General features: G+C 36.4%; 1 protein-coding gene across 1 annotated transcript; it reads left to right on the top strand.

Moving 5' to 3' along the window:
- Positions 1 to 44,507: 44,507 nt before the first annotated feature.
- On the top strand, positions 44,508 to 45,821 carry LOC115442558 (carbonyl reductase [NADPH] 1). Its single transcript, XM_030167616.2, has one exon. It carries the CDS (start codon positions 44,530 to 44,532, stop codon positions 45,322 to 45,324), a length of 795 nt encoding a protein of 264 aa, XP_030023476.1. The 5' UTR covers positions 44,508 to 44,529; the 3' UTR covers positions 45,325 to 45,821.
- Positions 45,822 to 72,089: the final 26,268 nt, after the last annotated feature.

Below are 72,089 nucleotides of genomic sequence, written 5' to 3'. Positions count from 1 at the left end.
TTTGCGAATTAATGTTTATATAATAAATATCAGCCTAATGATTTCTTATGTTTACGCGAATGTTAGACATTGAAATTAAACTAATTTTCCGGATTCTATCGCGGTTTTTTGTATTTTATTTTTCTCCCGACGTTTCGAAGACTTTGCAGCCTTCATGGTCACGGGGGGGACTCATCAAAAAAACCGCGATAGAATCCGGAAAATTAGTTTAATTTAAATATCAGCCTTATATTATATACTGTCCTACAGCTTGGCATAGGCCTCCTCTACTACTCAAAGGGTTTATGTCTTAGTCCACCACGCTGGACTAGTGCGGATTGGTAGACTTCATATACATTCGAAATTATATATTAATATTCAGATACATTTAAACCACCAAAACCCTGAGTTTAATGTTCTTCCTTAGTGAACAAAATATTTGAATCTATTCAAATTGTTATACTGAAGTGTTTCAACATAGTGCTTTTGTTTAAGTACTTGACTTTATTTATTGTTATGGTTTCACAGTATGCGCGAAAACTTCGTGCCAGCACTTGTTTGGATAAAAATATGTTTTATACTCATAATTTTCAAAATATAATAAATTAAAATATGTAATTTAGACCGATTGGTATAAAATGTATAATATTCATTTTAATATATGTCAATTGGATTTTTATATCATATTTATATTAGAAAGAGAAAAAATATAAAGATGGGCAAATGTGTTGCAACGCGACATGGTAGCATACAATGTTTCCGATGATGACGTCATGAATAGGGCGAAGTGGAAGTAAATATGAAGAATGCTGCTCTACCATAATGTGGGAAGATTAGTCAGGAAGAGAGAGAGAGTTATTCAGTTACCTACGGTTAAACTAATATGATATAATTTTCTATGAGTAATGCGTGCATCTTTTCATCACTGTATTTAAGTTTAAGGAAAGTGTATTTCAGACTTGAATATTCGTACCGTTCATATACTTATATAAATAAAACAAACATCAGATATATATAAAGGATAAAGTTATATCATTCATATACCTATTTAAATAAATAAATACATCAACTGTATAAAGGATATACATCACTAAAATAATTTAACAAAAAAAACTTTTACCATTCATGACCGGAAAACGCACGTAAATTCCGGTCGAGTGACAACCCTATACGAGCTAGTCGGGACAGCAGATTCAAAATCTGTAATTGAAAGGTTATGACGAATCGGGAAATTGTAAATATTGTATCTTCGACGGCTTTTATGCGTGGAATCGATGGGCCGACTGTACCGAACGCTTTTACGTGGCGTTAGTTTTGTAGTTAATACTAATAATAATGTGTCAACTTAAAGTTCTTATTGGACGCACTGTTCTACGAAAATACTATGATTTTTTTTAATAATGAGTATATATCAAGCCTTTACCCTCGAATGGGTAGGCCAAGATGCAACCAGAGAACACACTTCGCTGTTGTCCATGATGTGATAGGGGGTGTACTTATAGCTATATCGGACAGATATTCTAGACTCCGGGCTGATACTGAATAGAAAAACCCAAAATAATTTTATTAGTTCCGTAGGTGAATATAATAATTATAATTAGAAGTTACTTTTATAATACGGACATTTACAAACATTTAGTAGAGCTAAAATTAAAAAGCACAACGTAATGTAAGTAGAAAAGAGACGTAAGAGGATAAAGATATACCATTATTTAAATAATATAATTATTTCCCTAACATGGGAGTCTAAATATATGGCGAAGGCTTCACAAAACCTGATTCCTGCCGGCTTCCCTTTCGTAATTTATATAAAATCTAATTATCATTACAACGATCTGTATCATCATTCATTATGCATCTTTTATTTATATTACTTACATGTTGTGTCGGGTTCCCTTAGAGAAAATTATATCTTTCGCCACTGATTTATTATTCAGAATATTAATATTCCTGAATATTATAATTAGTAAAGTAGTAAAAAAAGCGGCGATAGTCTAGTTGGTTGTGGAACGGACTGCCAAGACGAATGTCCGCAGGTTCAAATCCCAAGGGCACACACCTCTGACTTTTCTAAAATAACGTGTTTATTCTTTGTGAATTATCGTTCGCATTAACGGTAAAGGATAACATCGTGGGGAAACCTGCACATCTGAGAAGTTCTCTATAGGAATTTCGAAGGTGTGTGAAGTCTACCAATCCGCAATAGGCCAGCGTGGTGGACTAAGGCCTAATCCCTCTCAGTAGTAGAGTAGGCCCGTGCCCAGCAGTGGGGCAGTATATAATACAGGGCTGATATTATTATGATATTATAATTAGTATAGGCTATTGCGTTTTAGTTGCTCTTAATTTTGACGCCAGATATTTAGGAAAAAGGAGCTGCAAGTCAATACTACATACAAACTACACGTTCCCACGAATTAAAATCTACAGAGTCATCGAGCCGTTGCCTACAGGAAACATTAGGATGATGCGACACTTAGTTACAAAATATCTCAATCCGTAGATATCTGTAACTACAATTAGGGACTTGTGCCACCCGATATTCCGAACAAAGCAAATATTTGCAAATTATACAAATATTTGTCTGTCGAAACCGTGGCTCCGATTTATTAACCAACTTGTCGCTCGGTACGCCAAAGGCTCTTAAATACAATGCATATAACATATATTACTTAATTAAAAACATTATCAAGAGAGGTGTAACAACTTCCTACAGTTTCCTTAATTAATATGCCGCCTAGCTTATTAATAGAGCTTAAAAGCTCCAATAATGTTAAAAGAAAACAGGTGACCCGATAAGCTGTTCAACAGCTTAATAATCCAGAGTTGAATACAGCATACAAATATAATAATATTTAAGAGCTTCGAGACCTAGATTCCAGCTTTATTTCAAGCATTATCTCAACTTTAAAAGCTCAAGTTTTATTGGTAATCCGATTTCTTTATAAAGTTTTAAACAAATAGTGCCTTTTTATAACCCTAGACCCCACTTATAAATATGATTTTGCGGTATGTTTTTAAGTGAAAAGAGTTGAAATGTACCGCTTGTCTTTAAATAAAATTAGTCACAAATATATCGCATCCTTAGAACTAAAGTGACCTAACTCAAAATTTATATATTTTCTGATTTTGTTAAAAAACTACCTTCCAAAGCATTTTCTATTACCCTATAACGAGAAAAATATAATTATAGAATAGAAACAGAGATTTTCACTTTCGATGACCGCCCAATACGTCGTCCTTTATACTGTTTTCAAAACTTTTTCATACGTTTCCCACAAATAGTTTTTTTTTTATTTTGTTCACCTTAGTTCTAAAGGTGCGATATAGATTAAGTCCTCCTTGTGACCTCTGTCACATGTGATAAATATTATAATTTCTTTAACATGCTTAAAATTGTTTTGCGTAGATCCCACATTGACTAAAACATGAGCAGGTATAAAATAGTCTAGCACCATATTAAGCACAAATTCCCAACTTATACCATTAAGTTATAACATGTAATTAATTCTTCAAGCGACGTCTCATAACTTTGTCCCGATCAGCAAATATGATTCAGTAAGAAACTTTTCCAAAAGTCATTGGATCAGTCAGAGCCTAGACTCGAGACGAAATTGCCGGCCGGTAAACTTACGATATCATTAGTATCTGTGGCTTCGATTTTCTGATGTTTTATTTGAATATAGCAACCTGCCCCGGATTTGCACGGGTTATAGAGATTTTCTATTGTAAAAAACATTAATAAATATTATAACTAAACCTTGTTATTGAATCACTCCGTCTATTCGTAAAAACCAAATAAAAATCCGTTTGATAATTTTTGAGTATATCGCGTTCAGACAGTCAGACGTAGCTGCAGAACTTTGTTTTATAATATGTAAGGATAAAGCTGACGAGTATAGTTTCTTCTTTGTTTATTTATACGCTGAAGAAGAATGTTTGTTTATTATATATCCTTGCATGTAAGATCCAAAGTAAACCCTTAAAGAAGTAAACCAAGTTTAAGTTTTTATTGTTAGATATTTGGTTCCGCCTTATGAAGTATACAAAGAATTAGGATGTGTATTTCAAAAGTAAATCCCTAAGGAAGCAGATGCAATTTTTTTTTGGACTTTAACGCGGAATGCGTCATGAACAAAAATAGTTTGATATAATCCCAACCTTTAATATGATTATGTAGTATAATTCCGCAACAACCATAATATTTACACTATACCATTATCTAAATTTTTCCAAAGACTGGCAGAAATCGCCGATAGTTATAAGACCGCCATTTATATTTCTTGTTTGTTCATAATCTCTTTTGTATATTTACTTTTCCATAAGATTAGAAAAAGAGTTTAAATAAAATAAATAATTACCATGAATTAAGAGGTTAAAATTATCCATAAAAATTGTGAAGTGGACAGATTGTTTACGTATCTGGTGAACACTAGCTTTAAGCTGAGCAGGACCCAGAGTCACTTCCAATCGACTTCACAGCAAATCGATCGACAAACGGGTCCACTGACATGCAACGTCATTACACAATGTCTGCTCAGCCATTTTTATGTGTAACACATTAACCCTTACTCGTTATAACTTTGTTCTGGTTTTTGAGATAAAAAAAACTATATGTTGTAAATAAATTTATTGCAGTTAACGACTATAGAAACAGCTACTGAAAATATGTAAATTTATTCTTGTTTCTGAGATTTAAAACATCAATCTTGATGTGTCTAAATAAGTTCATTGCAATTTGATCAACTTTAAAATGGTTAATAATTTGTTGCACTCTTTATGTATTTACAACGATTAATTTCCACTGTTTGTCCGATTTCAATGATTCTTTTCGTCTCAGGTTAAGTATAGCACCAAGGTAGTCCCATTTTAATTTCATTGAGATTGTACTTTAGACTTCGTAGCTATATACTGTTTTGATTTTTTTTTTTTGTTAAATAAAATATGTCTTTTATTCAATCTTTACTAATATTAAATGGTGTTTTTTATGTGGGTTGCAACAAATCTTGCAAGCTTCAAAATTTGCCAAAATCCGCTCGCCGTGTCGGTTTACCCGAAATAAGTTATTGCTGAAATATTCTTCTATAAGTCTTTTTTGCTACTCTTAACTAGTTTCTAGTTCCGATATCTAAAAACTATTAGTCGTATTTTCCAATTTATTATTAGAAAGCTAAACTAACATATACAGTAGGTATATATAATTGATTATATATATAATAATATGAATTAGAAAGGTATATTGTGACGCACACGCAGTTGCATTAATTAGTACTAATACAATATTATTACAAATACCTACTCGTTATTATTCCATGTGGAGCTACCTAATTGTTTCTCTCGGCCATTATTATTATAATTCCATTGTTTGTAGGTTAATACGCACTACTAACTATGTAATGATAAAACACATAACTAATACATACTCCATAATATTCTATATAAGTCTATATGTCCTACTGGAAGTACCATAGTTTTACATATAATAATATAATATCAGCCCTGTATTATATACTGTCCCACAGCTGGACACAGGCGTCCTCTACTACTCAGCGGGATTAGGCCTTAGTCCAACACGCTGGCCTGGTGCGGATAGGCAAGCTTCACACACCTTCAAAATTCCTATAGACAACTTCTTAGGTATGCAAGTTTCCTCACGATGTCATCCTTCACCGTTGAAGCAAGCGATAATTAGCAAAGAATACACATATATTTTTTAGAAAATCCAGAGTGCCCTTGGGTTTTAAAACTGCGGCCATTCGTCTCAGCAGTCCGTTCCACAACCAACTAAGATATCGCCGCTTTGGTTTTGTCTATTTCTAATTACAGTTTGATGAGCATTGTAGCCAATGACATGACTATGTACTGCAGAAACTCTCAATAGGGGACCGGACAGGTATTACCAAAAAATCTGAAATTCAGTTTAAAGTAAAGTTTGTAATATTAAAAATATTATCTCATATTTGTTTTTGTAAAAGAGTTGTGATTTGTATTTTTAAATCAATAAATAAAATACAATAATTATAATATTTTTAATCTATTCTTTACGGCAAATGAAACACCAATCACGGCGCATGACGTCACACGTGGGTAAAATGTAAACAAACAGACGTCATCTGGATGTCATACCGCGTTGTGTTATTTTAATGCTTTAAAGGTGTTTTTTGACACAGAACTGCTCTAATAATTAATATTAATTTATACGGGACGTTGTTACTATCTTCCAACTTAACGTTTACAGATTGTTTAATCGTTAATCATAATGGACCGCAAAAAATATCGTTGGTGCGTCGTACCTGAATGTAATAATACTTCTATATCTTTACCAAACAAATTATTTATTGATGTACCACGAAAAGCAGATATACGAATAAAGTGGTTGCAGTTAGCAAGACGAACCTACGACGGAATGTCTGCAGACTCACCGATTTAGTTTTGTGAGGATCACTTTGATGTAAGTAAATAAAAATAGTGTTTCAGTTTAAAATAAATCGATGAATATTTCAATTAATTAAATCATTTGTACACCCAGGAGGTTATGGTTATGAGAAGTATTTATTTATGTTTTAGCTGACACATGATATGGAATAGAATATTTATTTATATAGAATTCTGGTTGTTACACAGTAACCTGAGATTGCCCGAGATTAACACGGTCTATGCAGTGTTGCCAGATCATAATTTCTCTTTACCCCAGGATTATTTGGAATTTAAAATTTTACGCTTAAACCAATCATAAATGTTTCGGTACTTTTTTTTCTATATCCTTATCTATGCAGACGCCACTTCTTTCTTCACTTCCACTTCAATAATTATTAATTTAATTATCTCATTTTATTAGGAACAACTAGCTGTACACGAAAATTGTATTGAATAAAAATTATAATTGTTTCATGGCCGACAATTTTTGTAGGGAACATCTTTCTCTAAGCTCAATATTTATTACAATACCGTGAAACAATAGCTTTAATACCTTAACTCGTAGAATTACCCCAAAAATTACCATAAAAAATACCCTGCTGATTCAGTTTTACCCTAAATCTAGGGTAAATAACCCTAATCTGGCATTATTGAGTCACTGTTCAAATGACAAGACTTGTCAAGTTGCTTTATCCACGTATGACGTCACACGAGACGAAATGACATAATGTAGCGTTTGCGCGGGAATTATAGCTATTTAACATTTAGGCATGGTTTTATGTACTTTTTAAGCTTTATTTGTGCAAAATACTATTTTTCTTGGCTATTTATATCCACAATGATCATTTTAAAACACCTTCTGAAAATTTGTCCGGTCCCCTATTAGCCGTTAGGTTACAAGCCAGAATCAGAAGGCAGTATTGCTGGACACGACACGCATTGTGACAAGAATCTTCGCTTTGAATCCCTAACTACTGGTGGGTTGGGTGTTGATCCTTGTTATCGGAGGGTGATAATTTTTTTATAATTTTTGTAAATTATATATTGTATATAATACTTTTAAAATACAGGACTGATATTATTGTTATTTTATGTTGTGGATAACAAACCAAGAACTAAGTTAAGTTAGTTTAACTTGCTCGCATAGTTAATATTTTTTCAAACTACGTAAACTATAACAATTTTTTTTGGGTAATTTTCTCACCTATGCGAGCTAAGCCAAACTAAATTAGCTTAGCTTCGATCTGCAGCTGGCATTACGTTTACCATGTAACTAGCTCGTTATCCTCTCGTATCGAAAACATTGTTTCCAAAATAACACTACCACAAAATACCACGTTCACTGGTGGTAAATCTATCTCATTTGCGAGAGTCCGCCTGGGTAGATACCACCGCAATGTCTATTTCTGCCGCCAAGCAGTGTGTAGTCACTGTTGTGTTCCGGTTTGAAGGATATTGTAGACGCGTAACTACTGGACATAATAAGACTTAATATCTCATGTCTCAGGATGACGACCGCACTGGAATACCAAACAATACTTTGTAATTCAAGGTGTAGTGTTGTATCTACTGTTTATGGGCGGCGTTTCGCTTATCATCAGGCGAACGGTAAGCTCGTCTTATCATTCAAAGAAATAAAAAAAAAATACACTAATAAGTCAGAAAATTATAAGTGTTAGACTTAACAATTTAATTTTTAACCCGTGCAAGTCACGCGTGACTGCTTTCACTAGCCGACCTCGACCCTCGGCTCCGCGACGTGACCTTTCTCACCAGATGACTTCACGTTCCACGTCGATATCTTACCTTCTCCCGTGCCCCGCCAATACTTCGATGTACTTTTAGGATTATATTTTTTATGCGAGCGCGAGAGATATCCTTGCTGTTACTTGCTGTTAGCTTAGATCGAAGTCCATTAGAATTTACATCTATGCATCTGGAACTAAAGTTTGAATCCTTAGCAGTGTTATTGGGTTTTTCTGCTAAATACTAGCTCGGAGTCTGTAATATGTGCCGGTTTGGTATTAGGCTTGCTCCTATCACGTTATGGAACGGAAGATACATGGCGAGAATTGAGTGCACTTGTTCTGACTCTGCCTACGCCTTCGGGAATAAAAGCGTGAATGTGTGACTCATCTAATGCATGTTTCTATTCCAACTCGTCAAAAATACTGAATCTTGTGATAAAGCAAGCGTTCTACTACATAACTGAACTAAGTGGTAGTAAGCAATGGGTGACGTTCTTCAAATTTATGACCAGTTTAGTGGTAATCATTCGTCATTAAATTCAGAAAGTCACTCCGGATTTATCTAAACAAGAGGAAACAAACTAATCTAAAGAAGTTCAACCGCGAACACGCTATCCCATCATTAGGTTCAGGTTAATTACACGTTTTCACTACCCTGTTACCTATCTACCACCGGTCCTCGGAGGGCTTCCGTGCCTGTAAAATGTTTTACGATATCTTCTGACTCTTATAGTTTTTCTAGTTGGCACTAGGCATGTTAGTTATGTTAAGCGGCGATAGCCTAGTTGGGTGTGGAACGGTCTGCCAAGACGAATGTCCGCAGGTTCGAATCCCAAGGGCACACACCTCTGACTTTTCTAAAAAAATCATGTGTGTATTCTTTGTGAATTTATCGTTCGCTTTAACGGTGAAGGAAAACATCGTGAGGAAACCTGCACATCCGAGAAGTTCTCTATAGGAATTTCGAAGGTGTGTGAAGTCTACCAATCCGCACTAGGCCAGCGTGGTGGACTAAGGCCTAATCCCTCTCAATAGTAGAGGAGGCCCGTGCTCAGCAGTGGGCAAGTATATAATACAGGGCTGATATTATTATTATTATTATACTAGGCATGTTTAATTTTACGTATTTAAAAAAAAAGATTTTTTTAAACCGATAATGAAAGACACAAAGGAAGTGATCCAATAGATAATAAATCAAACACTAAAAATGTTTTAAAATTGGAATACATTCGATATTTCAGTCAGGAAGCGCACTTCGATAATAAAATTGCGCGTCAGTTTGAATATTTACTAGACTGGCTTTTTCCCGCAGACTCGCTCGCGTCATCATTTCCGTAATAAAAGCCCATAGGAACGCCGCGTTTTCTGTGATAGAAAAAGCCTACATATTACGCCACATAGGGCCTGTCATAATAAATCATTTTATTTATTTATAATTTTCATAACATAAGCTTCGTAACATACGCTTTCCGGAAAAAATCACGGTCTTATCAAACTTTTATTCCGGTTAAAGATTTTCACGTTTAAAAAAAAAACGTAACTCCTTCGCATGTCATATCAATGAAAACACAGGCATCCCGCCATATTCCATTATCATCAATGACATAAACCGCAACCATAAATGATGGGGTGTTAAAATTTTAAATTAAATCACTTTTATTATGATCGTAAAACAGGCTGTAAAATGTACGTCAACATCCCGCTGGGATGAATCCGAGCCCGCCCCTCAAGATGATTGAGCTAAAGACAAGGATTTTGGGTAATTATTCCGGTTAGGGGCGAATGCATGCAAATATTTTCTTTGTTTATATGTGATATGAGATTAAATGGATTTTTATAGGGTTTTATGGTTGTTTGTGTTATTTTTTGTTACGATTCTTTGTTTTGGATTCAAGATAGAAGATAAAAGTCTAAGGAAAACAGATTAAGTTTTCGTGTCAAAATTATTCCGGAGGGATTTACTAACCCTCTTATTAGAGATTAATCTCTATTTCTGTCCTCTAATATCGATAGCGTATCATCATAATTCTTCTTGCGTGAGTGCTGAATATTTAACAGCAAGTGACCCCACTTACTGATGACTTAATAAAGATTGCAGGAACGCGTTGGATGCAGGCCGCTTTCGGCAGGTCCGTCTGAAAATCTTTGGGAGAGGCCTATGTACAGTGGACTTTATGTGGCTGATGATGATGAAGATGATTATGATCTACTTGTTAACTGGCCTACACAATACGAAAAATTATGGCGAATATTTATTAGACATTTTTAATTCATAATTCTGTTTTTGCGCTGTTCCACCAAGAATTTAGACGTATTTAATTATAAAATAAAAGAGGGATATACAAATATATGTATATACCATGAAACATTTTCAGAGACTGCTCTGCAAATACGATATCTCATAAATTCTCAAAATATTCTACATACCATTCCACTTCAAATGTTTTACTTGCATTTTATTTCTCTCATTCTTCAAATTCCATCGCGTGATATCTTTTGAGTCGCTTTAATAAGTTACTTACATGGATTTTAAATATCTCTACTGGTAATGACTAGCAAAATTAGATAGAGATACGATAACGGCTATTATTATGTCGAGTTTTTAAAATGTGATGATTTTTAATCCATCAAATTATTTTAATTAATATGGACCATGATTTTACCAAAATCAGAACCGTACTTAGCCCTAATATTACCACGCTTATTTTCGCTGGTGGTAGGATATATTTTATATCCGCCCGGATAGCGACCACCGTACACAAGGTGTTAAAACCCGCCATAGTGGCCGACGTAAGTGTGTTGCGTTCCGGGATCAGCCTGTGTATCCAGTTCCAACAGGCCGGCATAATTGTGTCGACTGTCGAGGGGTAATCATCACTCGTCAGTAGAGTGAAATGAAATGATTTATTTGAATCTGTAAAATATTATACATTATTTAGATTCCGTCAATATTAACTCTACCACCAGTTCGGAAAGCAGTTTTCACCAGAGAAGAACGGGCAAGAAACTCTGGTGTTCCTCTTTTCAATCAGTTTAGGGTAAAGACTACAGCACATGATAAAGTGAGAAGAGACAAAAAAAAATTTAGAAGTGGTCTATTGGACCCCAAACTACTTACTATCAGGTGTAGTAGGGTCACTATACCATGCTGGAATAAAAAAAATAACCGCTCCGATGCAAGTCTAATATGACTATCATTCACTAAACGGAAATTATCTGTACCAGAAACCAGAAAATAATTCGAAATTTAAAAAAATCAACACACTCTTGACTACTTCCGATTTCACTATTGACTCATCGCGAAAACTATTGATTACAAATTAATATGATACATACAGCTTCCTTACAAAGTCATATCTCTCAAACTTCCATAAAACTATCAAGCGTCCGTCCATCTGTGGCAAAAACTCCTCTGTGGCTCATTCAAAAATGACCTAAGTAAAGTTAATTTTATAATGCACGTAACACAGTAATAATACAGAACCGGGATAATCCCGGGAGATGACTGCTTTAGGGCTGTCACGAGGAGTTATGAATTTAAACTTTGTTTGAAATAACTCAATGCTCTAACATATTGCAGTATGGAAATTAATTAAACTTTATTCGGTCATGAATATGAGTGACGTGTGTATAGAAAAGTAAATATTCAAATAGCTTAATGGTTATAAAAATAGAATAAAGGCTTTTTATAAATCCTACTTATGCGTCGTTGGTGACCGATTTACTAATTTAATCTAGGTATTTCATACAAATCCGTATAACACAGCTTAGAAAAATATTTATATCAAATACAAAATGATATTACGTTCGTTTGCTTTCATTGTACAGAGTAAATACAACATTCTATTTCGCAAACACGAGCACGAACGACTAATAAAAACATAAAAAAAATGTTTCACTTACACAAAATTAAACCGTGATATCCATATTTTATTCAACACGCGACGTGACATTAAAATACGCATTTAAATAACACGATGGGATTTTAAAACTCAATCCGTGAAATTGCCGACCGGAAAACGTAAACCGTGAATTACCGGTGCGCGTGTCAACCCTGTACGCGCGCACTATACCGGCCGTGTGTGCCGACGTGGAATAATTTAATAAACAATTTCATATGGTTGTAATTTTAAACAAACGTACAATACAAATTGGTGTATTATTAGATTATAGCTATGCAATACTTTATTGTTCTGTGAATGTTGATTGTATTTTGGTAATCAATTGTATTTTTAATATAGCTACAGTTTACATTTATATTCAAATACAATTAATATTTATGTCCGGAGAAAGAATAACATTTATCGGTCTACACTTGTTATGATTTATAAACAAAATTTATTTAGAAATGGAAAATATCAGTTCTTTATTGGACGTCCATTACGCCTTTGATCCACCACACCAACCTCATTCAGTATGTTCCTTTTTTTCCTTTAAATAGTGAAAATATGTACATTTTTAAATGTCTACGTGACCGTTCGTCGAAACTTAGACCTTTGTCTTAGCAGTCAGTTCTTCTTCTTCTAAACCAAAATAATGGACTAGATTCTAATGTTAGGACTTTTAGAGCTCCCGTGGGCATTTTGGGACGTGTTAATGATAGTGGCTGTTGCCAAAATGTATGTTTAAATTGTATCTGATGCATACAACAACCACATGAACCATCTATTATTTCTCACGGCAAAGAGATAAATAATCATTCTCCACTTTTTGTATTGTATGTACTATGTTCTTATAATATTTTTTTTATTGAAGTTTTCCGTTGCAGTTACGCCTTTACACTAACTCCCGCCCAAGACCATAGGGAGATAGGGGAAAACCAGTGCAGATCTAAACTCTGGTTTAGGTGAGCACATGCTGAGTCATTTCCTTTTGTCTTTCCCTAATGTGAAATTTGCTTGTAAGGCAATAAATCACTTTTATTTTTATTTATAACTTTTTATTAAGAACAAGCAGTTATCTGAAACGTAAGATTTTCCATCCTAAACTTCGTTGACACTACTGAATGAGTTCGAAATCTAAATATATGCCATAACTGCCATAAAACGTTTATAAATCTTCAAAATCCATTTTCACCGTCACCAAACTGCCTTTGACCAGTAACGTCGCCGCAAATTACAGCGGCAAACATTCGCAAGAATTCGAAAATCGCGCCCGTAATCAGGCGAAAATACGAAATTTCGCGAAGAAGCGGCAGACGCTCGCTCGCTCGCCTGAGCGCGCAAACACTCCCGGCATCATTAGGTGTTTGCTGAGTACAAAAATTTCCTTATGTACGTTTCCAATGGCGAATCTTTTAATCCGGGAATGGGAAAATCCCGTACGAAATCCCGGGATTATGCGTCGGAAAAATTACCGGGAAAATCTAATGTCGGTTGTAATTTTTCCGATCCGGTTTCCATTACAATATTAGAGGGTTTAAAGGTAACAAATGTTTATTTTTATACGAACACAGCAGTGACTCCACTGCTCCTGATAGTAAGCGAAGTGACTGACGAGAAGTAATCATCTCTCGTTAGTCGACACAATTATGCCGGCCTGTTTGAACCAGATATACAAGCTGATCCCGGAACCCGGCACACTCACGTGGGTCACTATGAAAGGTTTTACACTTCGTATCCACCAACATAGAAATGACTACCCCAGTTCCCAACTACCTAATTGATTGTATATTTCTGGTACAGAGACTTTCCCGCCCTCACACCCACCACTATAACTCCTGTAAGCCAGGATCAGCAGTGGCACGCATTTTATGACACCGAGCGGTGAAGCTCGGCGAGTCTCAGGGAAAACTAATTTGATAGTTCTGGTATGCGAAATGCAACATACTCTCATATTTAAAGGATAAGTAGCACAAAGCATTACGTTCCGATTTAAAGAACATTAAAGTCAGTGCAACTAGGATCCAGACATATTTTGAGCTAACTAGACAATGATCAACTTACATGGCGTAAAAATCGCTATAGTGACCTATTTCCGACGGCAATCCGTGATTCAATGTAGTGTATTCATGTTCAGTAACATGCCGACACAATTCTAGTAGCAGACGCAACACCACGACGACACCAACTCCAATTACCATCAAAACAGCAAACCAGAAAACTTACCCAGAGGCTCAGACCAGACTTAACAATTTAAAATAATACCCAGGTATCAAATTTGGCGCGTGAGCCAAACCCGCCCCATTACTCGGCATGCACCCAATTTGTACTCACTTTGGGGTGCTTTTAGATTTTTTGGCACCAGAAGTAAAAACGTTACGTCGCTTTTAATGTGCGGAATATCCGTATATAAAGTAGTTTTTATATCGGCGAGGTTATTCTGAAACCCAACTTTGAATGTTAAATAAAACTACTAGTTGACCTTAATTCGGTGCAAAATAAGACGCTAGATTTAATTACAGTTAACTAAGTAAATCTAAAAAAGCTGCGATAGCCTAGTTGGTTGTGGAACGGACTGCCGAAACGAATGTCTGCAGGTTCAAATCCCAAGGGCACACACCTCTGACTTTTCAAAAAAAAATATGGGTGTATTTTTTGTGAATTATCGCTTGCTTCAACGGTGAAGGAAAACATCATGAGGAAACCTGCATACCTGAGAAATTCTCTATAGGAATTTTCGAGAGTGTGTGAAGTCTACGAATCCGCACAAGGCCAGCGTGGTGGACTAAGGCCTAATCCCCCTCAGTAGTGGAGGAGGCCCGTGCCCAACAGTGGGACAGTATATAATACAGGGCTGATAATATTAAGTAAGTCTAGTACTATCGTCTTATAGGTTTAATGTTTTTTTTGTGGTATGGACCCAGCAATCACACAACAGGGGAGTCCTGCGAATGGAATATTGGAATACCTCGGCTTAGCAACTGCAGGATCCTGGACGAAAGTTGGGCGGGGATAGCTGCGAAGGAGGTGTGGGAATAGGATAGGGAAACATCTCAGGGCGAAAGGGAGAAGGTTAGGAAACGTTCGCGAGGTCTTATAGGCGTCAATGTGAATTAGCAACCATGAGGTATACACACTTAACGGTGTGTCTAGGGCCGCAACAAATGTCCCACATGCATGAGCGTTCATTCGGTGCGGAGACCGAGCACACAAGAATTGCCTCGGAGAGGATGGGTTTAGTAGTGGTGGTATAGCTGGGAAGTCTTGAGTTCAATTTCCAAGTCACAAAAATCGTGTAGGTTTTTAAAACATAATTCATCTAAGTAAGGACTTGTCAATTAAATTTACAATACCGAAACATAACTAGTACTGCAAGATACATGGAATACTGTATTGGTCTTGTTATATATTAGAGGAGGAGGAAATGTATAAGAAAGCTAATATTTGTAGGTTGTACGTAACAACGTATGAGACCTACAAATATAACTGTCGTTCGTCTATTTCTACTAAACTACAGTATGCAATTTATTTTATCAAGACATTGACCGGCCATAACTTGAGATGGTCAGTGTGATACCCTGTGGTTTATATAATCTGTAAATTTCCCATCAGATTACACCCAAAATTATAAAAAAATATGTCATTAATTTAAATATTGGTATACATTATAACGGCATCAACATTTTAAAATCGCATCAAAAACCCAAACGTATTGTAACACGCTTAGGAAGCAGGTAAGCAGCGTTTGACATTTTTAACACAACAACTTCGCCCAAAACATTCCACATGACATTTCCATTATACACGATGATGTCCCAAGTTCCGAGCACTATGCATTTTGTACAAGACAATCCAAGTAATGCCATTAGACGTTGTAATCGAGTGAGCACGCGGCAAGTTTGAGGTCCGCACAAGTTTCGCTTGAGTTTAAATCTTCCTTAGATGGACCTTATGTATTTCCGGATATTAGGTCAAATATCGCTTGCTTCGACCCTTAAAAGAAATGAACGATGTGAAGAACAGGTGGTCTGCAAACTGAGCGTATGTGTGTGCGCTTGGACGGGCGTTTGTATGCGTGTAAGCAAAATTGAGTTTTTTATTTACATTTTTTATAACGAGACGAGCTTGCAGTTCGCCAATAGTAAGCAAACGACCGCCCATAAACAGTAGAAACACAATCCAACACCTTGAATTACCAAGTATGGTTTGGTATTCCACTGCGCTCGCCATCCTGAGACATGAGATGTTAAGTCTTATTATACCAGTAGTTACACTGAAACATTTATTTATAAATAATATCCAATCACGCTCGACTAGTACAACAATGCTACCAAGGTAAGAAATTAACCGAAAACCGTTAAACCGTCACAAAGAGATGTTCCTGCGCCATTGTCTCTGTTATATGTTCGCGTTTCAATTGACAGTGATTCACTTAAGCCTCATTAGGTAACTAGATTCAGTGCGGAAGCTTGGCTCTCTTCCAAGGATGTTTCGAAACCACTTACATAGCCGCCGAGACCATCGTATTAAGTCTGATCATGATTTAAACATTCGATCCTGGTTCTGCGTTAGGGTTTGAACTTCATGTTTAGTACAGTCAGATGAAAAAATTCTGAACGAATTCGAAACTACAAATCATTTAAGTTTAATCGTATATCTGGTTTCAACAGGCCAGTATGAATGTGTGGACTGCTGAGAGGTAATCATCTCTCGTCAGTCCACGTTGGACCTCAGTGCACTTACCTACCTTAATTTGTTTTTGTCTGATATAAAATAAACACTTAAAACTCAAACTTTTTTCAATGGAAAAAAGGACCTAAAAGTATATAGGAGATTAAAGCTTTGAATTCATAATTATTTTTGCTGACTATACCTACTAAATTCGTGTCTTATAGATTGTCCTGGTACAGTCATAGACCTGATCCTGTTTTCAATTCAGAGTTCAGTCAAAAATTGTATGGGTTTTCTTGAACTTTTGCCCGACTTACATGTCCCTTGGTTATTGGTAAGAAAAAACAGCTGGTAGTAAAGTAATCCCCAAACCTCATCAGTAAAATCTGGCCAAGTTAACATCTCTTTAACGTCAGATATGAACAAAGCGGTAGGGTACACCTTCTTCGGTGTACCGAGTATAAATTACCTTTTTTTTTTTTTTTTTTTTTGTTTTCGCGGAGAAAGTGTCTTATGACTACCGCTCAGCCTTCGTGGGGGGCGACTGAGCGGTTATGTTGGGGTCACCGTGCCTTACGACCCGGCATTGCGCCGCCTGGATTTGATGTCGACCTTCAGGCGACCGCCGGGCCGAGTCCCTAACCTATGTACAACGCACGGCATACCAACTAAAACTCCGCGGTGGCCCTCTTCGGCGCATTAGGGACGACTGCGAGCTTCCTCTGACGGAAATGTCTAAGTCTGCTTCCACAGCCGCCCCTGCGCGGTGCCACCTAGTGCGGCCCGTCTCCTGTGGGGGGACTGCACACTGCCGTCCATCCCGGGGTCAACCGAAAGATGTGCAAAAATGCACAAAAATGTACTAGGGCGGACAGCCCCCTGCTGCCCGCCGACGACCCCCATCGTGGCCCCTATTAGTCGCCTTTTACGACAGGCAGGGGATACCGTGGTGAAATTCTCCAAACGCCCCCAATCCACAGGGCGAGGAGTATAAATTACCTACCAGCCTATCCCTAGAAACAAGCACTTTATCACTCGAATGTTTTTAATTATGGTAAAAGTATAACCCCTAAAATCCATCGTAAAAAACGGGTCAACGACCGTCGAAAAAGGATTTACCGCCGGCCTACGATGTAACTGGATATCCTTGTTGAAGCCAGTAAACAATACAGAATGCTCGCCAAAAAATACATTTTATCCAAACACGAACTAAAATGTGTTTGTGGACGAAATGTCCCGATTGTTACTTCGGTGTTACATTTTATAAATACAGCTTCGAGTTTTACACAATTTATTTTAATATATACTTTAAAAGCCGTAAAGGCACTTTAAACAAATATTTTTTTTATACGAGCAAGACAAATTTACTTCACTGCACCTGATGGTAAGTGGAGTGGGTCTAATAGAATGTCGACTGTCGAGAGATTATTATCCCTTGGCAGTGGACATAATTACGCCGGCCTGTTGGTACCAGATATGCACAGATTGATCCCGGAACGCGGCACATACGTGGGCCACTATGACTGGTTTTAACACCTTGTGTACGGTGGTCGCTATCTTGGCGGATATAAAATATTTCTTATCACCAGCAAATATCAAATATCTATTTATAAGATATATGTTGATAGTAGTATATTTGTATCCGCCTATAGTAGCGTCTTAAAAGACGCGGGGCCTCGAGCGAAACCAAAAAAAACCGACAAGGGAAAAGCTTCCTTAGTTTCGTTGGTAAGATGTTTAAAAAGGTCCTCCAACGCACCGTACGAGGCTCCTGTAATTGCGAAGCTTCACCTCGCCCCCTAAGGTCACCACTTTCCTCATCTGTCTGTCCTGACTAGACCTAGACTATATGACCTCCCAACCCTTGACATGAAAGTTGTATCTACGACTGGCGTGCTGAGGTCTCGGGTTTGAACCCAAAAGACATAAGACAATGTAGAATCTGGGTGTAATATCACCTCTGCCTGAACATAAAAAACGCGTGATGTTAGGCTATTTGAACCCTTATTCCTTAGCGTAAATGTTGGCAGCTTAAATTTTGGGAGTTTAGGCACAGAAATTACTTATCATTATACGACCTACTTCCTTTTATTTTATGCTGCTGTAAAAACAGTTCTTTTTATGATTTTTTTACATACCAGTATAAGCAAGAAGATTATATAAAAATGCCCGCGACTCCGCTTGTGTGAAAAAGATTTCCCGGGATAGAAGTCCCGCTTTATATTTTCCCGGGATAAAATGGCACCTATAGCACTCAGGAGTAGCTTCCTATTAAGGAAAAGTCCAAAATCGATTTATTAGTTACTGAAATTAGCGTGTTCAAACAAAAAAGAAACAAACTGTTCATCTCTATATATTAATAGATTTATACAATTCTGTGTTGCAAATTTATCAAAAATAGGCTACTTTAATAAAAGTCCGGATATTTCGATCTTTCGTACATCTGCTGCCATCTAGTGCAGAGTAAATTAAATAACAAATCTACAATAATATTTTGAACCAATTTTAAAATACAATTCTAGAATTTAAATTTCAAAATGGCCCGTATTTTTTATAAATAAAAACATTGTAATCCAGCCATTGCTAGTAACAACTAGGGCGTTTATTGTATAATAGAATTTTAAGTAGGTATAACCGACTCTTAAACATAAATTGTATGTATTTATATAGAATGTATGTTTGGTATAATATATGTATTGTCTTATTAATGTTTTATATTAACACCCTCATTGTCTTATCCGTGAATCACCCAAAGATCGACTGTTAGAAAATGCCTCAAGCATTACCTCCACCTCTATATTACTGTATATATAATATATATAAGTAAATAAAATAAAATTTACATTGGAATAGAAGCTCTTTTTTGGTAATCTCTGATACCCTACAAAAATTAAAACTGCCACGCCACCCAGCTCTTATACAAGACCGGTACCACTTCAAACAAGCTCATTCTAAACTAAAGTGTCTCCATCCCGGCTTTGTCAAACAACACCACAAATGTCTATAAAAAGTATTCGTTAACTAGCCTAATGGAGTGTTACAAGCGTCCATTTTGTTAAGATGCCTCTTAACAATACATTAGAATTACCATTTGGAACCGATTTTCCTCCATTACCCAATCTTGTAACTAAATTACAGAACCCAGCTAAATTAGCACAGAGTTTGTTGGTGAGAAGATTGTCGCGTCTACTTTCTCTTATTCCGTAATGTGTGGTGATTGATATGTTCTTCATGCATGGTGCAAGAGTTGGTAATATTGAATCAAGCCTGCTTGACGTCAACCCCCTCAAGAAGCTGACATGGCAAATCAAAAGCTCCGGATAAAGTTTATACAGACATGACAAACTGATATACACAGAATGATCCCAAAAAGTGACACACTTACGTGAGCCGCTATGGCGGCTTAACACCTTGTGTATGGTAGTACCTATCCGAGCGGATATAAAATATATCCTAACAGCAAAAGTGTTACCCAAGTTAAAAACCAAACCTAAGAAAGCGATACTTTTACACTTAGCTTTAATAATTTAAATCAGTGCCAAGATTTTTATTAAAAAGACATATATCCTTTTAATACCCCCGATCATGAAACATAAAAAGTTTCCAAATTACAAAGTTGAATTACATTAGTTAGGGAAGTTTAAGATTGAAACCCTCACGATAGACCTGCCCCCAAATTAAATTTGCATAGAGAGGTCTGACACACTGGTCAATTTAATCTGGCTGGTAAGCGGCCCATTTAATCGCTTTGCAAAGTATATCCAGCCAGGGGACAAATAACTGGGCCACACAGATGATGGATAAGTCTGAATAAATTATGCGCCGGTTAACGTTGCGGGCAACTTTACTTATTGCGTATTTGGCAATGTTGCCGCTACATTGCGTTGTAATCGGGAGCTCTGAGTTTATCCTATTTTTAGGGCAGCGCAATGTAATATGTCGATTTTAGGATGTAGTGGGGTTAGTTGGTATAGATCGAAGCTGATATTTTTCTGGCAAACGTCAATGCCTTGGTTCTCGATGATCGTCATTTTTTTATTATTGCTGCATGTATCATGTGCCCAAAACTATTTGAACCAAAAATATCGCCCGCGTGGATATTCTTTCATTACTTCTTGATTTTACGAAGGTATATTTACATATTTTTTTAACATAATGTTGAAACACACATTAAAATCTGTTAAGCCAGTTTCAAATGACCCTACAGTAAATAAAAATATTTTATACATTACAAAAATAATACATTGATATAATATAAAGTGTGTACTCACGTATGTCTGATAGCATAGCTTTTGAAATCAGCGCATGACATGAATCTGAAAAGAAAGAAAAACTATTAGCGCTTTGAAACCAAATGAGACAAACTCACCACCTGGTGGAAAGCGTTACCATTACTCATGGACATTGAACACAGCTATTTCATACAAACACTCAGTAATACAAGCCTTTGTGTAACACCGCACTGCATTCAAATTTCGCGCGTATCATTCTGTGATATTAAGGTTCTTATTACGTAATGCAACTGAGTTCTGCTCTCAAGTGCGATATCAGATACATTGTTAAACGAAGATCGGCATCTTAAGATAGTCGGTATTACATAAACCGATATTAACATCAAACAAAGACTTCTATGTTTATATAGACCGGACATTGAGAAGATTGTGATACAAAAATTTTGCGCTTTTATGATGGTTACTTAATCTACCGTGCCATAGCAGAACATCAATGTAAAATATTTCACATTTTTTTTCATATCGTGATTTGCACGTTTTTAATGCGAATATTAGCTTATTTACTGTAAATATATTTTTTGTATCAATATATAAGGACGCTGTGACATTTTGCCAAACGGACATTTCAAATAAGACAGCGGCTTATTACCAATTGATAATAACTTTTGGAGCAAAAATTTTGCGCTGATGTCCAGTCTAACTATATAGTTTAATGTCTTTGACATGAAATTACATTATTAGTCAAAATTTGTGACAGATGTTGATAGCTGACTTTTGATTATGTAGCAGCGCTGATTCAGCTGAGAACAAGCACTTAAATGACAGCTTAAGCTTGGTTTGTTAAATACATTAAATATCTACTTAAAATTTTACTCATAGTTAAGGTGGTAGCTCAAGGTCCATTTTCATACATTTTGTTTCGGCTTTAATCTGGGTAACTAAACAAGTATTGGCAAGTAAAGAATTTAAATTCACGTCTAGTTAGTGATTAGTTCTCGCAGTTGAAGAAAAACGTAAAATAATTAATAATCATGGATATTTCGGCCTTTAAAATTTAATATGACGAAATTTTAAAGGCAGAAATATCCATGATTATTAATTATTTTTACTTGCCAATACTTGTTTAGTTACCCAGATTAAAGCCGAAACAAAATGTATGAAAATGGACCTTGAGCTACCACCTTAAGATTGATTTATTAATATGACCCTTAATATTAAGCCTCAAAAAGTCCATTATTTATGACAATAAAATGTAAATCTGAAACACAACAGTATTTGATGGACCTACAGAGTCGTTTACTGCTATTTTTTGCATAAAATAGCCAATTTTATAATATGAAACCATATTTGCTGTGAGTTTTACGTAAACAAACCAATAAGCATAGTAAAATCACATGTACAGCGGAATAATCCATCATGGTGAGGAGTCCCTCAACGGCACTCGGTAGAGCGCTGTGGACGCACACACGCGCGAAGGGATGGGGCGCACTGAGACCTCCCGGGGAAAAGAAAACCAAAAAGTAAGCGAACCACAAATAATTTTAATAAAATTTTATTTTTGTTTAATGTGACCACGACATAGTTTTGTATAACTATAAAATGTTTGGACTTAAAACTCTTTAATTTATTGTAGAGTACACTGGCTCAGTGCATCGAACCAAGTCTTCTCGTTTCACTATCGATTTATTTCTCATGGAGTTTGAATTTGTTAACAAAATATTACACAATAGTCGTCATAATACAGTTATAGAAATAATATTGATGTTGTTTATGATATAATATTATGAATTACACATAAACTCAGTATATATGTGCCCTCTACTCTACTCCTTTAAAGAAAAAGCTGCGAGCTTACCCAACAAGGTTAAAAACCTCTTTCGCAGAAATACAACCCATAACCAACCTTTTATTCACGGTCTAAAAATCAGTATTCAAAACTAGTACATGGCACAATCCGCGGCATTCCCGGTGCGTCCCGAGCCGCGGCACACGAACAAACAACGCCAACAACAAGCATCGACACGCGTGTGTGTGTCGCGAGCGCGCTGCACACGGAGCGTGCGCGGTTTTAAAAACGTTCAATTTGAATTTAGTGGAGTTTGCAAACGGTTATTAATTTTTGTGGTTAGAAAGAAAGATTTTATTATTGGGACATCAGTATAACATGTACAATGAAGAAAATAAAAAAATTGTAAAAAAAAAATATAACACAATTATACCACCCGTTCTAATTGAAGAGAATATATAATATTAAGAAATATATATTCATTGTTGAAATAAAACTATTTTATGGATTTTTTCGCGGTTTTTTATATTATAATTATCTTCCGACATTTTGAAGACTTAGAAGCCTTTCTGGGGAGGAGAGGTTTTTTCTATGTCTAAAATTAGTGTAAAGATAAGAAATAGTTAATATTTATTATTTTTAACTTTTATTAACATTATTAAAACGTCTGACATAATTATTTCATGTCAAACAGTTTCATAATTACCAGAGTAAAAATCTGGAGATCATCTACGACTTCAGCTTAGCAGCTCAGCGAAAAATAGCTTTTTATATTTCAATATAATAATAAATATATTCATAGTAAATACCACAAAGAGATGGCAAAAGAATTTCTCGAAAAAAAGTGTCAAATTCTGCCAACCCAGCCATGGCATGCGGGATGAACGTAACTATAAATATACCCTATGTAGTTCATAACAAAAGGGGTATATTATTACATAATAAATTACTTTAATATCTCCACTTAAGATCCTCTCAAGTACACTCTAGAAATAGCTACTTAACCTAAAATATCGCTCTAACCAAGATTTGATTAAAACCTAATACAGCAAGTCTAATCTAAACAGTAAATAATAAACAATTAAATATATTTCAACTAAAAATGGGCTTGGGCACGTCTTAAATTGTTTCTACGGGGCTTTTACAACTCAAATATGAGACCGTAACAAGTTATTTATTATTTCTCATAATATTTTGTTATGAAACAAAAGGATTATTGTTTATTCGTGAAACTAAGCTCGTTTTCACGGCTTACGTACGTGTTAATGTGTTTTGTTATGTGTGAAATATATTATAGGTCAAAATTATATGTTAACTAGCTTTTGCTCACGGCTCCGCCCGCGTTGTAAAGTTTTTCAGGCTAAAGTTTTCCATTATAAAAGTAGTGGTTTCCCGAGAGCCTATGTTCTTCCCGGGGTTTCAAACTGTCTCCATACCAAATTTCATCTTAATACGTTGGGTAGTTTTTGAGTTTAAGACGTTCAGGCAGACGGATGCAGCGGGGGACTTTGTTTTATAATATATTTTTTAGAACTTTTTAAGAGGAACAATCCCGTCATACATCATTGTTGCATAACTTTAAACCGTTTACGCAGCGCACGCAACGGAAGCTCTCAAAATTAATAAATTGTCCCCGTATTTGCAACATGTTTCATTACTGCTCTGATCCTATTGGTCATAGCGTGATGATATACGGCCTATAGCACCCCACAAATAAAGGGCTATCCAACACAAAACGAATTTTTCAGTTCAAACTGGTAGTTCTTGAGATTAGCCATTACTGCTCCGCTCCTATTGGTCATATGATAGTATATAACTTAGAGCACTCCACAAACAAAGGGCTATTCAACACAAAAATAATTTTTCAGTTCGAATCGGTAGTTCCTGAGATTAGCCATTACTGCTCCGCTCCTATTGGGTATAGCGTGATGATATATAGCCTATAGCACTCCACGAACAAAGGGCTATCCAACGCAAAAATAATTTTTCAGTTTGGACTGGTAGTTCCTGAGATTAGCGCTTTCAAACAAACAAACAAACTCTTCAGCTTTATATAATAGTATAGATTAGTATGACCTTGGTATTCGATAGTATATCGCAGTCAGTCTTTTTCTACTACCAAGCTGCAATGCGTAAAAATTATTGTGTTCTCGATTGAAGGATATTTTAACTAGTGTTATACGTTAAAAGGATCAATATCGTGTCTTAAAACTATAGGTACTTTGCGATACTACGCCATGCTTTGTAATTCAAAGTACAGAATATCAAAGCTCTGGATGGCATTACAAAATGTTGGCACAGGAATCGAACTCCATAATTCTGCATCGTCTAACTGGGTCGCGTATCAAACGTGGAATCTAAAGGTTGACGGCCCGTGTGCAGCGCGCCTAACCGCCCACTTCCGAGTTTTCTCTTGACCCACATACAGTTACAGGAGAAAACTTGCAGATTATCGAATGTGGTGAAAGTTGGGCAACGTGCCCGTTTAATACACCACGAAAATTTTAATTTATCATTGTTATGCGTATTATCTTACTAATGTTATGAATGCGAAACTTTGAGGATTGAAGAACATATTGTTATTACCGTATAAGTATTAATTATATTGATTTCTTATATTTAGGCGAATGTTAGATATTATAAAACTATATTGCGGAATTTAAAGCGTTTTTTTTTATAATTTTCTTATGATATTATGAAGATTTTTCACCTTTCATGGTCAAGGGGACCTCGTAAGCTCCGCAAAATAGTTTTATTCGAATTCATTATGAAATTTTAATAATCATACTACCTAATTTGAATTGATTAAAATTCTGGCTAATCGTTACGTTACGAGTAAAATATCTGTACTAGATAGTAACCCAACTTTTTTTTTCATTTATACGAATTATCTTTTGTTTTTTAAGCTGTCTTCTAGTAACCTATTTAAACAAGAGGAACCGCGAGCAAAAACTAGTAGACATAATTCAAGCGTAAACTTATTCGACGGTTCAATATCGAATGGTCAAATCAAGTACCTCACGACATTAAACTTGTCAAACGAAACGGCGGCGACCCGAGCGGAAAATTAAAATGGAGTTTATTCCTGCTGTCCTTGTATCGCAATTTTTGTTTAGATATTACGAGAAGGGGACTAGAATCTGCTTGACCTAGTGGCTAGAGCTGTGAGTTCGAAGGTTCAAGGTTTGCTTCCCAGGCCGGGTAACGTTGCGCGTTTTTATTTTTGACATAGTGAGTTTTTATAGTGAGTTTTTTCTAGTGAGTTTTTATTTTAGACCTAGACCTTGACCTAGTGGCTAGAGCTGTGAGTTCGAAGGTTCAAGGTTTGCTTCCCAGGCCGGGTAACGTTGCGCGTTTTTATTTTTGACCTAGTGAGTTTTTATAGTGAGTTTTTTCTAGTGAGTTTTTAGTGAGTTAAAGTTCGAAGGTTCAAGGTTTGCTTCCCAGGCCGGGTAACGTTGCGCGTTTTTATTTTTAAAGTAATTGAATTCAAGACAGTTAGCTCATTCTGCGTAGATCAGACCACTAACATCATTTCTTTTTATTATTTTAAAATGTTAGTGGATATAACTTTGACTTTTCCCAGTTACCATGAAGGCTGCAAAATCTCGAAGCGTCGATATAACAAACGCGATAAACTTCAAAAACTAGTTTTATTTCGGCGAGATTGATTCCCTTAGAAAACATTGTTGTTAAAAAAATGATATGACGACTAAGTTATTACTCATTTCCCGCTAAAATAATAATATGAATGCGTCTGAAACACATTCATATTACAGGTTTCTGTGCTTATAATTTGTACGGTCATATTATGTAACGAATATGCATTCAACACATTTCCCGGTATATTTGTATTATATTGAAATTAATTTCAACATCCTTATGCAGTAGCCCTATACAATTTTATAATTAATTCTGTGAATTTACAATAAAGTTTACATTTATTTGGAAAAGTTATATCACATTACTTATTATATTTTACAGCGGTATTCATCCATACTCACATTATTATAAATGAAAAAGTGTGTGTGTTTATTACGCTCTCACGGCTGAACCATCGATAAATCGATTTCGATTAAATTTCTAATGGGGATATTTTAAGACCCTAAAAAGGGCATACACTACTTTTTATCCCGGGAAAATATATAGCGGGAGTTTTTCCCGGAAAAACTTATTCACACCGGCGGAGCCAGGTGCTTAAGACATTTCACTGTATAAATAGTTATTCTTAGGAAAACAACCAGGATGTGTGCAAATGTTCATCGCGCTCCATACAACTGTCAAATGGCACGTTAATCGATCCTAAATCGCGGAAGCAAGATTTGCAAGATGATTCTCATATAGGATGTTGTAGGTTAATAGTATCAACAATAACCCTAGTTATAGTCTGACCAGGATAAGAAAAAACCTGCTTTAGAGGCGCCTCTTTAGCTTTTCGGATTTAAAGTCAAGGTCAGTACAACTGTTGACTCCCTCGGCGGCGTAATTGTACTGCATATGCGGCACGGGCAGCGCTCTGAGGTCCTGGATTCGAATCCCGAATCGGGCATGTGGTATTTGGGTTTTTCTGCTTAGTGTCAGCCGATAGTGCGATAGGCTTGCCCCCTATCACCTCAGGAGTCGGAACACACTTGGCGAAAAGTGGGGTACCCTGGTTGCGCCTCTGTATACCCCTTTGGGGATAAATTCGTGATGTGTGTGTGTGTGTGTGTGTGTGTGTGTGTGTGAGTGTGTGTGTGTGTGTTGTTATTACAAGAAATTAGTTCCATGTTTTACCACAGCATGGCGAGGTTTTTAATTTTTCATCACAAATAATAATAGATAAATAGTACTTTATTGGTTACTCTGCGGTTGTTGAATCATGAGTATTTGATACGCAGTCTTAACAATATTCGCTAAACCGAATATACCTTTTATTATCGCGCGTATAACGCGTTGTTGCTCCCACAACTGGGGTAAGTGGTAACTGGTAAGGTTATATTGGTTTTACCGATCATACATTCCAACATCGATACTCAGAAGTATAGCAACATCCGAGTAAGCATATTTCTTACAGCTAGGATGCTTTTGTATTATAGACGTAAAACATGTTATATTTTAAGCGGAAAATCGAATGGCACGTAGATTTACGATCTGGTGAATTTGTTTATCATGTCCGAGCATGTCAAACGTGACGACCCATGATAAGGGCGACCATAGTGCTAGCCGCGGGAAAGGTATAGTGCCTTACAAAGACATTTCGCACATCGGTAAAATAGTTGTAATACAAAAAAATCTAAACCTATGTATATAATTTAACAGGCCGGCATAATTATGTCAACTAGTGCGGAATAATCATGTCTCGTCAGTCAACACACTATCTGGATCCCACTCTATTTACTTTTACATTTTGTCGAAGCCCTATAAAAATCGCGTTTCCAGATATACGCTGTCAATTCAAACGAAAAACTGAATGTAATTAATATATTATTATTATATAATTATTTTATCTTGACGACTGTTTTCAGGCAGTATGCAACTTGTTTTCATGCGTAATTAATAATATTTACTGCAAATCTATTCCTTGTAATCTTCGTTTTAAATCATAACTAAAAATATCTACTTTAATGATCTTTTCTAAACATTATAATACATTATATATATTTTTTTTTATAATATGTCGTCACCATCAAGATATTGGTAAATTTACATATTAAAAAGGAGGAACATCGAAAATAAAACTATTTTTACAAAGCAGACTCCCTTAGACCCTTCCGTGACCATGAAGATTACAAAATCTTCGAAAGGTAAAGAGAAAATCATAATATTAAAAACCGCGATAGAATCCGAGAAATTATTATATAATTAAAAATTTAATAAATTAAAACAGAAGCCATATAAAATATTGCTTATAGCATTACTAACATGTAAACTCTGGGAAGCATTGCTACGATCTGCCTCTACCCACAAATACAGTGATTAAGGCGTCAAGATATTCAAAATCTTAAATTATGATTACACGAAGTCAAATCTTATAAAACTAAGATATATTTGAGCGGGGTCACCCTACAAGGCTGACCCTTCTAAGCAGGATATTTGTTATAAAGTCTGATTTATATTGCAGGCACCCTGCGCCCTGCCCGGTGAACCGCACGCGGGACCGCGCGACCTTTGTACTACATTCAGATGTTAAATTACCTTATTTTCCTAATAAACATGAAAGACATATAAATAACTATATATTATTACATACTATAACGGTTAAATATTTAAGGAAACCGAGCGATTGACGTATTAAAAGGTGTTTAACTGATCACTGGTTTTAATGTTTTCCGTATGTAAAATGTTTATTTATTTGTTTACTAAGTGTAATGTCCGCAGGCTCAAATCACAAGGGCACACACCTCTGACTTTTCTAAAACATCATGTGTGTATTCTTTGTGAATTTATCGTTCGCTTTAACGGTGAAGGAAAACATCGTGAAGAAACCTGCACATCTGAGAAGTTCTCTATAGGAATTTCGAAGGTGTGTGAAGTCTACCAATCCGCACTAGGCCAGCGTGGTGGACTAAGGCCTAATCCCTCTCAGTAGTAGAGGAGGCCCGTGCTCAGCAGTGGGCAAGTATATAATACAGGGCTGATATTATTATATTACTAAGTGTATAATAATTGCTGTTGTTGCGTTTTATGTTCTTATGACTTAGTAGTCCTTTTCAGACATTGCAAATTTAAGGGCGCTATATCAATAACAATTGACTATAGATACAATATTTAAGTAATAAATTAAAATTATTAACTATATAAAAACAATACTTAATATCTATTATATCCAACATACAATTTCGCAACACATAATTTGATAGTAAAACGCTAAAGTTAAAGAATCAAAAACAAAGAACAGTTTTATCCTCAAACGCTTCGGCGGAGGCGCAACTGCTGCAACCACTTTCTGCCATGTGTGATAGGGAACCTATCACCATATCTGGAAAAAATTCCGGGCGAGATATTAAGTAGCAAACGAATATCCCTTTCCCTGAACATCGAATCCAAGACCTCAGCATTGTCGTACCGTAATACAACTACGCCATTGAGACTATCTAGACAAATATTCTCATTTACCTAAAAAACTACATAGAGAATTTCACTCCAATAGTTGCATTTTTTTAATGACCTTCAACAGGTGTAGAAATCGCTCTCGATAGGTCCGTCTGGAAATCTTTCGGGGCCTGTGTTGATGAACAAAACATTCCATTACTATTTGACAGTCTACAGATACTGAGTAGACCTAAGATGTTTTTATTACATACATACGTTGTCCGAGCTCAATACTGGCAAGACGAAAGCAAGGTAATTGCCCGAGTCGGCTCACTAACTTTTTGTATTTTTATAAATAAAATGCCTTCCTGTGTACGATGTAAAAATTATACTCCAACTGTGAGTGAAAAAACCTTTCATTTCATACGTTAGTAATAAGAATACACTATTAAAGTTATTTTTTAAATAATAAATGCATTTTATTCGACTGTCATGGCGACGGGGCGGTCGACGCTCGGGTCCACTCGGGCTTACTCGGGCCGTATCAATGCGAGCTGCTGGGGCTGCGACTATAGTAAATACTGCGCTGTTTTTATGTGCAATTTTGGTAGTCTATGACGCGTCTGTTTGTAAAATGTCATTGGAGTAGACAGTCTGCCTAACGCTGTCACTCTAACACTGATCAAGTTAGCTTCCCTGTCTAGCTCATATACAATTTGGACACAGGGGATCTTAGACAAGACTGCAGACTGTCACGTGCCTAATTGCAGAGAGCTGCTGATTGATTTTAGCCATAATTAGTAAAAGATATAGATATAGTAGGACTGCTTCGGTGGCGTAGTTGTACTGCATGCGCGGTACGGCAGCGCTCTGAGGTCCTAAGTTCGAATCCCGGGCCGGACAAAGTGATATTTTAGTTTTTCTGCTCAGTATCAGCCTGGAGTCTGGAATTTGTGCCCGATATGGCGATAGGCTCGCCCCCTATCACATCATGGGACGGAACACACTTGGCGAAAAGTGGGTGCCCTGGTTGCACCTCTGCATACCCCTTCGGAGGTAAAATGCGTGATGTTGTGTGTGTAGTAAAAGATATACCGGAGATATTCAAGAGAAAGGTACTATATGTGTGATTAATTTTTTGTATGACAGAAATAAAATAAAGGCAAATATACTCTAAGCGCCGATAGCCTAGTAGGGTTAGGTTAGGTTTGTCGAGACTAATGTCCGCAGGTTCAAACCCCAAGGGCACACATTTCTGGCTTTTCTAAAAATTATGTGTGTGTTCTTTGTGAGTTATGGCTTGCTTTAACGGTGAAGGAAAATATCATGAAGAAACCTGCATACCTGAGAAGTTCTCTATAGGAATTTTGAGGGTGTGTAAAGTCTACCAATCCGCACTAGGCCAGCGTGGTGGACTAAGGCCTAATCACTTCAGTTGTAGAGGAGGCTCGTGCCCAGCAGTGGGACAGTATATAATATAGGACTGATATTATATATTATATAAATAATACTATATAAATATAAAAATAATACACCCTCTAAATTCTTGGTAATCCTGATGTTCGGAATTTAAACCTCTAAACCAAAGTGGGTTACTTTTAATGTCGCGGATATGTAGAGTTCATAAAGGATCCGTTTAAACTCGTAAAGGGCTCCAAGGGTCCGTTTGGAATAAAACGGCGGGGAACTAAGCGGGCCACTCGTCGAACTGGAGTTGTAATCAAGTTCTGTAGAGTCAGCAACGAAAAAAGAAATGATATAGAAAATAAGTTCTTTTTTTATTTCTTTTGAAGGACGAGACTAGCTTGCCCTTCGCCTGATGGTAAGCAATAAGACTGCCCATAAACAATAGAAACACCATTCAATACCTTAAATTACAAAGTATTGTTTCGTATTCCACTACGCTCGCCATCCTGAGACATGAGATGTTAAGTCTTATTATGTCCAGTAGTTACACTGGCTACAATCTACATCAAACCAGAACACAACCGTGGCTTCACACCGCTGCTGGGCGGCAGAAATAGACATTGCGGTGGTACCTAGCTAGGCGGTCTCTCAGACCTACCACCAGTAAGTTACTCATAATATTATGATGATGAGTGATCGTTGATGGCCATAAATTATGATTTGCCACTACCACCTGTCCAAGCTTCACACGGATAGCAAAGCATTTATGCCTTAGTTTTTTCTATCATACTAAACATTAATGAATCATATAAATAAACTTTCCTCTTGATTCACTCCGTCCATTGCTAAAAACCGTATGAAAATTCGTTCAGTAGTTTTTTTTCGAGTTCAGACAAAGAGGCGGCAGACTTTGTTTTATAATACGTAAAGATATCCATTCCAACTTTGGAATCATCGATGTGTTGCCAACCTTTAAAACAGTAATAGGCTGTGTTCTTAAAAGTAATGGCCTGAGAAAACTATAACTGCAAACTGGGTCCAATAAGAAAATAGATATGGAGTGGAATTGGCTCAGTCTTCTAGCGGTAGCGTGCTTGGACTATGGTATTATTGTAGCTTTGCTTGTTTGCCGGCCAATGCATATTTATCATATAATATAGGTTTTCTATGACAAATTGAGCAACCACCTTCTTTATTAAAACGTGTCAATAAAATGCATACTTCATAATGCCAGTAAACACAATATCTATAGGTATATTCGTAAGGATAAATTAATCTATCCGATTTCTTTGCGAACGGTACGCGCGGAGTAGCCGACCGCCGTCCGGCAGCGCACCTGAATTTTTATCAAACAAAGGGAAAGTTTGGCGGAATAATCTGAAATTATGTGGCGGATGGCGCGATTATTCCATAGAATGAAAATCAGCTCGGTAAGTGCCAATTTCTGGAATGGGCCCATACTTTATGCAAAGCGCGGGGATGTTTGTACCTTTATATAGTTTTAGGTTATGTTTTAGAGCTCTTTTTTACGATGTACGGATAAGATAAAACTGGAAAGAATAATAATATAAAAATGTACATACATATCATTACGCTTTTCATGGGTAGGCAGAGTTGTAACACAACCACATTTCGTGAGTCATATTAGGTAATAGAGGCGAGCCTGTAGCCAATTACATGGCACAATTCCAAACTCCGGTCTATTGCCGAAAATTAAAACACAAAAAACTGTTGTATTTTATGAGACCTCAAAATACCATCTCATAAAAAGTAGTGAAAGCCTTGTCGACCGAAAGATACGTTCGATTCCAGAATACCTTTTCATCATACATTAACAGGGTAGTTCACTATTTTTAATTTAGTACATTATTTTATATGTAACAGATAATATAACGTAAGAGAAATTTTTCTGTGAAATCAGCATCAAAATTGGTTGAAAAATAAACCAGTTATTCATATTTGAAATATTGTTGTGAGCAAAGGTGGAAAAGGGTTGGGTTGTCGCGCTATCTCTTTCACACGTACGCAGCGTTATGACCGGTGACAGTCGATGACAACACAGTTTGCTATTACTGGTATTCGACATCTACCTATATTTATTATTCCTAACTTATATATTCGAAAAATCTTTTTCGTTACATTTGGATAACATATATTTTTGATAAATATATTTAAAAAAATATCATTGAAGAGAAAGTAATCTAGTTTAATACACAACCTCGCGCCATCCATTCATCCGATCTACAAGTCATATAAAACTTATTGAAGAAAATCTGAATTAAAGGTATAAGTTTGTCAGGCTTCAATACTGGTGCATTTATTCGGGCTTCGTGCTATGGATTTCATTAACTTGATACCGGTGAGTGGTTTCTCGTTTATTACTAGTTTTTTCTCGCGGCTCCACTCGCCTGAACCTTATCATGGATGTTGCTATCTTAGCTGCTACAGGAAAGCTTTTTAAATTGAAAAGGTCGGTCTAGCAGTTTTAGAGGGTATCTTTAGAAACTTACAATCTTTGCTTACAATTTATCATCTATCTATACTTATAATAAATCTGTAGAGAGGTCAATTCTGTACATGAAATATATTTCAAAAATAACTATCAGGGGGTGATTAGGGATCGATACTGATGCCAAAAATGCAATTAGTAAAATTTTTGTCTGTCTGTCTGTCTGTCTGTCTGTATAACCGTTATAGAAACAAAAACTACTCGACGGATTTTAACGAAACTTGGTACAATTATTTTTCATACTCCTGTGCTGGTTATAGTATACTTTTCATCACGCTACAATTAATAGGAGCAGAGCAGTGAAGGGAAATGTTGGGAACACGGGAGAAGTTACTCCATTTTTTAAGCTTCCGTCGCGTGTGCAACCTTAATGGTTAAAGCTACATAGAAATCATGTATGACGGAAATGTTCTCCTTAAAATTATGTAAAAATATCCCACGACAGCATATGTCTATCTTTTATGGTTGACTCACAATGACACGTGTAACTCCCGATAGCTTAGCAGTTCGAAGCTTTCTCATTATATTTGTTTACTAATCTTAGGAACTATCGGTCCAAACTGAAAAATTCTTTTTGCGTTGGATAGCCCTTTATTTGTGGATTGCTATAGGCTATATATCATCACGCTATACCCAATAGGAGCGGAGCAGCAATGGCTAATCTCTGGAACTACCGGTCCAAACTGAAAAATTATTTTTGCGTTGGATAGCCCTTTGTTCGTGGAGTGCTCTAAGTTATATATCATCACGCTATGACCAATAGGAGCGGAGCAGTAATGGCTAATCTTAGGAACTACCAGTTTGAACTGAAAAATTCGTTTTGTGTTGGATAGCCCTTTATTTGTGGGGTGCTATAGGCTGTATATCATCACGCTATGACCAATAGGAGCGGAGCAGTAATGAAACATGTTACAAATACGGGGACAATTTATTAGTTTTGAGAGCTTCCGTTGCGTGCGCTGCGTAAACGGTTAAAGTTATGCAACAATGATGTATGTCGGGATTATTCCTCTTAAAAAGTTCTAAAAAAATATATTATAAAACAAAAGTCCCCCGCTGCATCCGTTTGCCTGAACGTCTTAAACTCAAAAACTACCCAACGTATTAAGATAAAATTTGGTATGGAGACAGTTTGAAACCCTGGGAAGAACATAGGCTCCCGGGAAACTACTACTTTTATAATGGAAAACTTTAGCCTGAAAAACTTTATAACGCGGGCGGAGCCGCGAGCAAAAGCTAGTTAATATTAAAATTATGATAAAGCAATGAAAATGAGAAAATTAAATAACCTTTTATTTCCTGCGAGTAGCTTTAAAGCCATTTTAATAGATGCAACTTAGTTTGACTCTGAAGTGAGCTCAGCTGAGACGATGTGAGATTAAAGTCAGCACCTTAAGGTCGTCGCTAACAGGCCGGCATATTTATGTCGACTGTCAAGGGGTAATCATGTCCCGTCAGTCAACATTCTATTAGACCTCACTCCAATTATCTGGTGTAGTGGAATCACTTCTCCCGTACAAAAAATTGCACTATTTAATGGATCTTACATAACTGTCGGTACATGGACCTCAGCATACTCCTCAAAAATGAAGGCGTGGTACCCAACATGCTCATTTAGCAGCCTATAAAATTGAAACAGAGACTTTCCCGCTCTCACACCCACCACTACAACTCCTGTAAGCCAGGATCAGCAGTGGCACGGATTTTATTACACCGAGCAGTGAAGCTCGGCGAGTCTCAGGGAAAACTAATATGTCATTATCCCGCAACGAAATTAAATAGAAAGATAGGGAGGAGTTGGAAATATTAATTGTCCACTTTCCTCCATAGCAATGCGGATGACAAAATCATGATCTAAGGAGGCGTTTAATAATATTGAAACAGTCGAACGTCAGTCCGTTGACCCTAAACACGTAGCTAAGTACGGAGCTTGTAATGTTCGATTTAAATGCATGCCGGGACACCTAGCCGCTGCAGCAGGCCAGAGCTGTTAGCGGACATGCTCGGCTGAACGTAATACAAAGCACTCGCTCGGGACTGTTGCAAATTATAATGTTACATGTCTTAATGCTGAACTTAGAGACCTTACTTAATTATAATAAATATATTTTATTTATTTATTTAATTTTACAAACAGTGAATTTATATGGCAAGCCATAGTTTTGTTATTTTTTAGTAAAAATATGATATGTATTTCACTCTAGATGCGAAAGTAAAGAGTAAATAAAAACTGTCTAATGATCATTATTTATTACAGTGACGTCTTTGAATGCTGCGATATTTTTTTTAAAACACTTAATGGTTCGTTATAGCCAAGTAGTACCTATGCATCGCTTTAATGGCTACTTTTCAACTGGCAAATATTTAATATTATACTATGCTTTTCTCACCGCTTCATTCGCAATACAGACGCTCCCCTCAATAGTCTTACTGTAAACTTTGTTGGTACAAAATATATACTAATCTGAAACATATTCTGTTCGTGTGTTAAATCTTCTCCAAACCCGTTTAGCAACTTCGTTTAGGACTCTAACAACCGTGCAAACATATTTATCTCGTCATTATTACGTTATTGGTAAGATTATTTTTTTAAACGTGACCTAAACCGTATTTTGAGCAAAACTATAAAATTTAATAAACTAATTATTTTTTAATGCGACGACCATAGCCATATTTTGAGGTAATCTAAATAATTAACTGATATATTCACGTCTTTTATCCCCGAAGGAGTAAGCAGAGGCGCAACTGGTAGACTCGCTTTTCACCGTACGTATATAGTACCTTCCCATGATGTGATGCGAGCCTATCGCCATACCAGGCACAAATTCCAGGCTCCGGAAAGACCTAATATCACCGCCCAACCTAGGAATCACACTCGAAACTTCAACACTGCAGTCGTATCGTAATACAACTACACTACCCAGGCTTTAAATAATTCATACCCAGAGATGTAGCTGTCGAATTCTAGAATATGCGATGCCTCGGTCAGAATAAATATTGGAAACACAAGGACACCGCAGTAGATTCAGATCTATAAATAACACTGTCCTTTTTACTAGCTTATTAATATAATGTGTAAAATAAAGATATTTCGGAAGTTTGTTAAAAAAACACTTTTTTAGAATATATATTTGCCTTTATGTTTGTAAAGCATCACGAAAAAATATTACATGACATTAAATGTACTTTTCACGTCTAACATAAAATATAGATTCCATTAATTTAATCCGAGAAAGTGTTAAGCTGAATTTTTATCCCAGAAAAACTTTTTCACGCGGACGGAGCCGCAACCAAAAGCTAGTTCATTACATACTAGGAAAGATTTGCAAAGAGCAATAAATATTACTAAAGACCCACTCGTATTTCTTTCATTTCATTTGACTGGCGAGTAGAGCATGCAACTCCTCCGATAGTAAGCGATACGACCGCCCATAAACAGTAGCAATACCACACACTTTGAATTACAAAATACTGCGTGGCACTCCACTGCGCTCGCCAACCTGACACATAAGATGTTAAGTCTCATATTGCCCAGTAACTACTCCGGCTACAATATCTTCCAAACCGTAATACAACAGTGTATACACTGCTGCTTGACTGCAGAAATAAACATGCTACCTACCTAGTTAAACCAAATAAATTGTTTATTTATCGGACTATACAATAACAATCACTCAGATGTAATATGCGGTAATACACCAAAACCACTAACGAAACCCCCATCATTCAAAATAAGACTTAAACATAACGACATAAAACATATTTTACAGCTTATTACAAAAGTGATGTAGTTAGTTTAACGTGACGACTCCCGCGGGCGCACAATAACGCGTCAACATTTGAGGGGCGTTCGTAAGTGGCGCCATTTGGCACAAACTGCCCGGACGTGTATCAACGTCTCGGGACGCCGGGACGGCATCTTACGTCCGTATAATATGACCGTAAACAAACTTGAACTTTGTGGAATTGAATTTAAAATCATAGTTGTTTAAATAGTGTCAAAATTAGATATTTTAATAATACTTTTCTAATAAAAGAATTAATTTTACTTAAAATAATATTTAACTTAAATATAATTAATTTCTTTTAAATTCCAAGACGTATTAATGAATTTGATGTTATGAAGAATAATGAAACTTAAGAACTGTCTGGACGTAATAATGGTAGAAATTAGTTTGTTTTTCATAAAGTTCAAGTTGCAAAACGATCGTTCTATGCCTATTGCTTTATCAGTGGGAATTATAAACATGGTTACTTTTTCATATGAAATGACAACACTAACCTCTCTACTAACTTCAGTGACATACGAAAATAAATAACTAGACTAACATAGGCTTTTATCCCCTAAAAGTCTGAAAGATTTTATGGAAGATTTTCACGAGAAACAAACTACTAACAGAATATTCCAAAGATCTCCTACCCGAAGAGTACTGTCATTGCAGGCCCAGTTGGTTGATATTAAACAATCAAAACAAATTGCTTATAATTTTATTCCTTTTTTTTTATTGAAAGCCAGCCTAGAGAGTTTTTTATTTTATGTCTTTATTAAGGAATTAATATTATCGTGTAGCTTTCAAAATGGCGGTATTTTAAAGCAGCCAAGTTAACCTAAAAATATATTTCTAATAATTCAATAATAATAGCAATTTTGTTTTAATATTAATAATCAAATTATGCACCTACTAAATATTTCTTTAGATTTTTGTGACAATATGAAATTTATTTTTAATATTTTTTTTTTGACTTCAAATGCAATTTTTATACATTTTATTGTTTTAGTATTTAAATAAACAAAAACAAAGTATATTTTATTCGTTTCCTTAATATTGAACACAAGCAACGTGTCCGGTCACACTAAGCCGCAATTAACTATCGATTAAAGTAAACAGTCTCCGGGGTTGGTTCCCATTACATAGTTCATCGGAGTTACACACAACGTTAATTCCAACCGGTCCGCAGTCACCTGCGAGCTTCACCATCGTTATAGTAACATGCATGCTATGCACGCTGTATTTTGATGCATAGCAATTATCGGTCTTCGATCGTTGTTCCCTGGTGTTTTAGCTGGAACAAATTCCCTGTGCTGTGCAATATGTCCTGAAAACGAGCTTTAGAATCTGTAAGATCTTTTTTATCGAAGTGCATCTGAACCTTGTTAAGTACAGTGGAGGTCAAAGTTAATGTGGATTAAAGGGAGACGTTACGTGGATCAGTAATCCTCAAAATTATGCCTGCCTGTGATATTGACTAATCTAATCTAGATACTTTACTGTGTCAGGTCTCTCATATGTGAGAGTTTGCTTGGGTAGGTACCACTGCAATGCCTGTTTCTGCCGCCAGGCAGCAGTGTGTAGTCTCTGTTGTGTTCCGATTTGAAGGACATTGTAGCCAGTGTAACTACTGGACATAAGACTTAACATCTCATGTCTCAGGATGGCGAGCGCATTGAAATACCAAACAATACTTTGTAATTCAAGGTGTTGAACGGTGTTTCTATTATTTATGGGCGGTCGTATTGCTTACCATCAGGCGAACGGCAAGCTCGTCTCGTCAATCTAACAACTAAAAAACATACTATAGAAAACTTTCTGTTCATAAAAAAAACAATACAAAGTAGCACCAAGACAAAAACAACTCTCAAACCTAAATATTCAAAAAGCAAATTCCAATAACCTTTAAAATGTAAGGCATTAATAAGTAATAAGCTCCCTATTAGAGTAGATGAGAGAATTTATCAGAACAACAGAACTCCGCATACATAATTCATTCAGGCAAGTTGGGAAGTGCGAGCTATGGAGATTATCTTTCGGTTTGTTTGAGGCACCGGTGCTACAATTTTGAATCGTACTTGCTTTTGATGAACCATTTTAAATTGACCTCTGACGGAAAAATTAATTAGTGCTATTTTTTATAATTAAGAAGTCATTTGTCTTGAAGTGCTGCCAATACTCAAGTAATAGTAATATCTACATAAAAACTGCAATAAAGTCCGTAAAATCATCATACATATGTACTACATACTAAATTTGGCGTTCCGAACATTCCTTGTTTCCAACTGAACTGAACTGCAATCCATTAGAACTGACTTTAGTATGGTCAATATTGACAGCTTGTGGTTGTGTATGGAGTGGCGCTCATGATATAATAACTCAAGTCTAAGTGTAAACCTGGGTTTGAATAACAAATATTAGTCAAATAAGTAAAATTATTTGTTATTCAAGTGAATAAATACATTATAACAGTGACGTTTTGCTTGCCATGTTAGTTCAGATTCTGATAGTTTATATGGACGTACGTGTCTATAGAATATACGTCAATGCGTAAAATTAATGTCTATCGCGTAAACATAAGACATCAATAAGTACCTACCGTACAAAATTACAAAATACAAGTTATATCTTGAATTTGAATGTGCGCTCATCATCCAAGATATCAAACGAGGAGTATGAGGACTAATAATTCTATTAATTATAATGTCTTAACTATAAGTGAATGATGCTTGATGGGACAAATTATACAAATCCATGTATACCAAGTGAAGGTTCCTGGGGCCGTAGTGTATAAGTAAATATATGCAATGTGTCAGCTATGTGGTTATTCCGAAATTAAACCTTAATTCCACACAATTGACAGCGAATTAGAATTAAATTGCAATAACCGGACCTTACTCTAACTGATGTTATATCCCTTGTTGAACTTATACGAAAAACCTACCATCTTGTAATTTCAAACCAGAATTTACTTCAGTGCTAGCTAGCACTTACAAGAATGACTTAATAATTATGAAGTATCAATTATCGGGCAATAAAGTATCTATACAAAATGACATCAGCCAAAGGGGAAATGTAACAAACCATCAGTCTGACATCGAAAACAAATATCAGAAGCACATTATTTACATAAATCAATAAGTACACGAGCGACGAACATCGCGCGACGAAGCGTCGATGTAACATGTATGCTCTTTAAAACCTGTACATCGATTACTATTGATACTCGAACTCGATCGGAACACGATACGGATATATGAAAAGTTTATTGTCGGGATTCAATGTTGCTTGATAGCGGCGATAGTCTAGTTGGGTGTGGAACGGATTGCCAAGACGAATGTCTGCAGGTTCAAATCCCAAGGACACACACGTCTGACTTTTCTAAAAAAATCATGTGTATATTCTTTGTGAATTTATCGTTCGCTTTAACGGCGAAGGAAAACATAGTGAGAAAACCTGCACATCTGAGAAGTTCTCTATAGGAATTTCGAAGGTGTGTGAAGTCTACCAATCCGCACTAGGCTAGCGTGGTGGACTAAGGCCTAATCCCTCTCAGTGGTAGAGGAGGCTCATGCTCAGCAGTGGGCAAGTATATAATACAGGGCTAATATTATTCATGTTGTTTGATAATAACAATATGAATTATTAATATTTTTTTAAGTTCTAGAAACTTCAAAACAGAAATAGCTCCTAGTATTTCGTTAAAAATATAACTGGAAACTCCACTTAAAATTTTATAAGTTAAGTATTACAGAATTTTCGCAACCAAAAGCAAAACTTAAAAAGAAAGTTAATAATAAAATAGCTTGGCTGTTTTGTTTCGTACTATCACATTTTTAATTTATATCTATTTTATGTTTAATAATTCTGGCACTAGAAAAATCATAGATAATGCTCTATTATCATCCAACACTACTCCTAGCGACATCTGGTGAGCTTAAAATTAATTTTCAAGTAGTTGTCACGACTCGTTTATAAATCAACGTACAACAATATTTCAGGAACCTATTATCTCATGGCAACAAATATTGCAAATCATTATACTACATTAGTAGAAAAATAATGAAAAACAGATAGTGTTGTACCAATCGTTGTTATCTAAAATATTTGTTTAGCGCCACATCGATACCAGTTATCGATTTATCTTTGTGTTACACTATCTTAATACAAGAACTTCCCGCAACTCGGCTTATGTGGAAATCAAAGCGATCAGATAGGAAACATTTATAATTGACCTCAAAATGCGAATTACAACTTTAAACTATAACTACAAAGGTATCCATAACAGTAAGGAAGTACTTTTGTATTTAGGTTTAAAAATTAGATACAATTACCATCAAATAGCGCCAGTTCACTGCAATATAATGTTTTGTAAAATCTATGGTAACCTTGCTCCCTGTGAACAGCATGTAGAGATTGTATATGCGACATACTCTGATTCTTTGATGTAAATAATGTTCCTTGCCTTTTATAACCGGTCTATTATTAGGCTGTTGGTATGAAGCTGTATTTTAAAACCTACATGAAAATAAACTATCAAACGCACAACTCATCAAAAATTCAAAACAGTCTCAAAAGCCAATGGTAGAGGTCGCTGCACGGAGCGGCTCTAAAATAATTTCGTTCACATTTCGATGACGCGTCCCGTTTTTTATCCTTTTCAATATTTTCGCTCGATCCCCTTTTTCAAATTTGTCTCATCTACCCCTCATACCTTTATGGACCGATTCCGATCAACGTTTAGATGTTAAATTTTATTGCGATTTTACTGGCGCAGACTTAAATATGGGCTCATTCGGGTATCTTTGAATTATCGTTTATGTTTCACTTTTATTTGTATCTAAACTTCATGACTTAAGCAAGGTCAAATTTAACCAATAAATATTATTTGTTTATTTATGAAAAAGGCCAGAAAATGCCTTCATTATCATCATGGTGAACAGGATGTCTACTACTGTACTTGAGCCTCCCGAAAGATTTCCAAATGGATCTATTGGCAGAAAAATGCCTTACTTGTTTTTAATCCCAATAATTGTTTAGTGATCTGCAATATATCTATATCTCTGTGTAAATTAGATGGTAGTTATCTTATGCTTATATTACGCCATAAAAAGAACAAAGTAAAAAAATACATTCTGTTAATTTAACCACATACATGATTCGTCATCGATATAGCAAATCATACCCAAACAAAATAAACAAAGATACCACAGCAATAACATTAAAAAATATAACAAATCCAAATCAAATTTTATAATCGACAATGTAAGTAACATCGGTGCAAAGGACTGCCTCGTCTCAATCCACGATAAATATTTATTGCTTATGAAATCCTCGGCGATACTTCGATATTTACTTATCCAGGAGTCGATAACCTGTACCGACTGATTCGTCTGCACGTTTTAATAAAGATGGGTGATATTTTAGGGTTAAATGTATAGAGGATCGTTGCAACTTTTGCCGTATGGGGGTTAATGTGGAAATAAACGGTCGGTGTAGCCATAGTCTACCCACATAGAAATTAATATTGTGACAGTTCTGTCATACTAAGTTATTGAATACTCTAAAGGAGTCGGAAGCCTGAGATCTACGACGCAGCGCTCTTAGGGCAGTCGTCGGAGAACACCTCTCGCTGCCGCCGTAGTGTTCACCATAGTCGGCGGCTGCAGGTCATGGCGAGCGATGGCCTTCTTCTGCGAAGACGTTATCCTCCAAAAGGGGAGTTGTGAGCAGAAGGAACCGCACTGCATCTGGATAAGACGTAGGAGACACCAGATGGACGTCCAATCCATTGTGTTCTGTGTTTCGAAGGTATCTAGCGACTTTCGCCACGGTATTCCCTATCTGTTAAGAGGCGACTAAAATTAGGCTAAGATAGAGTCGTAGAGCGACCAGTGGGAAGTTGCTTGCTTGACTACTCATATTAAGCGACTCCGAGATGGATGATTATACAGGTGGACGGTCTCCCACAGTTGTAGACGCCAAAGAGGTTTTTAGAGTTCAGGGATTCTTAGTTTGTACAGAAAGGAGCCGTAATGCGGCAGCGGGCAGGATCCGTGCAACTATCTTAAAAAAAGGTGCGCCGATGTACATTCAAAAAAACATATAGATAGGTATGTATACGAGATAATTCAATGACACAGCCCAACATAATTCCAGCAAACATGAATATCTTGTTCAGAATTGAAAAACATTTTTAATCAACATCAATACATTTTCTATGTCACTATGATAGCCAAAAATTTATGAACAAAATATAAACAGGTAATTCATAGTGAATGCTCTAATCAATGATATTATGTTACATTTATCCAAATCACGAAATTAATATTATTTGATAAGCATTTTGCGTACTAGATACGATTGTTTCTACTATAATCGGATAGCTCGTAAATAAATACGGCAGGAATGTTAAGATATAACAATCACCGACATATATTATTATCAGGAAATTGTTTTGGAACCGCGTACAATGTTTGAAGTTAATATGTTTCTGGTGATTAAAATTGGTGATTAATTTATAATGAATACTGTTAACATTATATAATAATCTATATATAAATAAGTTTTTTGGATTAGACTGCCTCCTACAAGGTGGAAAGATGACTTCATAAAGGTTGCAGGAATCTATTGGATGCAGGCAACTTCTAACAGGTTGATCTGAAAATCTTTGTTCAGCAGTGGAGGTCCAAAAGATTAAGAAAAAGAAAAAAGATTGTTTGTTCGAAAGCTCTTGTCTCTTGAATTAATATTCGGTATGTGGTAAAGTAGAGTACGACATTATTTTCAAGTACTATATAATGTTTTTATCCTATTAACAAACTATTATGCGACTGAGGTCGTGAACAAATATTTGTAAAAATACGTACATTCTCATTTATGATACTTAATCTAAACCTAACAACTTAATTTTTTTCTCAACAAATAAATTTCAACGCTTTTACATGACTATAAATATAAATGAACATGAAACACGAAACAGCATCGTTGATCTCATCCGAACCGCACTTCTTATCTCCAAACATTATCTCAGTACATGACGATGGCGCTCTGTGAGATAACGTCAAAATTGATGGGGTGATAACACGATAACGGCACATCAGTTCGCGCGCGCGATGTGTAAGGTAGCATTGGTGGTGGGTGCAGCCAGCAACCTCGGCTACCAAGTGCTGAGGAAGCTCACAGACACGTACCAAGGGAAAATATACTTCACCACCGAAGATGAATCTGCTGGGTACAACATCCTGCAGAATCTACAGCGAGAGAACCTCGAATTAAATTATTTGCATATGGACATCACATACACAAAGACCATCGTTAAACTCCGGCATTACATCCAAGACAATGACGAACGAATAGATCTGATCATCAATCTAACAGATTACGTCATGGAGAAGAATCTGTCTCACTTCGAAAAGGTCAGAAGGACGCTGAGCGTGAACTTCTACGGCTTCATAAACTTCGGGAAACTCATCTATCCGCTTCTAAATGAGAATGCTAGAGTGATCAACGTGTCAGGTCCTGCTGGTCTGCTTGCTACGATTGAGAATGAAGAGAAGAGGCGAAGACTGAGCGATCCGACGTTAACAGAAGACCAGCTAGTTGCCATTCTACAAGAATATGAAGATGCAGCAAGACGAGGAGTTGAGAAGACTGAAGGTTGGGGAATGAACGTGCACGCTGTCAGTAAAGTGGCTTTGAATGCTGTCACATTCTTACAGCATAGGGAATGGGCAGACAAGGGAGTTGTGATCAATTGTGTGAACCCAGGGAACCTCTCGCAGCGGGAAGGAAGGAAGACTACGAAAGTGTTTGAGAAAGGAGCCAACGCAATTTTATATCTGGCAATGGAAGCACCTTTGACGTTAAAGGGCAATTTTGTGTGGAGCAACTATTCAGTGATCGAATGAAACTCCGATCCTTTTGTTGAGGTCACTACTGTTTAAGTTTGTGATGTGTTTGTCATTTCGTAATTTAGAAGTGTTACATGTTATCGATTAAGTGAACTTGAATATTTTATTAAGACCTCTCATTATGGTATGTGTCAAATTGAGATTTATGTTGTAATATGTTTTATTTATGTATCTGATTGACGAAATGAACAAGCTCAACTGATCCTCGCTTCAATGTCCCATAAAAATTATCATCACCCAAAAATCTAATTCAAAATATCGCTCTTCATGGTGCTTAAAATTCTGTGAAAGCATCTATAAAAATATGTAATACTAGATTGCTATAGTTAGTATATTTATTGCCATAAAACGTCCGATTGAGTGTAAAATTATTATTGTTTAAAAGTAGCATATTACAAAGTCGAATATAAAATTCTAGAACCTATATAATACGTCCTAATTTAGTTAATTTATTTTGTTACTAGTTAATAATCTATTAAATGAACATTTGACGATACCGGAGTATTATTTTTAGAACGTAGGACTCGCGCACATCCAAGCGGGCTACACTGCATCGCTTCGCAAACAAAAACAATCCATCTAAATGTAAGTTAGACTTGCGAGCGGATAGATTCTGCCCTTTACGCGTTTGTCTGTTTGTGAGAATTTGTTAAGACTTATGACGTAATACCACGATTTTCAGAACAAAAATATAACATGGTTTTACCATGATACTAATTACATTTTAAAAGATAGAACCCTTTAATGATGCGAAAGACGACGTAAGGTCAATAAAATAGTCCCTTTATCATTTTCACTTAATGAGCTTACAAAATAGTTATCATAATACCTTCGATAATTGATCGGACTATAGTTAATAATACACACACACATACACATCACGTATTTATCCCCGAGGGGGTTGCAGATGCCCATCACCCAGGGGAACGAAGAAGAAGGGTACCCACTTTTCGCCAAGTGTGTTCCGTCCCAGGATATGACAAGGGACCAGTCCAGTGGCAATCCATATCGGGTACAAATTTCAAACTACGAACTGGTACTGGGCAGGGAAAACCGAAATATCACTTTACCCGACCCGGCATTCGAACCCAGGACCTCAGAGCGCTGCGGTACCGCGCATGCAATACAACTACGCCACCGGACAATGTAGTTAATGATGCATTATATTTAGCATTTTAATTTAGGATGGCGCAAATTTATATTTTACGCGATGTCGCCAATCCAAGTGTGGGCGAACCTTAAAAGCGTATTCTTATCTCAGGCCTTGTCCTCGATACAGACAGATTCACACTATCAAATTAAACATACACATTTTAGTTAAACAATTTTAGCAGCTAACTATCGCTTCAAACCGTTTATTGTCCTTGTTTTTGGTGACGTAATATTTAAATATGTTTAAGTAAGAAACTCCAGAAACACGATCCCTAAAGTCCTAGATTCCATTTCCAGGAGGACAATAGAGTTACACTTGACTTACCTGAGATTGGAATTTGTGTCGAATTTAACGACAGGCCTAGCATCACATGAGATAGTAATCAAAATATAAGTGCACCGCACAAGTAACTCTCTTGAATCTTTGATGCAAGGCGTGTTTTCGAAAGACCTATTTCGCATCAAGACTATTCCAATACTTCAAAAGCATTCGATTTATTTATTTTGACATGTCTCTGCACCCAACATCAAATCTCCGCTGAGTCAAAGAGTTCGTATCCTCAATAGGTACTACTCACATCAATAGCATACGATAGGCAAATATTACAATTTGGAAGCTATCTGGTATGTCAATACTTATAATAGCGCCATCTGTTGATGATGAGATGTGTTTCTGGTTTTTAATTCAAAATGTTAATAAGAATAATGGTTTTTTTTTGTTTCGTTTCTATTCATCCGTATTAGGCTACCTTAAAATACTATGCGTAGACACGAAGCAATTCTGGGGTGAGTACGACCAACCGCTTCCCTCTATACAGGGTAATTTTGGCCTCGTGTTACTAAATGAATCCACATACTTATTTTCTCGTTAATAACATTTTACAAAAAGTTGCTAGAACCGTAGATGTATAATAAAAAATGTAAGTTTCGAACAAAATAAATTTCAATAAAATGTAATGTTAATTTTAGACGTCCATATGCCACTATTACTACTGTAAGAGAATCGTCGCAGCAGCAACATCACACTTTCAGTCAGAAATACACTCATGCACACACCATATTCGTACTAAACTATAAAATGACATAAAAAATCAGAAAGTAAAACCGGGATTTTTGGTGAAAATATTCGTTATTCGTGAATAGTTTTTGGCACATCGTTAGCAAAAGTAAAGACGGGTATATGGTTTCATTCATTAATGCAATATCGAAATTAAATTACACATATCAAAGCAAACAACCCACATTTGCATTTTCTATATAGTGATAGAACCAAAAGCCTCAAAGTTAACACCACAACCAATAACTCGAAACGTAAACCCAAATAAAGAAATTAAACCGACTCAATGAACATCAAACCCAAGTTAAAATAATCAATGAACATTCTCGGGCAATCATGGACATATTCCACGTGCCAAAACAGAGGGCGTCGTAAAATCACGTTTACAGTCAACAGAAGTCGTTCCACTGGTCGTTTCGCTGAACTGAATGTACCGAACAGCGTCTATAGATTTTAAATGTCGGCACCATTCGCATGCTCTCTGTTTGATTAACATGTTTTTTTGTGTAAACGCAAGTGACTCTTGATAAATGGTCTCCTGGATTCATTGATGGATTGAGGATGTTTTTCTAAGAACTAAGTTATTAGCAATAAATTGCAGTCATAGGACTAGTAAGCGATAATATTCTAACTTTATTTTTAGGTAAGTTAACAACGAAGAATACTGTTCTAGGCATTTTCTTTGAGTGTGATAACATTAAAACAATATGTTCGTGTGTTATATTTACTTACTTAACCGCCTCGGTGGCGTAGTTGTAATACGTATGCGATAAGAATACGACTATTCGCATTCGATTTATTTAAATGTAGAACAGAATCCCAAACTTAGCGACTAATTAATTAGTGACTTACGTTGCTTACTTACGTAGGTACATAAAGTACAAGTACAGAAGAATGAGAGTAGTTCAAAACACAGAAGAGAAGAACAAAGTGTACAAGAAGCACAGAATTATAGCGTAGCACAGCACAAGTTCAAGAAGTAGATAGTCAATAGTAGCACTAAGATACAGTCTATTATAGAGAGTACAGACTAGAAGTAGCGAAACAATAAGCAGTAAACGCAACATTAATAGCGATCGTCGTCATTTTATCGCACGGCAGAGTTCTCTGTTCGAGACTGTTCGGGAGCCGAGGGCCCCGTAGTGTCGACCGTGCGCGGGCGCACTGACCGCCTACGTCATTTATCGTCCGAGCGACCGAGCTTGTTTTTGTTTTCGGTTCCATTTGTACATGTATGTACAGTTGTCTTCATTTTTATCTGTCATTAATTTGTATGGAATGATGTGTGAATATAATTATTTTGGATGTAATAGGTGCGTGCGCACTCGTATATGTATTATGCGTGATTGTGTGTGTGTGGGGATGTATATATAAATTTATTAGTTGAATTTAATTAGTTTTTAACGATTTGTAAATTGTATTATGATGATTTGTTGTGTAAATATTAATACGTAAGTCGCCCATAAGTTCGTCAATACACACATACATTAAAGTAATCGTCGAAAATTAACTCAGTTCCACTTACTTAATAGATGTGATTCAAATCCATCGTATTATGACATCGATAGCCAGATACTATGATAATCAACTAAATAAAAAACTCTTAGCTACGATAACCTAGTTGGTTGTGGAACGGACTGCCGAGACGAATGTCCACAGGTTGAAATCCTGAGGGCACATCTCTGACTTTTCTAAAATTATATGTGTATGTATTCTTTGTGAATTATCGCTTGATTTAACATTAAAGGAAAACATCGTGAGGAAAGCTGCACATCTGAGAAGTTCTCTATAGGAATTTTGAAGATATGTAAAGTCTATCAATCCGCTCCAGGCCAGCGTAGTGAACTAAGGACTAATGCCTCTCAATAGTAGAAGAGGCCCGTGCCCAGCAGTCGGACAGTATAGGGTTGAATTTATAATATAACTCTGAAGTAGATTTGATTTCTTTCGGAAACACATAACCTTGCCAGTACGGAGCGCCATTGTAAAACTCATTATTGAAAACGATCTACCACTGCCCGATGTTCGTCTAATAATTATTTTATAGCTCATAATAAACATTTTCTTTAGCCCGCAGCCTCGTCTAGATATTAATTAGGAATATTCAACCTTATTTCAAGTTTAATATTGTCTAAAGTGGTCCCTTGATTGTCGTTGTTACCTTTATTTAGACTATAATAAGATGGTGGATCTATTGCTCGGCATTCGGAAACAATAGGGTGTTAAAAGATTAACAAGATAAGTATGTGAGAGACGTCTAGGTTTAGTAACTAATGTAAGCTATACCAAAATCTATGTTCTATCTCTGCACCACCTCAGGTTGGCTGGTAGAGAATGCCTCTGGCATTAAGTCCGTCTTTACATGCTTTGTATGAAGTGCAAAAGTCTTATAAACTTCATTGAGTATGCCACCATACTTTAAATTGGAACAGAATACGTTTGCTTGGGAGCAGAAATAAACCAATCCACTTAAGCAGACTTTGACTTACCTTTACTGTAATAATAAGGAAATGTTATTAAAAAAAAAAACGTTTTGAATTAAACCTTTTACAGAGATTCATAATTTATACGAAACATATAGAAATATGCACCTAATTGGAAATGAGAAGGATATTGTTTACCGATGTTATACTTTTTGGACCCCTAAAACGAATTTATCTAAGTACCAAATCCATTTGGTGAATGTGATTGCAATATAAATGTTATTTTTATTAATTAAATCCCCAGTATGTTCTGCAAACCAGTTGTTAATCCGTCGAGGGTGAACAAAGGCGCGGTATTACGCGTCAAGAACACGCGCGGGCGGCGACTGCGGCAGCGTCGAGCGGCCGCGGTAACAACTTCCTTAAATTTAATTTACTAAGTTTTTCTTAGGAAACACAGTAACAGCTTAGCTTTATGTATTGCTTTGGCCGGTTAAATCTCATGAAACTTATGAAATGCAGTTATAGAGTTAAGGGAACTATTGTTGATACTAGATATTATTAAGGATACAATGTTATTATAATATTGTTAGCATAGAACATTTTAGTGAGGGTGTTTGTAACACTTTTTGCTATAAACACACTGAGCGTTTGACAGACCGAGTTAGTTGATTGTTGACAGCCGTACGAGTCGGTTGGTTGGTGAGATATTTGCGAAAGTATTTCTGCAGTCAGTGATATTTCTTTTAATTAAAATCGAATCAGTTTTCTAACAATCTTTTTTATACCTAAATCCTACTGCGTCGGTTGCGTAGTTGTTATAAACGGTATGTGCTTAAATTAAAGTTAAATAAAACATGAATATTTGACGACACAAACATTTTATTTGCTTTATTATAAAAAGATTTAATGGCTCCACTTTCATTTTTATAGTGATACAAGTGTTACTCGTATAACCAAGAAAAAATCAACGAATCATACTTCGTTTAGACTCCTAATAAGGCCTCTTGGAACAACAGGCCGGCATTATTCGTTAACCGGCGAGGCGTGCTTATCTCTCGTAGATCGAATTTGGACCCCATTCCGCTTACCATAAGGTCCAGTAGGGTAGTGACCCTACTGGACCTTATGGTAGTGACCATGCCTGGATAAAAAAAACATACACTCCAAAAACATGTTTCCCTTGTTATATAACCAGCAACGCGCAGTTGATTCAAAGACAACAGTACGAAATCAGCATAATGGTAAATACTCGAGCGCCATTAATTCGCGAACTACCCGCGAAATGGCACGGAATCACGACCAATTTTATAAGAATCCGGCCTATACGAGATGATACCTATTTAAGCATAATGTGGTTGTTTATCCTTAGTAATTCTTCTAGTAAAATGATTCAAATATAGACCACGTAAACCTCATATTAGCGACGATAGCCTAGTTGGGTGTGGAACGGACTGCCGAGGCGAATGTCCGCAGGTTCAAATCCCAACGGCACACACCTCTGACTTTTCTAAAAAAAAATCATGTGTGTATTCTTTGTGAATTTATCGTTCGCTTTAACGGTGAAGGAAAACATCGTGAGGAAACCTGCACATCTGAGAAGTTCTCTATAGGAATTTCGAAGGTGTGTGAAGTCTACCAATCCGCACTAGGCCAGCGTGGTGGACTAAGGCCTAATCCCTCTCAGTAGTAGAGGAGGCCCGTGCTCAGCAGTGGGCAAGTATATAATACAGGGCTGATATTATTATAAACCTCATATTAAATGAGAAACCCATTTGTAATTTTTTTACTGGTGGTAGAATGTGCTCACACAACAAGGATCCAGTGAATATTTTACAAACACCATTGAAATGTCTAATCGATTGCACCGTGTAGGAATTTTGTCTAAAATTAGAAGATGCACTCGGAGCACATAACAGGGGATTGTACCTAAAACTCTTCGTAGACACATTACTTTGACGTGTGTATAAAGGAAACAATATATTTCGTTACACAATATCTTTAGTTAGCTACCTTTCGACTTTCATAATGATCAACATTTCAACAGCATCGCATTAGCGTAGAATGCACATTTTGCACGCTGCTTAATGTAATGCTGCACCTCTAAACGTAAATAGTAAAGTCATTCTACTGGAGCCATCCCCTACTTTTCAATTGTCCGTTGAAACTAAGTTTTTCCCAGTTAAGAAGTTAATTAATTGGAGTTTCACTGGCGGAAGCTTTTTGCCAAGTCAGTCGCTTTCTGTAATAAAGCTGAAGCGTGAGTGTTGTAAAGGGTTATTGATTTTTTAAATGACAATAACTAAGTTATGGCGAAAAGGAAAAATAAGTTATAAATGGGTTTTGATTTAAGTGCTATTTTTGAATAACTCAATTAGACGGGCTATTTACTTATCTAATATAAGGATGTATATAGACTGTAGGGTTAGGGCCGGTAGGACGAGCCTGTAGCGGTCGACCGCAACGAACCTTCGAATGTCAGATATCTGATATTCTTAGTAAAGGCCAGGTCAAAAGTACCCGGAACCGGCATGAAGAGATTGATAAATGTGGAGCAAGCGCGAAAAGTATGCTAGAATCGAGCAAAGTGATAATCCAAAGTCTCTGCCTAGCTCTATGGGATACAGGCGTGATACTACGTATGTATGTATATAGACTGTAGTAACATGACCATTTGTAATTACACACCCTACCTTGCTCTGCGTTTGATGACCTGAAACTTCAAATTTCATACATTCAACAGTAGCTACGATATCTTGTAAACCTGATAATGCTCGGAGACTGTTGCTAAAAATAGTCAAAGCCGGGCTACCAATAGAATCTCGCAATCAAAAACCTGTCAAATCTTTGAGCGTAAACAAACTTAGTTCTTACTTCTCTAAATACACATTTCTATTTTAGCCGATCTCCGATAAGCCGTTCTGGTGACCTCTAGACCTCTGTCACTGCTTGTGACACTGTAATACTCTCTCAGCTTCTGTCGATCAACAATATGACGGCTCTGATTTTAACACTGCGCTGTGCTATTTAACAGTGCCCTCTGCGATTCACTTTTTCAATTTTTACAATTAAATTTAAACCTTAAAGTTATAGGTGTAAATTACCATATAGCTGCTGCATGTTCTACGCGAAATAACACTTAACTTGCGCAAAAAGTAAAAAGAACTCGATTCGTCCGATGAATCCTTTTTATCAACTAATAAATTATATCTAATAAGGCAGGCATAATTCTAGCGACTGACAAGGAACATATTCGATCCAATATTGTTTTGTTCTGGCATGACGTATTTATTAAGTTAGATAGTAGATGTAAGACCAGTATAGTTCTTGAACCATCAAAACACATTCAGATATCAGTTTTGGACTACTAACTTACCCGATCCACTAAAAAAAGGTCGAAACTAATCTTTTTGAAACGAATCAAACATGACGCGAGTTACTCTAATGAACAATTTCAAATTTTAAAACCGTTCGGAATTCACGGTCGATCGCAATGCACTAGGCTGGGTCTCCACCCAGCCTAGTGCATTGCGCGTGCATTTTGATTAGACAAGACGTTGTACACGGCCATTGCTTTACAAATCTTTGTGGGTTCGGATCTTAGTTAGAATGGCACAATATTTTGTATTCTCATTCATATTATATTATGCAAACATCCTACTAGTAATATTATAAATGCGAAAGTTTGTGAGGTTGGATGTATGGACGTATTGTTATATGTTTGTTCCTCTTTCACGAAAAAACTACTGAACGGATTTGGATGAAACTTAATAGTAATATTGGTTATACATCAGAATAATATATAGGCTACAATTTAAAATGATTTTGTATAATTTGGTCATAATATAACGATAGATATCAAGTAAGTTAAAAATAAAAAATAACCCGGAAAACTCCTTCATGCGGGCGAAGCCGCGAGCAAAAGCTAGTATTTCATATTCAATAGGCATCCAATAAGTCGATCTGGAAATCTTTGTGGGAGGCTCATGTTCAGCAGTAGAGAGCCTGGGGCTGATGATGATATTTCATAGATTTATTTACAGATAGTAATTAAGTGAAAATGTCATGCATGATTTATTTGTTGATATAGCTCATTCATCAATTTTAGAATATTCTGGAAATTAATTTTTAAAGCTGCCTCGGTGGCGCAGTTGTACTGCATGCGCGGTACGACAGCGCTCTGAGAACCTGGGTTTGAATCTTAGGTCGGGCAAAGTGATATTTGGGTTTTTCTGCTCAGTATCAGCCCGGAGTCTGGAATTTGTGCCCGATATGGCGATAGGCTCGCCCCCTATCACATCATGGGACGAAATGCACTTGGCGAAAAGTGGGTGCCTTGATTGCGCCTCTGCATACTCCTTCAGGGATAAATGCTTGATGTTGTGTGTTGTGTGTGTAATTTTTTAGCATACTTTTAAATTTCTGTATTCTCAATGCTTTATACGTTCTTCAATAAAACAATGCTAACAACCTTATTATTGAACTTTCCTTATTTTACACATTTCTAAATGGAGCATTAATCTTATTTTGTTAAAAGGCATATTCCTCGTCAATTTCCAACGTTGGTCTGGGAAAATTATCGTCGTCGTGGCCGCGAATGTCGGGGTTAGACAACAAAAGTCTAGGATTTATGCATAGCTATAAATTTCTTTTTATTACCTATAAAAAACTATGTCCTTTCTGTCATTATTCACATGTATTTTGCATCACATATTTTCGCTCGTGATAAATTGGGTGCGTTTTATTACGAGTAATTTTACATGTGGACACGCCTTTATCTTTTACTAGCTTTTGCTCGCGGCTTCGCCCGTGTGTACAAGTTTTTCGAGATAAAAAATACTGCTATATATTTTCCCGGGGTAGCCTATAACCTTCCCAGGTTCTTAAACTATCTCCATACAGAATTTCATAAAAATCAATTCTGTAGGTTTTGAGAAACGATAACATACAGATATACAGAAAAGGACTTTGTTTTATAATATCTATAGATATTTTAGGTACAGAAACTATTTCTCTCACGCTCTACTGAGCTTACTCAGGCTGATCTCGGAACGCGACACACTTACGTGAAGTACGTACTGAAGTTATCATAAAGTTCAATAGGGTCATTTTCCCTAGCCAAAATACAACTCTTAAATTTTTATTTAACTTCACCTTTCTAAGAAATATTCGGAACGAAGAGAATCCTTAAAATCATAACTTGCTAATGGATATTCGTAATTAACATTAAAGTTTCATCATAATAAATTTATAATGGATTTTTATCGACAGCCGAGCCTTGTACAATGTTTCAAATATCACGGCTGTACCGTTTAAGGGGTGAGTAGAAATGTAAACAATACACCCATAGTTAATCAGCGTTGAAGCGTGAAGCGGCGATAGCCTAGTTGGGTGTGGAACGGACTGCCGAGACGAATGTCCGCAGGTTCAAATCCCAAGGGCACACACCTCTGACTTTTCTAAAAAATGATGTGTGTATTCTTTGTGAATTTATCGTTCGCTTTAACGGTGAAGGAAAACATCGTGAGGAAACCTGCACATCTGAGAAGTTCTCTATAGAAATTTCGAAGGTGTGTGAAGTCTACCAATCCGCACTAGGCCAGCGTGGTGGACTAAGGCCTAATCCCTCTCAGTAGTAGAGGAGGCCCGTGCTCAGCAGTGGGCAAGTATATAATACAGGGCTGATATTATTATTATTATTAATCAGCGTTATTTTATCTCATAATGTAATAAGTAGTCATTACCCATAAATAAGGCATTTATAGTTCTGACTCTATATGCTAATGGGGTCTTAGTGACTAAACCAAGCTACCCACATTTTGACACCCATCATTAATCAGTGGAATTGTCCCTTGATGTAATAAACAGTGATTACTTATAAGCACGGCATTTATAGTTCTAGATAGAACCCTCGACAGTCGACACAATTTTGCCGACCTGTAGGAACCAGATGTACACCGGATGATCCCAGAATGCGACACATGTCAGCTACTATGGCAGGTGTGTACGGTGCTCGCTATGCGGGCGGTTATAAAATATATCCCACCAGCACCGAAAAATCTAGTAGGTTTCTGATTTAATATGAGGGTTACGTGGTGTATATTTGAGTAATTTTAGTAGAATAGAAAAAATACTAAGGATAAGACGGATGCGGTGGGGGCTTTGTTTTTTAGTATAATTTTAGAACATTTTAAGAGAAACAATTCCGTCATATAATTTTTGCGTACCTTTAACCGTTTACCTTTTAGGGCAAAAGGCGTGATGTTGTGTGCTTAGCATTGTAGAAATATTGCTAAGCTGCCGTTAAGTTTCGTGTGCATGCATCCTTGCATCGCAGGTGACGCCACACGTGCACTCAATAATGTACGGTTTGGATATTAGGTAGAGTGCACTTATTTTACCCCGACCGGGTTGACAATTGCTATAAAAAGCCGAGTAGACTATGGGTAGTAGTAAATGAGAATAGTTTTCTTATTCCTATTGGGCAAAATTTTTATTTGGTAACAATTAAATAATGAAGTTTATTCATCTTAAAAAATAAACAAAACATCTAACTTCCACTAACATGACGAAATAAAGTCTAAATTCAAAGAAAATACAAAGTAGCAAACGTATATTTCCTCTAATTTATTCATTTTACTCCACGTTAATAAATTCCCGTTTTACACGGGCGGTAGTAAAGTAATATGGAGGCAAGAGGTCGTGTCCATGCTGTATAAAATTTGCTCTCAGCATCGCAGGTGACGTTGTACGTGCAACACTCTATAATGTAACACATGACAAAGTTTAGGAGCGGTGTAGATAGCGGGATATATTTTTACCCCGACTGGGTATGGAGGTTAGAATATAATCAGCTTAATTTAAGCCCTATAAATTCTAGCCTCAATCAATATACGTTTTTTTAATAAACTGAAAATATACTGTTGAAATGGAATTATACAAAATATAATATATAAAGACTGCCTCAGTGGCGTAGTTGTATTTCGATACGACTGCAATGCTCGGGTCTTGGGTTCAATCCCCAAGTCAGACAAAGTGTTGTTGGGTTTTTCTACTCAGTATCAGCCCGGGGTCTGGAATTTGTGTCCGATGTAGCGATAGGCTCTCCCCAATTACATTATGGAACTGAATACACAAGACGAAAATGGATACAGAAATTGGGCATCTGCCTACCCCTTCGAGGAAAAGAGGCGTGAGTATGTGTATAATATATAACACAGATAAAGGTTTAAATATATTTTTCAATTGCAAGACTTATAAATAGACTTCACACTACCACAACCGTTTTCATTTCTTCCTCCATCCTCTATTAAATCCAATAGCTCGAGAAGAATTCTTCTAAACTTGAAATTTTTTAAATAAATTGTAAGTATTTTATAATAAGGTGACTCAATTATTAGTTTGCTGGCTTATGCTATTATTAATATCGACGGTTGAAAGGCTAAGCGACATTTATTGCGATACTAAGTTTCATACATATTTAAAATCAGCACTATTTCTATGTGTTTTCAAACTAGTTAAAATTTTTCGAGCAAAAAATGTATGTGTAAAGTACCTATAATTACATAGGTATATAGGTACATACCATGGTCAGAAATCTCGCCAAACTATTCTCGTTTTTTCTCTAACTATGTTAGTCTTTGTACGGTAAATTTGTTAAGATCCAATAGATTCTTACCCAGTTTAGAAACGTTTGAAATCTTCAAGACTGAATAGAATAATCAGTAAAAAGTATTTTAATTGAATTTGATTTACTTTATCTTGACGGATCTTTGGGTAAGTTTTCTGATGTCTGAATACCGAAATAGTTTGTAATTAAATCCATTGTCTGTGACCAATACTTAATTTGAATCGTTCTAATTTAAAAGCATATTGCATTTCTTTGAATCAGTCCAATCCAATTTTTATATAAGTTGGTAAAATAATCTACATTTTATAATAAAATAGTAATTATAATCAAGTTTTCGCGTTAGCGCCAAATGACAACGTCCAATATAAAGCAAGAGATTAATGATATGAGGAACGTAATACGGTTTAATATCATCGCTTCCCTAGTCTTCTTGTAGCATATAAGGGCGACTGATGGGGAGGTTCCTCGTCCGAAACCCAGCTCAAAAAACACATAAAGTTTTTGGCCTGTTTTACGGTTTATCGTTGAACACTATTTGCAACTGAAACTAAGTCCATTCTACAACTAACTTGTAAAGATATTTGCGCTCTCCCTTCATTAGGATCCGTTAAAAGCAAATCAAACAAGAAAAAAATTTACGCTCAAACAGACAATAGACAACATAAAATGCTAGTTATTGCAAAAATTTCTCCTAAATCCACAAATCTAGCATAAAACGGATAGCAATGGACTAATCCAAAAAGCCTATATAATTTAACAATTGCAAAAACGTCCGTGCTAATACTGACACCGGGCTTACCCGTTGATCCGGGCTATCGGGAACGTGTGTAGCTAGCTCTAGCCAGACCGGAGCGAGTGCGCCTGACACTTGAAACCTTTAACCTTTTGAATAGCGCCTGATGCCAAATATTATTGATTTCTATCTGTATTTTAGAAAGAAATAGGTATTAAAGTGTTTTATTGCCAAATTCGGATTGAATATTGGAGGTTCTTTAATATGCTTATGTCTTTTATTCTCTAAGGCGTAGGCTGTGAATAACTAGTTTCTGTTCTAATCTTTAACATATATAATGCTAAGCACCTCACGAACCTTAGGCTAATGAAGTCTAAATGAAACACACGGAATGCTTTCTCTATAAAAATAGGCCACAAAAGGCGTTTAACAACAACCGACTTTAAAAATATATATTAAAGACTCATATTGCTTAAACAAAAATACGTTACAAAACATGCTGCTTGATTTTATAAGACTTTTCGAAGAATGTTTTAGTAATATTTATATTTTGCGGCGATAGCCTAGTTGGTTGTGGAACGGTCTGCCGAGACGAATGTCCGCAGGTTCAAATCCCATGGGCACACACCTCTGATTTTTCTAAAAAAATTATGTGTGTATTCTTTGTGAATTATCGCTTGCATTTACGGTGAAGGAAAACATCGTGAGGAAACCTGCATACCTGAGAAGTTCTCTATAGGAATTTCGAGAGTATGTGAAGTCTACCAATCCGCACTAGGCCAGCGTGGTGGACTAAGGCCTAATCCCTCTCAGTAGTAGAGGAGGCCCGTGCTCAGCAGTGGGCAAGTATATAATACGGGGCTGATATATTATATTATATATTGCGTAGTGCAACATCGTGCATTAAATAATATCAGCCCTGTGCGGGTTGGTAGACTTCACACACCTTCGAAATTCCTATAGAGAACTTCTCGGATGTGCAGGTTTCCTCACGATGTTTTCCTTCACCGTTAAAGCGAACGATAAATTCACAAAGAATGCACATATGATTTTTTAGAAAAGTCATAGGTGTGTGCCCTTGGGATTTGAACCTGCGGACATTCGTCTCGGCAGTCCGTTCCACACCCAACTAGGCTATCGCCGCTATTACTAGGCTATCGCCGCTATTACATCGTGCATTACATAAGGATTAATAACTAAACATTTTCTTGTTTTTATAACAAAGTGGTTAAAAGACCATCAGTGACTAAACTCTATAATCTCTGCATAAAATGACTCGGTAAGCGTAAACTTGCTTTCGTCGTTGGTCCGGCGACTATCCTCTCTCCGGTTATGTCGGGTTGCCATCTCACCGGACTATGAGAGTGAAGGAACAGAGAGTACACCTGTGTTTTGCGCATAGACTTGTGCACTATAATATCCCGCATACTGGGCTGATCTCCGTGGAGACTGGCCGCCGTGGCCGATATTCGGTCAGGAGAGATTCATTCACTTGCTTACACTCAGCTCTTTTATGATTACAATAGGGGACCGTCCTGTGTTTGATTTTGTACATTATTCTATATGTAATGGTTAATAATACGAAAAAGAAACCCTCCTGCGAAAACTGCATTAAAATTGGTTAAAGAATGAGCCAGTAATTAATATTCTAAATATTACTATGTGCCGAAGTGGGCGCGAAGTGGGAATATCGCTTCAGCTCTTTCTTTCGCACGCGTCGTAATGCCCGATGACGTCACACGTGGGTATTGCGCCTCTTTTCTGTTTCTTGTTACTTACCCCTTCTACCAAAATTGAAAGACTTATAACTTGTTGATTTTTTACCGGATTTAAATAATTCTTTCTGTGTTATAATTTATATAACGTAAATATTTGATAATAATAAAGAACAGAATTGTGTCCGGCCCCCTATTGCAGCCGCGACCGTATTGTCATTCAGTGCAAAGTAAAATTATATTCTATAATAATTCTATTCTATTTCTTCAAATTCTTATTAGTACTTACGCCACGTAGGGGTTTCAAGCTACCATACCTACTAGGTAGTTTCATTACATACTTTCCGCACATCCGAGTTTCGATGATTAAAACAAATTCCATACGTCCATTAAAACTTGCGGCTATTATTTAGCTCGCCAGCGAAGTAAAATAAGGCACAAAGCGTGGCCAAGTTAGCCGCCGCGCAAACTTACCGCGTTTTTTTGCCAGTTTTTTCGGACCGTGTAAATAGGCCTTGCATATAAGTAGCCTTTGAGTAACGTAATTACGGGGTAGCTTCGTTTGGGCTTGTATTTTTATTAAGAAGAGATAGGTTTAGTAAAATCTAATTGAAGGGTAGTTGGATCTATAATAATAATATCAACCTTGTATTATATAAGTACTGTCTCACTGCCAGGCACGGGCCTCCTCTTTTACTGAGGTATTAGACCTTAATCCACCACGCTGGCCTAGTGCGGTTTAGTAGACTTCACACAACCTCAAAATTCCTATAGAAAACTTATCAGGTATACAGGTTTCCTCACGATGTTTCCTTCACCGTTAAAGCAAGCGATAATTCACTATTTTGGGATCTATAAACATAAATAATAGTTTTCTCGTCTGAATATACATAGCACATGTCTTAAGTTCCAGATCACAAAGTTCATGGCGCTGTTTCGACACTAATAACGAAGATATACTCTATCAAACACACTGTAAAATATTTATTTACCCTCAAAAATATCGAGGCACGAGCAAACAGAGCTCAAAGCCGAAATTTCAATAACTCCAAAGCCAACTAAAATGTACTGTGAGCATACAATTTTTTGCACACCCGAAGGGCATACAGAAATAACTTGTGTATGAGGTTCGGAGTGTCCGCTGACCGCGCTTTCAATGCGCCGTGTCATATGAATAAAACAATAATTCTCTTTTGAGTTTCCACGTACACAAATTTAAGGGGATTCACAACCAACATATAGTTTACTCGCCACGCGTCCGTGGTTTACATTGTTAATTTTTTTTTATAGGATATTGGAGATGATTGTAAAAGAATTTAAAATACAGTAGCTTACCTCTTTAAATCCAATTTCGTGCTTATTACCTGTTTATAATACACAATTTTACTTTTTTTTATTATTGCTTGGAATGATGAGTCGAGCTTGCCGTTCGCCTATTGTTAAGCGATACGAAGCCCATAATCAGTAGTAATAATACCTTAAATTACAAAGTATTGTTTGGTATTCCACTGCGCTCGCCATCCTGAGACATGAGATGTTGTTATAAGTCTTATTATGCCCAATAGTTAAATGTGGATGGAAGAGCCGGTAGGGGTCGACCGCACCGAACCTTCGAATGTCAGATATCCGACATTCTTAGTAAAGGTCACGTCAAAAGTAACCGAAACCAGCGGGAATGCATGAAAAGATGGATAAAGGTGGAGAAAGTATGTCAGAATCGTGCAAAGTGGCAATCCATAGTCTTTGCCTACCCGCGTGGGATGGAGGCGTGCTACTATGTATGTATGTAAGCACGTAAAGCCGTTGGTCCTGCGCTTGATCTCTCTCCGGTCATGTCGGATTCCCGTCTCACCGAACTATGAGAGTGAAGCAACAGAGAGTACACCTGTGTATTGCGCTCACACTTGTGTTCTATAATATCTCCTGCGTACCTGGCTGATCTCCGTTGAGATTGGCTGCCGTGGCCGAAATTCGGCTAGGAGGGATTCATGTATGTAACCTCCAGTGGCGAAAGGTCCATATAACCCGATTCCTGTCGCCTTCCTTTAATATAGAATTTATATAATCTTATTATCATTAGAACGATTTGCAGACCGTATTTATGAATATTAGTACCTATATGTTATGTCGGGTTCCGTTCTGCAAATGTCACCTTTCGCCACTGGTAAGTACAAACCTAATCCCAGCAGGCTCTCTAATTCGCTGACAAAATCCAACTTATATTAAAAACGTTTACATTTCCCTTTATAAGCTACAAGTTGGTATTGCTGAGCACGGCGTAGGGCTTAATTAATATCCGCGGCCAGTGTGGGAAAACTGGATCGACCACTGAATGTATTAATACATTTAAAATGGTGATTTCAAATTCCTGATAATCTTTTATATTTGCTGACTTCATGAGGTTTTGCTTTTATCTAGACTAATCCTTTAATAGCTTTCACATAAATGTAAAAAATAATCTAAACTTAACAGAAAATAAATATTATAATCCAGTTAATAATTATTTTTTAATATAATCCTTTGAAATCTGGAAAAGGACTGGCAAATACATATAATAAAATCCCATATTTTCTATCTGTATTAAATATTTTAAAAATGTTTTAAATATTTAATATATAAACTGTAATCCATAATTACAGGATACAGGCATATAAGTTAAATATACTGCGTGCCTGATAAGAAATAATAATAATAAAATACAATGAATACTAGGAAGGCGCATGAAATAAGAACAAAATGTGAAAATACTTTTTTTAGTTTGTTTAAATTCTGACAACAATTCGATTGTTCGTATCACGTCATACCCAATCATTAGATTCAATATCTAATAACTAAACAATAAGATTTCTTCTGTGTAACATATAGGTAAGTCGGGGACAGATAACGCGGGGGAGACGGGGTACACACGTCACGCGTGTTCTGTATTATAGAGAGATAAAACGGGATATACCAGGCTGAGATATATCTCTATCTACACAAGCGTAGTTGACGCAGAAACAAATGCAATCAATTACCATGTGGATCACGTGATTTTTTATCAACTTCGCCCGAACCACACTGGCAGAATTGCAAGTCCTTTAACTTTTAATGAGAAGCGATGGAAGATATTCATATTATAGGGCACGGTCACACCCCGGTCAAGCAAATATGCAGCGTTACTCTACCATTTATAATACGGCTTTAAGCGATCCCTAAGCTACCATTCAACAGCTGTATTATAACCTATTGTCTACTTTAATAGACAATAGACATCCTCTGATGCAAATAAAAAACAACACACCAAAACCCAAACACAACAAAGTAATTAAACGGCAAGTTTTATCGTAGGGCTGCATTCACGGCTAATCCGGGCCATTGTCTTCGGAATGGTCGGCAAATTAGTGCACGCTGGACAGAACCGGCTTAGTTAGCCGGTCGGTACATTAGTTTGGGATGACGTTTATCATTTACGACAGGCAGTTGTTAATATACAGTCTTACTTATAAAAAATTCGCAAAGCTATTCTTAGTTAAAACACAAATTTAATCGATCAGCTGTAAGTCAAAAGCCGCCACCTTGCTCCTTAATAAGGTTTAAACTAGGAACCGATGATGTTTTTGACAGCTATTTAAGCAATTTTTAAGCACCTCTTAACGCTAAAACAAGTTTATAAGTAAGACTTAATGTTTAGTTGACGTGGTCTAACCGTTGATGGAGAAGTGTTACTCGCCTCTCTCCCCGGAAAAAACGTTTCTCGTTGTACAGGTAGGCATAGATGTGGGGATTGGTGACAAATGATCGTCTCTTGTCAATTGAAACTCTACCTAGACCCCTAATACAGTGGGGTTATTTTCCCGTGCCTTTAAAAAAGTAGCCATTGACTGGTGGTACATCTCTCATATGTGAGAATCCGCCTGGGTAGGTACCACAGCAATGTCTATTTCTGCCGCCAAGTCGTAGTGTGTAGTCACTGTTGTGTTCCGGTTTGAAGAAAATTGAAGCCAGTGTAACTACTGGACATAATAAGACTTACCATCTCATGTCTCAGGATGGCGAGTGTAGTGGAATACCAAACAATACTTTGTAATTCAAGGTGTAGAATGGTGTTTCTACTGCTTGTGGGCGGTCGTATTACCATCAGGCGAACGGCAAGCTCGTCTCATCATTCAAAGCAATAAAAAACTATAAAATTCAATAAAGTACCTTCCTATTACAGAAAGTTTTTAGAAACATAGTGCTGCAGATTAGCGTATTCAAACAAAAAACAATAGATACAAGAGTTTTGTAAAACTACCCTCGATTTTAAAGCTACGTTCGCAACTTAACGTTACATTTAAATGTTGAAGTTTGCCGCCGTTGTAAACATGTTTTGTTCAGTATAGAGCGGCCATGGTGACTGTGGACTTGGCACACTATTGTTAGTCGTAAAATTTAGGTGATTTCCAAAGTTGAGTGTTACAGTTGTAAAATTAATTGATACCTATAGTTAAGGCTTGAACTGGCGACAACCGTTAAGTTGAAGAGTCGTGACTTATTTTGATACTTTACCTTCCAAGTACACAAAGTATCTCCATACCAAATGCCATTGAAATTAACTCGCTAGCTTATGAGTTAATCACGAGGCTATTGAAATAAAACATCCAAATTACAATAGAGAACATAGCTGGAAGCTGGCACAAGCCTTGGATACGTTTCTACATTTAATTAAATTGGAACCCAAAGGACTCTCTGCTAGACTTCAAGACACTGTGTATTCTGCGTAGATCAGACCGTCAACAACAACAAAAAATATTATTGTAAAATGTATGTAGATATTGTAACTTTGACTTTTTGGATGACCAATATCTTTAGTACGCCCCGTGACTATGAAGGTGCAAAGTCTTCGAAGCGTCGGTAGAAGATAATAATATAACCACGATAGAATCCGCAAATAGTTTTATTTCAATTATTGTTGCTAAAAATCACAATACTTGCAACAATCGAGTTGTAATTGCAATGCCGGTGCGAGCGACAAGTCCGCAGTGTACGCGACAGAACGGGGGAAGGATCTTGAAACATTAATCAAGGAGACAAAGAGCCACAAACCGCCCGATCATCTCCAGAAGCACCTTGAGACATTTTGAACTCAAAGTAAATGCTGGTTAAGGTATAGACTTGGTTGTAGGATATTTTATTTTTTAATATCATAGAACAATGATTTTACTGATTGTAATTAAAAATTATCGGTAATAGCCGCGTTGGGTGTGAAACGGACTGCCGAGACGAATGTCCGCAGATTCGAATCCCAAAGGCACACATGTCTGACTTCTCTAAAATGATGTTTGTACTCTTTGTGAATTATCGCCTACTTGAACAGTGAAGAAAAACATCGTGAGGAAACCTACATACCTAAGAAGTTCTCATGGGGAAAGCCGTGTCGACATGCATATGTTCTGCATGCCCCATCAGAGACCAAGGCGTTTGTTTATCCAACAACTTTAAATAGAATACTATCATATCTAAACGTGGAGCTAAATACGTTGCCGACAGTTTACGGTGGTTGCGCTGTCCGCACTCGTCTCGTACGTCCCGAGCTGGCCGGCGGCGGTGTTTAACACCTCATTCCCGGAGTTGACCCCGCTCTGTTACATCACTTTCAACACCTTTTATGTGATGTATTAAGGGATTGTGTTAGAGTGTTTGATACTGATCTATTAGTTGTCACCTGTTAATGTGTTTTGTTTTATCCAAGAATAAAAATTAAGCCTTGTTTTATATACTGTATACTGCTGAACATACTATAAAGAAGAATAAGGCCTCAATCCACCTCGCATCCAGCGTGCGGATTGGCAGACTTCCCATACTCTCAAAATTCTTGTAGATAACTTCTTAGGTATGACGCCACCTTAACCTAGTCCGGATTGGCAGACTGTATATACCCTCAAAATTCTAGTAGATAACTTCTTAGGTATGTAGGTTTTCTCACGATGTTTTCCTTCACCATTAAAGCAAGCAATAATCCAAGAATAATTATCATATAACTACAATAAAGTCACAGATGCGTGTGCTTGGGTTTGAACCTGCTAACATTTATCTCTGCAGCCCGTTTTACTTCCAATTAGGCAGTCGCCGTTATTAGCTACAACCACAAAAGTTTAAGTGTTGATCATTATCGTGGACCTAATTTTCCTTGAAATATTATAAGAAATGTGATAGAATAAAACTACTTTCAGACTTGTTAGCGCTTCACACAAAACACACACCGCGCTAAATAGATTTGGTTGTTTGGCACAGTTAAGCAAGGTCCTGAATTAACATACAGACTTTAAATGGAAGAAATGCGCAGTGTTTTTATTTTAAACTATTTACACGGCTGGAGCTGCAAGCAATTAATCTAAATACAAACTATATAGCACAGCCATCAATAATATATTAATTCCAAATTATAATAGAGTAAACACTAGTAACGAACAGTAAAGCAAATAATTGCACAATCTGTATTGCTCGTAATGTTTCCCAAACTTAGATTACAATGGCTTTGTCTGAACTATGATCAATGGAGGTCCAATACTAATTATAATTTGTGTTGATTAACTGTATCGTCAAAGGAGGGTATGCGAGTGGTACACGGTTGATATTTTTTCCTGCCATTTTGCCTTTTTGAAAATAGAAAACATTTTTTCAGCCAGTTCTGACAACTTAAATAATAGGTTATGTGCAACTAGTGGTTTTGTTTTAACAATATTTTATTTGAGACTAAATTCCGCACACGGCTCCACGCGTCTGAAAGTCTTTCCCGTTAATTATCTCTTAAAACACTGTTATATCATACAATCTGTTTGCTAGTGACATGATATATTTTATATCCACCCGAATAGCGACCACCGTACACAAGGTGTTAAAACCCACCATACCGGACCACGTAGGTGAGTCGCTTTCCAGGAACAGCCTGTGTATATGGTATGGTTCCAACAGGCCGGTATAATTGTGTCAACTGCCGAGGGGTAATCATCTCTCACCAGTCGACATTCTATTGGACCCCACTCCACTTACCATCAGATGTAGTGGCGTTACGTGCATGTATAAAAATAGCGGATATCCAAATCCAGAACGTTGTCTGTGTGTATGGCAATTTTTATCAAAATACGTTCAGCAGTTCTGCGTCATTCTAATAAACATCCAGGCACATTTTCATAAACTTTTACATTTATAAAATTAGTAAGAAAACACGATTCATTCTAACAAACATACAAATTCATATTTTTACAAACTTTTCATTTATAACATTAGTAAAAAATCAATTCTTCAAACCAGAGTAAAGCATTATGAAATGAACTAAGCACTGATACAATAATATATCGAGAGGCAATACAACCAATTCACAACCATCTCATAAACTAATAAAGCGTAGATTGTAATATCCCGTACATCATCACTCAAAATTGCCGAATGGATTTGAATCTACTCCAAGTGTATGATCAATGGAGTCTCTCCGTTTCAGGGCTGCCACAACCGGAAAATACCACTATCCTAGTAAATGCGAAATTGTGGAACATGTTTGATTTATTAGTATAACTGCTAAATTAATTAGGAATTAATCATAGTATAGAAGTTAACGCGGAAACTGCTGAACGTATTTCGATGAAGTTTGACATACACATACCCCTTTTGTCCTCGTAATTGGTCAAGTGGAGAGTATTTGAATTAAAAATCTGTAGATGGCGCTAGCGTCATATAGACGCTACGGATTTATCCAAGCATTAAGTGACTATTGAACTGAGTAAGTCTTGACTTGGGCAAAGCCAATGTCAAAACTTAGTATGACATAAAAAATATGTAACAATTTTAAAGTACGAAGTTTTGGATGAACTGAATGAAAATCGGAATCGAATATTGGATTTTATTCTGGGAAAATACTTTCACGTGAGTAAAGACACGAAAAAACACGTTCAATATAAAATCGTTTTCCAGTGAAATTTAACGAAAACACATACAACCCGAGGCGATGTATTTCATATGAAAAACCTTTTAATGCTTATTTAAATGAGTGAAATCTACGTTCTACATATTATTATGTACAAAATACATATGTTTTTCGATGTAAATATGATAAAAAATATTTTGTTTAATATTGGATTTTAAAACGAGTCCATAGAGTATAAATTGCACTTTGTACTTGACATTTAGGGAATTTGGGAATCACGCGAGTCCAACATACAGGTAGTTGGGGTCACAACCTTATTTGTCAGTGAGTAAGGATTGTCATTTTACCTCATACTTCGACAGAGCTCGCGTTTTCAATAGTCACGAAGATATAAAATACTTCGGCAGTCAGGTAAAAGACCTCGCAAAGACCTGCTGACCAAAGCTTCGTATTAGTCAAGGATGCCAATAGCACCATCCTGGGTCAAGGGCCTCAAATAAGCCAGTTCGCCAATTTGGTCTGATTTGGCACTCTAAAGAAGCAACTACTTCTTGTGTAAACCATCCACAAAAGAGGTTACCTTGGAACACTACTTACTCAAACGTAATTAAATTTTATCCAGCAATTTTTTTACAGGTTTAATTTTTCCCTGCCAACCCTAGAGACCAAGGCATAAAACTTGGAAAATCGTCGGCCGGCATCGGATCTGTATACTGTCAATAATTGATAATGGATGACGTCATTATGTCAGTGGGTGATTGATTGGCTGTTCCGGTGTCCCCCCGCCGCCCCTGCCGCCCCTCGCGAATCCAACGAGGCCGGATTTGGGATGATTTTTGGGGAACAATGGATCTAAGATTCTTTGTTATTAATAGTCGTAATTGAATGAGGTTTTATTGACTATGTTTTGCTTGCAACTCCGCATGCGTGAGTCTTATTTTACTCCTGATTTCGGTTACATTTTAGGTTTTCCCTAAATAAAAACCCATTGTGCACTCTTCTGGATACAATGCAGCCTGTATACGTTAATTTAAAATGTTATCTACTTGTATGTCAAATAGTTTCATTGAAATCCTTTTAATTGATTGCGTTAACTTCTTTTAACAGCCTCCTCATAAAAATCGAAAGATCTTTACGATCTTTTACATTAAAATATTATAAGGATTTTTATGTTATTTTTTGAATATGTTCATTTATCATATAAAATCTACACAAAAATTAATAAAGTTTATATTTATAATTAAAAAAATTTGCGCATTTTAACTTCAGTAAAATTCCTTGCCATCCAAAAGAAATAATTTTCATAAACATCAGTGGGGAATCTGACCCTCACAAACCTAGCTCCGACTCTGCCCACCTCCGATAATTCTAGCGTGGTTCAATATAGTTCTACATGGGATGTAACACAATCCTATTATGTGTGCAATTTTCGTGCGAAAATATTGCGAACGTATTTCGCGGATAAAAAAATTTTGTATGAAAAATGTAATACTGAAATTTAATGCATTTTTTGTTTTATTTTACAAAGTTTATTTACTGTATTCCATATTTAAAGGTTATTTGTTTGAACAATATCTGGAATTTTTTTTTCTCTTCTATTCCTATTTGATTAATAATATTTTTCCATTTATATTTTTTTTTTGCTTTGAATAACGAGACTAGCTTGCCGTTCCCCTGATGGTAAGCTATATGACCGCCCATAAACAGCAGTGACACCATCTAACACCTTAAATTACAGAGTATTGTTTGATATACCACTGCGCTCGCCATCCTAAGACATGAGATGTTAAGTCTTATTATGTCCTACAATGTTCTTCACACCGGAACACAACAGTGACTACACACTGATGCTTGGTGGCAGAAATTGTAGCGGTGATACCTACCCAGGGGGACTCTCACATAATATAAAACTACAATATGAGTTATATCGCATTAAGTAAAAAACCAAAACCCTTTTCCATCATCTTATTGATGCAACAAATACTTTGTTAATAGTACAGTTTAATTTTTTTTCAAACAACACCGAGCAAATTGGTAAGCTACGATACCCTTATTGGGAGTGGCAACGGCAACCTCTGACTCTTATAAAGTTATGTGAGTATTATTTTTGAATTACCGCTTGTTATAACGATCAAGGAAAACCTTGGAAAGGAACCTGCATACCTGAGATGTTCTCTATAAGAATTTTAAGATTGTGAAGTCTGCCAAACCGCACTAGCCCTGCATAGTGGACAAAGCTCTAATCCCTCTCAGTAGTAGAGGAGACCCATGGTCCTACAACCATACTGTCTATAATATCTTGTTTGAAGGACTTTGCGGATTGCAGCGTAGTTACTGGACACAAACAATGTCTAGGAATGACAAGTGCGCCTTGCAGAGCATTTCAAAATGATGTCTGATTTTCCTATAATATTATCTAACGGCAGTCGTAATTAACGATCCGACATCAATGAATATTAAAAAGTATACCACATCCTAGCAAAATAAACGAAAAAGCTCTTATAATGCATACTTACATATGATTGACATGACGTGTTATGCAAGCGTTGACGTGTTCAAATTAGTACGAACAAAACCATATAGTAATTGTCATTTCCATGTAGTATACAATAGTCACAATTGGGACTATTTCGAGTCTTCGGATAGCGCGTTCTAATGGCATATCTACCTCTGAATATCTAACTTTTGCCTGCGACCCCGGCGGCTCAAAAAACTTTTCCCGGGATATATATTTTCTGGAGTAAGGTAGCTTCCTATTAGTAAAAAAAAACGAAATCAGTTTAGTAGTTGTTTAGCGTGTTTAAATAAACTATAGCTTTATATATTAGTATGTAAATATATTTATGACGAACGTTCATTGCCTCATCTTTTGTATAAAAAATATTCTTTTCAGATTAAAAAGAAAATAACCCTCCTAGCGAAGCCGCGTGTAAAACCTAGTAACCCATAAAAATGATCGTTTATTAAAACACTATCGATACCCATGGGACCGATCCATCAAAGTCGCGCTTTGTGCGGAGTTTTGATTTACTGGCCGCCCTCGCCGCCGCGCCGCGCCGTGATGGTTCGGTTATAGTGTTCCCGTAAGGTAATGCAACCCGACAGTCTAATGTATCAGGAGGACAAACGTAGTACAGGGCCCTTATTCTGTATGATAGTGTAAACGCGTAACGCGGACGTGTCATGTTATCTTCGAAAAATGTGTGTGGAATGGTATTCTGTAAGCCAAATTTCTATAGACCTAAACATGATGCGTTGTGTTACGTGCTTGTTACACTGTCAAAATAACGTGCGGGATAGAGAATAAGGCCCCAGTACTTGATAATGGTAATAATGGTATGTTTTAATACACATCCCGTTTTAAAAAGATATAATCATTTTTTTAATACCTCAAAAACAGGTTATAATCGGGTACACGTTGTGTACAAAATTGTTTAAAGTTTTTTAACATAGTTATAACCAAATAACTTGTATTATATGTCTTATATTATACTTTTATTTGATTTATTTGCTAACAATCGTGCGAATGAATTTAACTATTACTTAAAAATATTATTTATTTCGACCTGAACACCATACGGGCGTACTTATGAAAGTAATAGTTTATATCATCCCATAATATACTAGTAATAAACATAGTAAAGAATCACACTCACCGGCTCTCCTATCGTCTAAGCTAGATTCCATCTGACTGCCGCATTATTGTAAAAAAATCCTGAAACAAAAATATATTTGTTTAACAGTTATAATTATATACCTAGTGGCAACTGACAGCCCTAAAAACAAAATATAGTGCACATTATTTGCCAGTTGCAAAACCATAAATAATAAACATAATATTATGGTGGTGATTGAAATAATAACTTATGAGTAATTTTCTTTGCGTTAATAAATGAAACCACATATTTTTACCTCTGCTAACATTGTGCCAAAAATCATCCACGAATAACGATTTTTTTACTAAAAAAACGCAGTTTTACTTTTCTGAATTGTGATCATTTTGTAGTTTAGTGTGAATATGGCGCGTGCGTATATATCTGACTGAAAATGTGACGTTGTATTTGCGACGACTTCTCTTAGAGTATTGTTAGTGTCATTAGGGTGCGAAAAACTAAAATTACTTCTTATTAATAATTATTTTGTTCAAAATTCAATTTTTTTTATGTTTAA

Source organism: Manduca sexta, chromosome 17 (assembly GCF_014839805.1).
Source record: "Manduca sexta isolate Smith_Timp_Sample1 chromosome 17, JHU_Msex_v1.0, whole genome shotgun sequence".
In the NCBI taxonomy this organism is placed as follows: domain Eukaryota; kingdom Metazoa; phylum Arthropoda; class Insecta; order Lepidoptera; family Sphingidae; genus Manduca; species Manduca sexta.
The sequence above is the reverse complement of the archived record's forward strand: the minus strand, read 5'-3'. Positions and strand labels throughout refer to the sequence as shown.

What these genes read in the sequence shown, in the direction of transcription:
- LOC115442558 (XM_030167616.2), top strand. Translation starts at nt 44,530, where the DNA reads ATGTGTAAGGTAGCATTGGTGGTGGGTGCAGCCAGCAACCTCGGCTAC.